This window comes from Pristis pectinata, chromosome 6 (assembly GCF_009764475.1).
Source record: "Pristis pectinata isolate sPriPec2 chromosome 6, sPriPec2.1.pri, whole genome shotgun sequence".
Lineage (NCBI taxonomy): Eukaryota > Metazoa > Chordata > Chondrichthyes > Rhinopristiformes > Pristidae > Pristis > Pristis pectinata.
Genome location: NC_067410.1, coordinates 13,338,333 through 13,410,421, shown reverse-complemented (window position 1 = coordinate 13,410,421; position 72,089 = coordinate 13,338,333). Strand labels below are relative to the sequence as shown.

At 43.6% G+C, this 72,089-nt stretch overlaps 1 protein-coding gene across 4 annotated transcripts; it reads right to left on the bottom strand.

Moving 5' to 3' along the window:
• Nucleotides 1-21,350: 21,350 nt before the first annotated feature.
• Nucleotides 21,351-70,733, bottom strand: LOC127571627 (deoxyribonuclease gamma-like). 4 transcript variants are annotated; one of them, XM_052018182.1, is made up of 11 exons: nt 70,689-70,733; nt 66,165-66,324; nt 63,862-63,969; nt 61,130-61,237; nt 55,650-55,738; nt 52,815-52,895; nt 44,867-44,979; nt 35,708-35,820; nt 29,635-29,792; nt 22,422-22,521; nt 21,351-21,829 (listed from the first exon to the last, which is right to left on the bottom strand). In XM_052018182.1, the coding sequence occupies exons 4-11, from the start codon at nt 61,208-61,210 to the stop codon at nt 21,749-21,751; spliced, it is 816 nt and encodes a 271-aa protein (XP_051874142.1). In that variant the 5' UTR covers nt 61,211-61,237; nt 63,862-63,969; nt 66,165-66,324; nt 70,689-70,733; the 3' UTR covers nt 21,351-21,748. The 4 variants fall into 4 exon arrangements, with proteins under 4 accessions (XP_051874142.1, XP_051874143.1, XP_051874145.1 ...); XM_052018183.1 differs by lacking the exon at nt 70,689-70,733 and adding an exon at nt 66,589-66,727; XM_052018185.1 differs by lacking the exon at nt 55,650-55,738 and having other exon boundaries at nt 52,815-52,891.
• Between the last annotated feature and the right edge of the window lie 1,356 nt (nt 70,734-72,089).

Here is a 72,089-nt window from a genome sequence, read left to right as displayed (position 1 = left end):
CCTGCCCCCCCACAACAACCCCCCCACCCCCAACCCTCCCCCCAACAACCCTGCCCCCCACCCCTGCCTCCCCCCACAACAACCCCCGACCCACAACCCTCCCCCAACAACCCTGCCTCCTCCCCACAACAACTCCCCCGACCCACAACCCTCCCCCCAACAACCCTGCCCCCCCACCCCTGCCTCCCCCCCACAACACCCCCCCGACCCACAACCCTCCCCCCAACAACCCTGCCCCCCCCACCCCTGCCTCCCCCCCCCAACAACCCCCCCGACCCACAACCCTGCCCCCAACAACCCTGCCCCCCCACCCCTGCCTCCCCCCACAACCCCCCCACCCCCAACCCTCCCCCAACAACCCTGCCCCCCCACCCCCGCACCCCTGCCTCCCACAACCCTGCCCCCCCATCCCCAGCACCCCCGAGAGGGTGTGAGAGCCGTTCCCCCCCACAACAACCCCCCCACCCCCAACCCTCCCCCAACAACCCTGCCCCCCCACCCCTGCCTCCCCCCCAACCCTCTCCCCGACCCCCAACCCTCCCCCCAACAACCCTGCCCCCCACCCCAACAACCCTCCCCCCCAACAACCCTCCCCCAACAACTCTGCCCCCCCACCCCTGCCTCCCACCCCCCACAACAACCCCCCGACCCACAACCCTCCCCCCACCCCCAACCCTGCCCCCCCACCCCTGCCTCCCACAACCCTGCCCCCCCATCCCCAGCACCCCCGAGAGGGTGAGAGAGCCGTTCCCCCCCACAACAATCCCCCCGACCCCCAACCCTGCCCCCACCCCTGCCTCCCACCCCCCACAACCCTGCCCCCCCACCCCCAACCCTCCCCCGACCCACAACCCTGCCCCCCCACCCCTACCTCCCCCCACAACAACCCCCCCGACCCACAACCCTCCCCCCAACAACCCTGCCCCCCCACCCCCAACCCTCCCCCCGACCCCCAACCCTCCCCCCACCCCCAACCCTCCCCCCCGACCCACAACCCTCCCCCCAACAACCCTGCCCCCCCACCCCCACCCCTTCCCCCCGACCCACAACCCTCCCCCCAACAACCCTGCCCCCCACCCCCAACCCTCCCCCCAACCCACAACCCTCCCCCCAACAACCCTGCCCCCCACCCCTGCCTCCCCCACAACAACCCCCCCACCCCCAACCCTCCCCCCAACAACCCTGCCCCCCCACCCCTGCCTCCCCCCAACCCTCCCCCAACAACCCTGCCCCCCCACCCCTGCCTCCCCCCAACCCTCCCCCAACAACCCTGCCCCCCCACCCCTGCCTCCCCCCCACAACAACCCCCCGACCCACAACCCTCCCCCCAACAACCCTGCCCCCCCACCCCTGCCTCCCCCCACAACAACCCCCCCACCCCCAACCCTCTCCCCAACAACCCTGCCTCCCCCCCCACAACAACCCCCCCGACCCACAACCCTCCCCCCAACAACCCTGCCCCCCCCACCCCTGCCTCCCCCCCACAACAACCCCCCCGACCCACAACCCTCCCCCCAACAACCCTGCCCCCCCACAACAACCCCCCCACCCCCAATCCTCCCCCCAACAACCCTGCCCCCCCAACCCTGCCTCCCCCCCACAACAACCCCCGACCCACAACCCTCCCCCCAACAACCCTGCCCCCCCACCCCTGCCTCCCCCCCACAACAACCCCCCCGACCCACAACCCTCCCCCCAACAACCCTGCCCCCCCACCCCTGCCTCCCCCCCCAACAACCCCCCCGACCCACAACCCTGCCCCCAACAACCCTGCCCCCCCACCCCTGCCTCCCCCCACAACCCCCCCACCCCCAACCCTCCCCCAACAACCCTGCCCCCCCACCCCCGCACCCCTGCCTCCCACAACCCTGCCCCCCCATCCCCAGCACCCCCGAGAGGGTGTGAGAGCCGTTCCCCCCCACAACAACCCCCCCACCCCCAACCCTCCCCCAACAACCCTGCCCCCCCACCCCTGCCTCCCCCCCAACCCTCTCCCCGACCCCCAACCCTCTCCCCGACCCCCAACCCTCCCCCCAACAACCCTGCCCCCCACCCCAACAACCCTCCCCCCCCAACACCCCTCCCCCCCCAACAACCCTCCCCCCCCAACAACCCTCCCCCAACAACTCTGCCCCCCCACCCCTGCCTCCCACCCCCCACAACAACCCCCCGACCCACAACCCTCCCCCCACCCCCAACCCTGCCCCCCCACCCCTGCCTCCCACAACCCTGCCCCCCCATCCCCAGCACCCCCGAGAGGGTGAGAGAGCCGTTCCCCCCCACAACAATCCCCCCGACCCCCAACCCTGCCCCCACCCCTGCCTCCCACCCCCCACAACCCTGCCCCCCCATCCCCAGCACCCCCGAGAGGGTGAGAGAGCCGTTCCCCCCCACAACAACCCCCCCGACCCCCAACCCTCCCCCCAACAACCCTGCCCCCCCACCCCTGCCTCCCACAACCTTGCCCCCCCATCCCCAGCACCCCTGAGAGGGTGAGAGAGCCGTTGCCCCCCCACAACAACCCCCCTGACCCACAACCCTCCCCCCACCCCTGCCTCCCACAACCCTGCCCCCCCACCCCTGCCTCCCACCCCCCACAACCCTGCCCCCCCATCCCCAGCACCCCCGAGAGGGTGAGAGAGCCCTTCCCCCCCCCACAACAACCCCCCCAACAACTCTGCCCCCCCCCACCTGCTTCCCACCCCCCACAACCCTGCACCCCCATCCCCAGCACCCCCGAGAGGGTGACAGAGCCATTCCCCCCCCACAACAACCCTGCCCCCCACAACCCTGCTCCCCATCCCCAACCCTCCCCACAACCCTCCCCCCCCATCCCCAGCACCCCCGAGAGGGTGAGAGAGCTGTACTCCCAACGACCCCCCCACCCCCAACCCTTCTGCCCAACCACCTCCCCAACCCTGCCCCCACAACCCTCCCCCCCATCTCCAGCACCCCCCATCTCCAGCATCCCCATCCCCCCATCTCCAGCACCCCCATCCCCCTATCCCCAGCACCCCCAACACCCCCCATCCCCCCCCGAGAGGGTGAGTTGTTCCCCCCATCCTCTTTCCCGCCCAAAAAAACCCCCTCCCCAACACCCCCCTAAGAGGGTGAGAGAGCTGCACTGACACCCCATCCCCATCCACCCCCCATCCCAACACCCCCATCACCAGCTCTCTCCCAAGAGAGTGAGAGAGCTGTTCCCCCCATCCCCATACCCACATCTCCAGCATCCCCCCATCCCCAGCACTCCCTATCCCCCTGAGAGGGTGAGCCGTTCCCCCCATGCTCATCCCCCCCAAAACCCCACTCCCCAACACCCCCCCCCCGAGAGGGTGAGATCCATTCCCCCCAAACACCACCAGCCCCCCAGCACCCCCATCCCCAACTTCCCCCCCCGAGAGGGTGAGATCCATTCCCCCCAAACACCACCAGCCCCCTAGCACCCCCATCCCCAACTTCCCCCCCCCACCCGAGAGGGTGAGATCCATTCCCCCCAAACACCACCAGCCCCCCAGCACCCCCATCCCCAACTTCCCCCCCCCCCCCCTCCGAGAGGGTGAGAGCCGCACTGACACCCCATCCCCAGCTCTCCCCCCCCTCCCCCCGGAGATTGAGAGAGCTGTTCCCCCCCCCCCCCCCATCCACCCCTCCCCATTCCCCAACACCCTTCTCCCCATCCCTCCCCCTCAACACCCCTCCTGAGAGGGTGGGAGAGCTGTGCTGCTGTCACCCTCTCCCCAACACCCCCCACCCCCTTCTCTCCCCGCCCCTCCCCCTATTCCTCTTTCATTCTCACTCCCCTGGAATGGAGCTTCTCCGGAGGAGTGGGATGGAGGAGGTGTTTGAAGCAGAATGGAAATGTTCCTTTCGGAATGTGCCCTGAGGCAGCATCTGCAGACCTCTGTATTATCCAGAATCAGATTTGCAAAAATGAGACTATTTCTTTAATGAGCCAGATTGTCCGACCTGACGGTTGGTTCAAAGGGACCCGTTGTACATTAGTCACTGACATGCAGTTGCAGCAAGCAATTGAAAATGCAGTTGATACATTGGCTGTTATTGCTGGATGATTTCACTACAGGATTAAAACTGTCTTGGTGCAATTATACAAGGCTTGTGGATATTGTCTATGGATTTGGTTTCTTAACCTAAAAAAAATGTACTTGTGTTAAAGGATTTGTACAGCAAAAATTCTCCAGACTGTTTTTATTCCAGCAATGGTAGGTTTGCCTTAAGACGATAGATTAAGTAGATGGGCCTGTATTTTCTATGGTTTAGAAAGAATATCTCGTTGAATCTTAAATTCTGATTTGGCTTGACCTGGTGGGTGCAAGGAGTATGTTTTCCCTGGCCTGGGTGAGAAATCTAGAACCAGGGTCACAGTCTCAGAATAATGGGTAAGCCATTTAAGACAAATGATGAAATGTTTCTTCAGTCAGGATCCTCAATCTTTGGCATTCTCTATCTCAGAGGGCTGTGAAGGCTCAGTCATTGAGTTCATTCATAACAAATTGATAGATTGCTGGATATTGCGGGAATGAAAGGATAAAGGGTTAGTGTAGGAAAATGGTGCTGAGATCAATGATAAACCATGATCTTGATGAATGGTGGGCAAGGCTCAAAGGGCCAAATAGCCTCCATTAGTTCTTAATTCTGGAAAAGAATTGGGTCAGTTGTTTTATTTTACTGTAATTGGATAACACAGTAAAGTTTGTTCGTCTGCACCCTTGGGGCTTTGGTCATGCCAGACTAACAGATTTTCTGAACAATTAGATGCCAACGCATTTTTATTTCACAATTTATGGTGCACAATGGTATACTAAATTTTTCACTTAACCCGGTGAGTGTAAAGGGAGCAGTGGACTGAGCCCAGTTGAATTTGAAGGGAGTGTGAATCAAGTCAAGTTGAATTTATTGTTAACCTCACAAGTATGGTGAAGTACAGGTACAATGGAAAACGTGCTTGCAGCAGCATCACAGACGCGTAGATTCAGAAACAAACAGCATAAATTATGCAGGACAGTGAAGAATAAAACTTTTTTTTATACTAACGTTTTGTATTGCACAGTCAGTCAAGTCTATGGTAGTGCAGGAGGTGGTCTGTATTGTTCTGTTGCTGAGGTGCGGTTAGGATTGTGCAGGTCGGTTCAAGAACCTCATGCTTGTGGGAAAGTAGTTGTTCCTAAACCTGGTGGTGTGGAACTTCAGGCTTCTGTACCTCCTGCCTGACAGTAGCAGTGAGAAGAGGGCGTGACCCAGATGGTGGGGATCCTTGATGATAGATGCCGCCTTCTTGAGGCAGTTCCTCGTGTAGACGCTGTCAAGGGTGGGGAGGGCTGTGCCCATGATGGACCAGGCTTTGTCCACGATTCTGCAGTCTCTTGAGTTCCTGTGTGTTGGAATTGCCATACTGGGCCATGATCCAAGCAGCCAGTATCCTTTCAACAGTAACATGAAATAGAACACAGTGGATTTGAGCTTGTCCAGCTGACTTGCACTCCTAACCGGGGTTCCCACTCTTTCCTGCCGCACACCCAGCAGGCAGTCCAGACCCTAGCCCTGGCCATGTGCCCAGTCTACACTCCAGACTGATGACCAAAGAGTGATCCATGTGCCAAACCAGTGGAAACCAGAATATCAGTGTTTTGAAAACTATAATTCTTTAAATGTTAATTATTGTTTACTCTCATACTTTTGATTGTAATTTCATAATCTTAACCTCGTGCCTTTGTAGCTTCTTTGATTCAGAGCTAAGTCAGTAGTTTCTGTCTTGAACTAGTCAGTTTGATTTTATATAAAACTCATAACGTTGTGATTATTGTTCTTTAAAGGCCACTTAACAACCAGATCATCAATTAAATCTTTCTTATTCCCAAGAACTATCTAAAATAGACTGCTCCATTGTTGGTTACCCATCTAAAACAAAACCTATCTCTTATAAACTTCATGAATTCATTCTCCCTGCTGTTACTACGTGTGTGTAAGTAAATTTCTGTTATTGTATTACCCTTGTTTTAAGCATTACCTCTACAGTTTTGGGGGCCTGTATTTAGCTACCAGTGTGTTCTGCCCTTTTGTTTCTTATCTCTACCCAAACTGTTTCCGGTTGATTTTTTTCCAGGCTAACATCCTTCCTCTGTACTACCTTTATCCCGTTCATTAATATCAGGCCTACCTTTCCTTCTGTTCCACTTTGCCTGTCTCTTCTGAAGCAGGTGATCGGGAACATATAGTTCCCAACCTTTGTCACTTTGCAGCCATGTCTCTGCAATGGCGAATGGTAATGATTCCTTGATTTATTTTCTGTTTGTCTCTCAGGTGACCATGCTACCACTGACTGAATCAAGGCTGACACAGAAATTTAAAATGTACATCCCTGGATATCCCAAAAATCTGTGTACAAATGCTGTGTTTATGGCATCAGTACTCACGTATAGGACTTTATAAAATCATGAGGGCATAGGTTAGGTGGATGGTCACAGTCTTTTTCTCAGGGGAGCCTAAAACTAGAGGACATTGGTATAAGGGGAAAGGTTCAAAAGGAACCCAAGAGGCAAGTTTTCCACGCAGAGGGTGGCGGGTATATGGAATGAGCTATCAGATGAAGTGGTAGAGATGGGTACAGTTGCAAAGTTTAAAAGGCGTTTGGACAGGTTCCTAGATGGGAAAGGTTTAGAGGGATACGGACCAAATGCAGGTTAATGGCACTAACTCAGGAAGGCACTTTGGTCAGCTTGAGTGAGTTGGGTTGAAGGGCCTGCTGCCGTGCTTTATAACTCTGTGACTATTAAGCTTTCCTGTTGTCTCATAATTTTATGTCATGTTCTTTTTATTCTCCTTGTGCTTTATAGGAGGCAAGAAAAAGCCATTGAAACAACCAAAAAAATCAAACAAAGAAATGGATGAGGTCTGTACCTTTTGCAACATTTTACAATGCTGGTCAGTGCTGGGGTCCGTTATTCAGTAAACCATCAATGGATGGAATAATTTGTTACATGTAGGCATTTTACACAGAAATACCCATTTTACAGAGACCAAGTTGAGCAGGTTGTTTGTCCAACCTTCTGCTTGATCTGAAACGTCTGTATTCAAGCCCTTCACAACATCCAGCTGTCCCTATTCTACCTACCAGTCCATTACAGATATTGAACATTGCCTGAAAAAGTTACAGCTTGTCAGGAATGCTAACTTTTCATTCAACTAATTCACACCACTGTCCTTTGCTCTGAAACTAGAGCTTTGGATTTATCCTTACTATATCACTTGGTATCTAATATTCACCTATATTCTTCCCTTTCGTTTATTGCCACTTCACAGTTGAAGCTTTAAAAAAAATTCTGTAATTATTCTTTGACATCAGTTGCATTGCACTTCCCTGAGCCATTTCCATGCTCTGATTATTTCTCTCAGTGGCCAAACGTCTTTCAGAGCACTGCAGTGTTTCAGGAGGATAGTTGCACACATGTAGTATATAGAATTTAGTTAGAACCATAGAACACTACAGCACAGAAAACAGGCCATTCGGCCCCTCTAGTCTGTGCCGAAACTTTATTCCACTAGTCCCATTTACCTGCACCCAGTCCGTAACCTTCCAGTCCTCTCCCGTCCATGTATCTATCCGATTTATTCTTAAAACTCAAGAGTGAGCCAGCATTCGCTACATCAGATGGCAGCCCCTTCCACACTCCCACCACTCTGAGTGAAGAAGTTCCCCCTAATGTTCCCCCTAAACCTTTCCCCTTTCACCCTAAAGCCATGTCCTCTCATACTTCTCTCTCCTAATCTAGGTGGAAAGAGCCTACTCGCATTTACTTTGTCTATGCCCCTCACAATTTTGTAAACCCCTATTAAATCTCCCCTCATTCTTCTATGCTCCAAGGAATTAAGTCCTAGCCTGTTCAATCTTTCCCTGTAACTCAACTCCTGAAGACCCGGCAACATTCTAGTAAATCTCCTCTGCACTCTTTCAACCTTACTGATATCCTTCCTATAGTTAGGTGACCAGAACTGCACACAATACTCAGTATTTTGATTTATGAATGCCAGGATGCCAAAAGCCTTTTTTTAACAACCCTGTCTACCTGTGACGCCACTTTCAGGGAATTATGTATCTGAACTCCCAGATCCCTTTGTTCCTCCGCACTCCTCAGTGCCCTACCATTTACTGTGTATGTCCTACCTTGATTTGTCCGTCCAAAATGCAACACCTCACACTTGTCTGCATTAAATTCCATCTGCCATTTTCTGGCCCATTTTTCCAGTTGGTTCAGATCCCTCTGCAAGCTTTGAAAGCCTTCCTCGCTGTCCACTACACCTCCAATCTTAGTGTCATCAGCAAACTTGCTGATCCAATTGACCATATTATCATTCTAGATCACTGATAGGGACAACAAACATCAATGGCCCCAGCACAGATCCCTGAGGCACACCACTAGTCACAGGCCTCCAGTCTGAGAAACAATCATCCACTACCACTCTCTGTCTTCTCCCACACAGCCAATTTTGAATCCCGTTTACAACCTTTCCATGGATACCTAGTGTCTGAACCTTCTGAACTAACCTCCTATGTGGGACCTTGTCAAAGGCCTTACTAAAGTCCATGTATACAACATCCACAGCCTTTCCTTCATCCACTTTCTTGGTAACCTCCTCAAAAACTACAAGTTTCGTTAAACACGATCTACCACGCACAAAGCCATGCTGACTATCCTTAATCAGCCTTTGGCTGTCCAAATACTTGTATATCCAATCTCTCAGAACACCTTCCAATAATTGACCTACTACTGATGTCAGGCTCACCGGCCTGTAATTACCTGGTTTACTTTTAGAGCCTTTTTTAAACAACAGAACAATATGAGCTACCCTCCAGTCCTCCGGCACCACACTCGTGGCTAAGGACATTTTAAATATATCTGCCAGGGCCCCTGCAATTTCTACACTAGTCTCTCAAGGTCTGAGGAAATATCTTGTCAGGCCCAGGGGATTTATCTACCTTTATTTGCTGTAAGGCAGCAAGCACCTCCTCCTCTTTAATCTCTATATGTTCCATGACACTACTGCTTGTTTCTCTTCCTTCCATATACACTATGCCAGTTTCCTGAGTAAATACTGATGCAAAAAATCTGTTTAAGATCTCCCTCATTTCCTGAGGCTGCACACATAGATGACCAGTCTGATCTTCTAGGGGACCAATTTTGTCCCTTACTATCCTTTTACTGTTCTTGGCTTTGTTAATTCACTTGAGGAATAAATTAAACCAAATCAAGATTAATACTCAGCAGTTTGGCATCATTGAATGAAATTAAACTGGTGTGGAGGTAGTGATCCAAATCCAGCACAAATTCTGCTTTGAGATTAATCAGACCTAAATCCCTGGGGAATTTTTTTCTGGGGAATTTATAGTTGGTCTATGTGGTTTGATGGATCCTGTCATCTTAGTCATTCAAAACAGACTCAACTCTAGTTGCAAAGGTGAGGTGCAATGTTGCTTTGTTCAATAGTTCAAGTTTACAGAATAGTACTCCATTACACTGTGGAACAGCAAATTGAGCTGCTGCCTCATAGCTCCAGCGACCTGTGTACAATCCTGGTTTATAGTGCTGCCTTTATGGAGTTTACACCTCCTCCCTGTGACCACGTGGGTTTGCTCCAGGTTTCTTCCACACCTCAAAGATGTGTGGATCGATAAGTTAGGTGACTACTTTGAAATGCCCCTAATACGTAGGTGAATTGCAAAATCTAGGGGGAGTGGTGATGGGAATGCATGGAGAATGATATGGGATTAGTATAAATGGGTGTTTGATGGTCAGTGCAGACTTGGTGGGCCCAAGGGCTTCATTTCCCTACTGTATGACTTGGTCAGAACCCCAGATCTTCCAGAAATTGGTCGCAGGTATTATAACATTTGGCATGACCACAACAATAATAAAAAGCAAACACTGAACCTTTTCCCTGATGGACACCATGCAACCTATTATGCCGCATGGTTTGTTTTTTTTCCTTCTTTTCGAGCTTGCAGCCAGAGCTGTTGTAGGGTGAGGGTTGTGCTTGATATCTGGGACTAGGAAAGGGTAAAATGAGGCAGAGTTCCACTGATCACTTTTGAATCACATGCATCATTTTTGTTTGCTGGGTTCAAGACTAATCCTTAAACAGACAAATAGGTTGCTGATGCTAAAAGTTTGGGTTTGGTCATAAGGGCAAAGTGGTTGAATGAAAAAGTAGATTGACTAAAAGGGTGACCATAGTAGACATAAAAATGTAATGTGCAGGGTTTGGCTGCACTGCATATTTCAGCTAATGTGCAATGCAACCTGATGTAGTGATTTGCATATCGTGATTTATTCTTGTCTTTGCAGGGTGATCTTGCCTTCAAACAGAAGAAGAAGGAAGAGCTGAGGAAATTAGAAGAAATGAAAGCAAAAGCTGCAGGCAAAGGGCCACTCGGTGAGTGATGTGACTTTGCAAGTAAACTTCACCAACAAGTTTGGCAGTAAACTAAAGCTGAGTGTGTGCGTAAAGTCAGCAGTGCATGGATGACCAGAAAACAAATAGGGCTGATCTGCTTCCCAGGATTGCTGGCTGCATGGTCTAGGGCCGTGCTGCTGCATCCAGTGTGATTCCAAAGGCAGTTCCACATGGCACAGAAGATGTTTCTCCACAGGCAGCCCTAGACTGGTGCAGTAGTTAGCGAGGCCCCACTGCAAGCTGACCATCTGCTAAGTATTCAAATTCATTGAGGACTTGTTTTAAAAATTCTCTTTAAAGATCAAGAACTAAAAAAATTGCAGAGTCGGTGACCTTTATACAAGAATGGATTTAATCCCCAGAATTTATTCCTCAAGCTTGCAATGCAATATTTAACCATAAATATTTTAATTTTTAGCCATATTGACAATGAACCATTTTGTATATCAGTCTATTCCACTCCTCTCCAGTTTCTAGCCAAGTTTCAACATGACTTTCTGAGACATTGGTGTTGGTTTATTGTTGTCATTGTACCGAGGTACCGTGAAAAACTTGTCTTGCATACCGATCGTACAGGTCAATTCCTTACACAGTGCAGTTACATTGAGTTAGTACAGAGTGCATTGATGTGGTACAGGTAAAAACAATAACAGTACAGAGTAAAGTGTCACAGCTACAGAGAAAGTGCAGTGTAATAAGGTGCAAGGTCACAACAAGGTAGATCGTGAGGTCATAGTCTGTCTCAATATATAAGGGAACCGTTAAATAGTCCTATCACATGAGTACGACATGTAGATTTAACAGTCACTGCACTTTTTGTGCTGCTTTTCTCTTGGCTAACATTTAAGTTCTTTGTCTTGATCTTTTGCTGTTGCATCTCTTATCCCTTTATTCCTGATGTATTTTACTTTCTGTATATTTTCCTCAATTTCTTTTTTTTTCTTTGCTCCTTTACCCCTTCGTTCATGGGTGGTTTGTAAATTGCGCCATCCTTCCCATTTTGGCGCCTGAATAGAATAATATCAGAGCAGTGATGGCTTGTATCTGGACTGCACAAGATAATGTCCAAATGTTGACACCTCTATTCCAGTTGCATTCTTAATGGAATTACTGAACTTTCTTCCTATGTCCCTTTTGGTCTTGTTTGCTCCCTCCTCCCCAGTCATAGTACTTCAGCTAATGTCAGTGTTACTTCGCTAATTTCAATGGCAATTCTCATGGAATTAACAGGAACCAGTGCTGCAGAAGCAGTCCTGTCATGTTTGTGTTCAATACGTAATTGGGAAGTTCCTGAGGCAGTGGATATATCGTTTGTTGCACTGTAGCAAATGACTTGAATCTGTATAGCAGATTTCATGATCTCTGGATGTCCATAGTAGTCAACAATATGGAAGCCAACTTGTGCAAAGCAACTTCTCCCAAATGCTACTATGATTTTTAGTGATGTTGATTGAGGGTTAAATATTAGCCAGGATAACTCTCTTGCTCAACTTTAAAACAGTTTCATGGGAGTCACGTACACTGATTGCAATCTTGGTTTAGCATCTTATTTCAAAGATGGCTCTCCCAATGTGCACATTTTCCTCCCCCTCCCCCTACACTTATTACACCGGAGCATCAGCCTGAAACTCTGTCCTGAAGTATCTGGAATAGACACAACATTCTGATTTGGACAAGAATCATTGCAACCGAGCTGTGACTCACTCGAAGGCAAGACTTCTGCCATTCAGCCAGCAACATCTCCACAAATCCAGCAGCTTGATGAATGTGAAGTAGTTTGGATTTCCTTTCATAATTTTCCTGCTCAGCATGTAAATTATTACAGGAGAGTGACTAGCATCTGTGGAAGAGTACTACAGCAAAGGAGTAAGTGCCATAAGAAAAGCACAAGCAGTGGAAAGATTCAGAAAAGGACATAAGCAACATGGTACTTGAGTTTATACTGATGGTGGTCTTTTTGTTTGCAGGTTCTGGAGGCATTAAGAAATCTGGCAAGAAATAACTGATACACTGGAACATCCAAATTAAACTCTGTTGAAGCTATAATATCCATTTAAGAGTGGAGGACTACATTTGCAAAGTGCTTTTTTTTATTATTTGACCTTCCTATCTGCCGCTGTAAATTGTACATTTGTTTAAAACACCAATAAAATTTTTTTCGTGATTTTGTTTTTTTTAAAGTGGCTGTTGTCTGCAGAGATTCACTAAAATATGTTTTCATTTTAACAATTAAAATGGCTATCGGTAATGTTCAAATTCATTCTTTAAAGCTTGGTTTGAATCTAGAGACATTTTTTGTTTCATGTAGTGTTAGGCAGGAGTAATGCAGAGATCTATTCGAGATGAATTAAAGATACTGTGGTTCATGTGAAAGTGGGTAACGCTACCCTAAGCCTAGTGATAGCGTGTCTCTGGTTGCTCAAATCTTTCTTAAGAGATCTGTTTTGGTGGACTGGACTATACTCAGCCTAAATTATTATAAGATGCACACTGGCTAATGGTTTATATTGTCTCTGTCCCATTAATGTCCACAAAGCCTGGAATTGGGTGGGAGCAGGAGGGATAGTGATCAACCTGGAGAGGTGTGACACTTATTGGGTTTGAGCATTTGCTGTTGACAGCATGTTCCTTGTAATAATCCTTGATTGCAACACTAAGTGAAAGGATATCTGTACACAAATATTCTGGCATATTCCTGTCTGGCTTTGTTCAACCCTCTCTATATAAACCTCTGCTGCTGTGCATGTCCCAACTCTTCACTGCAAGTCATCAATCACCCTTGCATTAGTAAGCAAGGTTTCACTCCTGACATTTTTGTTATTCTTTTTGCCCCCTCCCTAGTTCTGCAATCTCCCCCTGTCTTACAACCCTTGGTTATCTTTGCACTTCCAGTTCTGGCTTGCGGATCACCCCAAATTTAAGCACTACCATTGTCCCCTAAGCCTTATCCTGTCAGGGTCTGAACCTCTGAGATTCCCTCCCTAAACCTCCAACTTTCATTCCAACTTCTTTAAAAGTTGCTTCCTTTCACCTGCCCTAATATCTCCAGATGAGACTGTTGAATTTTGTTTGATAACCTTCCTGTGATGTTTTACTACATTATTAATTTGTATTGAATGAAACAAAAGTAATTTACTGTTTCATTCCCCTTAAAGCAGGAAGGGGAAAGAGTATCAGTGAGAAAGAATAGGGGACAGTGGCAAATAAAAATCAAAGTAAGCTTTCATGAGATTCATAGATTTTGGCTGGAATTCTGTTACCTTAACTATCCATCTCCCAACATTTCATTACTAATAAATCCAAGAGAAACTTTGATGGAAACTTTGGAAATTAAGGATGGAATGAATAACCTGCCTATAAAGATGCCTTTGAGAGAAAATAGATGAGTAAATAAGAGAGGAAAGCCATAAAATCTGCAGAAAATGTTGGATAGGGTGTCAGTGGAGCATAAATCTGGGTTGAGCTGATAATCCTGCTTCTGTGTAAATTATATGTGAAATAGCAATAATTTTGTATAAAACAAAGGTTTATTTGAGTTAAATTGTAAATGTCTCCCTTGCAGTGCTATCTGTCATCCAGCAGATGGTAGAGCTGCATCATTCAGAACTTAAATGTTGGGACCTGCAGAAAATTTCACTTTTGCAGATAACAAAGACCGATGAAGCCTTTCATTCATATTGCGCCTTCTAATAACTTTGGGGGACAGTTATGGTTCCCTAATTCATTCCATACATTCATGGGATGCAAGTGCAGCTGGTAAGGCCAGCATTTATCACTGATCTCTAATCATCCTTGAGAAGGCGTTGGTGACCTGCAGCTCACTCAACAGGATTCTGTGTGGTGAACGTACTTCCGCAGTACAGCTAAATGACAAGTTCCAAAATTTTGATATAATAATGATAAAACATTTTATTTCAAAATCAAAATGGTATGTGATGTGGATATAGTTGTTTTCATGCACTTGCTGCCCTTATCTATGGTAAGATTGTGTTTCTTATTTTTAAAAAAACCCTAAAAATGGACTTTCACAAGGTATGCAAACAAAACCAGACATACTGTTCAAATTGGTTTCAACTTTTTTTAAATTTTCTGTCCACCAGATTTTACAATCCCATGGTGAGAATTGCACTGAAATGGGATGTGGGTTAGTAACTCAATCCTTATCAGCAAGATGACATCCCTTTAAATGTTCTATCCTAGTGTAGGAGCACTAAATTTAATCTTTTAGATATTATGGCATCTTTCTGGTCATTTTGCTATTAAGTATAACTTCCCCTTGGTCTTCTGTGTGTCTATTAATTTGATGCCCTGTTTTCACCAATGTCTCATCTTTCTTCAGAACAAATCTATAAGTGGAAGTTTTCTAAATGGTTGGAAATGTGCCATTATTAGAATGCCACTCTTTCTCACTTAGGCCATGGATGGTCATCTGATCTCGAGGGTATATTAAATTAATTATTTCCCGTACTGACTTCCATGAAGTTAAAATAAAGACCATAAGGAAATGTCATTTTAGCACCTGAATTACATATGTCAGTATAAATTTTGATGAACATTCTGTGGAGTGTTTAAAACTCTTGTGCCACTATCATAGTTTGTGAGAAATTCTCCCAATTATAACACACCACTACCCTGTACTTGCAATGGGATAGAATTTTTTTAAACAGCACCTCTTGGTGTTACCAACTAAGAATCTAAGAAATGAGCAGAAGTCAGCCATCTGGTCCCTTGAGCCACCTCCGCCATTCATGAAAATCATGATCAGCTCCCTCTGTGCCATTTTCCTGCACTCTGTCCATATCCCTTGACTTCCTTAATATTCAAAAATCCATTGCTCTCTTTCGAATGAACTCGGTGATTGAACTTTCATGGCCCTCCGGAGCAGAGTATGCTATGAATGAAGAAATTTCTCACATCAGTCCTAAATCTCCTGAGTAAGGGGTAGCATTCACTCTGTCAAGTCATGTAAAAATTTTGTATGTTCCAAGGTAATCACTCATTCTTCAAGACTACAGGATTCAGGTTGAGTCTATTGCAACCTGCTATGCCTGGAGTAACACACAAAATGCTGGAGGAACTCAGGTCAGGCAGCATTTATGAAGGGAAATAAACAGTGGATGTTTCAGGTTGAGACCCTTTATCAGGACTGGAAAGGAAGAGGGCAGAACCTCATTACCTCCCCATCCATTCCCTACCTCCCTCCCTTTACTCCATGGTCTACTGTCCTCTCCTACCAGATTCCTCCTCCTTCAGCCCATTGCCTCTTCCACCTATCACCTCTCAGCTTCTCACATCACTCCCTTTCATCCCCCTCCCCCACCCACCTACCTACCCCCTCTCACCTGGACTCACCTGTCACCTGCCAGTCTGTTCTCCTCCACCTTCTTATTCTGGTATCTGCCCTCTTCCTCTCCAGTCCTGATGAAGGGACTCGACCCGAAACATTGACTGTTTATTTCCCTCCATGGATTGGTATTGGTATTTGGTATTGGTTTATTATTGTCATTTGTACCGAGGTACAGTGAAAAACTTGTCTTGCATACTGTTCGTACAGATCAATTCATTACACAGTGCATTGAGGTAGTACAGGGTAAAAACAATAACAGAATTCAGAGTAAAGTGTCACAGTGTCACAGCTACAGAGGAAGTGCAGTGCAGGTAGACAATAAGGTGCAAATTCATAACAAGGTGGATTGTGAGGTCAAGAGTCCAGCTCTGTATCTTCCGTCTGATGTCAAGAGTCCATCTCATCATATAAGGGAACCGTTCAACAGTCTTATCACAGAGAGATAGAAGCTGTCCTTGAGCCTGGTGGTACGTGCCCTCAGGCTCCTGTATCTTCTGCCTGATGGGAGAGGAGAGAAGAGACAATGACCCTGGTGGGTGGGGTCTTTGATTATGTTGGCTGCTACACCAAGGCAGCGAGAGGTATAGTCAGAGTCCATGGAGGGAAGGCTGGTTTCCATGATGTGCTGGGCTGTGTCCACAACTCTCTGCAGTTTCTTGCGGTCCTGGGCCCTGACCTGCTGAGTTCCCCCAGTATTTTGTGTGTGTCGCTCCAGATTCCAGCATCTGCAGAATCTTTTGTGTCTCTGTTATGCCTGGAGACAGTCTGATGCGTTTTTGCTGCACTCTCTCCATGGCAAGTATATCCTTTCTGAGGTAAGGAGACAAACAGGACACAATGCTCCAGGTGTTATCTCACCAGAGCCCTATAAAATTACAGTAAGACTTCCTTACTCCTGTACTCAAATCCTTTTGTGATAAATGTTAACAAACGATTTGTCCTCCTCATCCCTTTTTTGTATCTGCAATGTTGACTTTCAACCCTCTGAAGACTCGTTACGTTCTCCTCCTTAGTCAAATTCCCACCTACTTTAATATCATCAGTAAACTTGGAAATACAGCATTTGGTCCCCTCAGCTACATCATAAATATAGATTGTGAATAGCTGGGGCCACCATCAATCCCTGTGTTACCCCACTAGCCTGCCAACCTGAGAATGATCCATTTAATCCGTATCAGTACATTACCCCAAATTCCATGTGCTCAAACCATGTTGATCAACCTGTATGGAACCTTATCCAAAGCCATCAGAAAATCCAAGTGCAATAGATCCACTGGTTCCCCATTATCTATTCTTCTAGTTATGTCCTCAAAGGATTCCAGCAGATTGGTCAAACATGTTTTTCCTTTCATAAATCCATGCCGACTCTGCTCAATCCTATTACCCTTTTCAAAGTGTTCTGCTATTAGATGCTTCATTATGGATTTCAACATCTTCCCTACTATTGACAACAGTAGTTCTCTGTTTCTCTCTCTCCCCTTCTCTTTCTTAAGTAGTGGTGTCACATTTGCTACCATCAATCCAATCTACCAACCCACAAGAACGATTCCAGACTATGGAATTTTGGAATCTGATAACCACAGCGCTCACAATCTCTGTAGCTACCTTGTCTTAACTCATCAGGTCATCAAGTGCTTCAGATTTTTGCTGGGGAGTGAAGCGCATAATTTTTTTTTCCTCCTGACATCTCTTGCTCTAACTGATTAATACTTCATTATATTCCAATTACACATAACCCAAAAAGTGGATAACCTCACTTGACCATGAAGCTGCCTCATAACTCCAGAGACACGGGTTCAGTTTTGACCTTGAGTAGTTTCTGTGTGGGGTTTGCACATTCTCCCTGTGACTGCACGGACTTCCCACATGAGCTCTGGGTTTCATTCCCGCATGTCAAAAGATATGATGCTCAGTAGGTTAAGGAAAAGTAGCGTTGGTGTGAAAATGATGGACCAAAGGGCCTGTTTCTGTGCTGTATGACCCTATTTCACACTGTATTGGGTGGAATTTGGACATATAAAAATGTTAAAATTTCACATTAATAGAAAAGTGCAAACAATATGCTCAAATATTCATAATGATACCCATAATAAAAGTCTTCCTGATTTTTGCCGATGAGTTCATTTGGAGGTGGCAAGGAACAATGGCATCACCGTTATTCCATGACACGAGGGCAGGCACGGTAGTGTAGTGGTTAGCGTAACACTTTACTGTGCCAGTGACCTGGGTTCAGTTCCGGCCACTGTCTGTAAGGGGTTTGTACGTTCTCCACGTGTCTGCGTGAGTTGCCTCCAGGTGCTCCGGTTTCCTCCCACACGTACGGGTTAGGAAGTTGTGGGCATGCTATGTTGGCGCCGGAAGCGTGGCGACACTTGCGGGCTGCCCCCAGAACATTCTGTGCAAAAGATGCATTTCACTGTGTGTTTCGATGTACATGTGACTGATAAAGATATCTTACCTTATTAAGGTAGGTAAGGGTAAAATGGAGCTTGTATGGTTACATTTAATTATAATGTGGCTGGTGCTTATTTTGACTGTATCACACATTTAGAACACTAATAGCAGAACAGACTCAGTTGAATATTGTATCCAAAGTTTAACTTGATGTCCTGTGACTTCTGGCTATTAATTACAATCTGCCTATTGCATCTGGAGCTCCATCGTTATGGTCTATTGTACATCTTTTTAAATCTCCCAATGTTCTACTTTTGAGAATGCACAGTGAAACAGGGACATTGTATGTGCCTATCTCTCACTTGGATTTAGAGCATTTTCTGGTGTAACCTCACCTCTGGGAAGTAGTTAAGCAACCACACTATTGGTCAATTGTCCACTCTCAGTGCCCAAAAATGAAGTAAAAAGCAATGCGTAAAATGTGCAAATTACTGCACTTCTTAGGCTGTCTATTGGTTGTGAAATGACTGATGAGACCAGTGTGGCATCTGCAAATTTTGCCATGGGTCACAGGAGGGGTGTGATGGGGTGGGCAGGTGGGTAGTTAGAGAGGTGGTGCATCTACATGGCTTCCATGTGCTCCCAATGAAGTGCTTGAGGTTCCCAGTACCATCCTGGATATTCTGCTGAGTTTTTCTAGCGTCTTCTGTTTTGATTTCAGATTTCCAGAAAATGCAACTTTTTGCTTTTCCGTCACTAATAATCATGACATAGAGTCATAGAGCAATACAGCACAGAACCAGGCCCTTTGGCCCAACTCATCCATGCCAACCAAGATGCCCACCTAAGCTAGTCCCATTTGCCCATGTTTGGTCCATATCCCTCTAAACCTTTCCTATCCATGTACCTGTCCAAGTGTCTTTCAAATGTTGTTATTGTACTTGCCTCAAACACTTCCTCTGTCAGCACGTCCCATATATGTACCACCCTCTGTATGAAGAAGTTGCCCCTCAGGCCTCGTTTTTAAATCTCTCCCCTCTCATCTTAAACCTATGCCCTCCAGATTTTGATTCCCTTTCCCTGGGAAAAAGACTGTGTGCATTCATCCTATCTATGCCCCTCATGATTTTATGCACCTCAATAACGTCACTCCTTGGACTCCTACGCCCCAATGAATAAAGTACTAGCCTACCCGATTTCTCACTATAACTCAGGTTCTCAAGTTCTGGCAACATTCTCATAAATCTTCTTCACACTCTTTCCCATTTAATGACGTCTTTCCTATAACATGTTAACCAAAATTTTACCCAATGCATGAATTGTTTTAGTCAAGAGCATCTGCAGAAAGCAGCAGCCCTCCCCAACCTCGCAGAGATCTGTGATCAGAGGGATGCAATTAGTGCCCACTGGAGGGAATGCACTGAAGAACACCTCAACTGAGATCCCTTTTGGAGTCCAAGTGTCCTTGACTCCACCCCGCAGCAAACCCGCCAATCCAGACTTCCTGCCATCCCAGCCCATCAAGAAATTGTCGAATGGAAAACAACAAAGACTCTGGAGTGGGCATCCCTGTTGAAGTCCTAAAATTCAGTGGAGAGCCACTTCAGTCACAAATTTGCAACCTCATCCTTCATCTTCATGAGGAAGACATTCCAAGGGACCTCCGAGATGCCATGATCATGACCATCTATGAAGAAGGAGGCAAATCTGATAGTGTTACTTATATTGGGATCTTCTTGCAGTCTGCCTCAGGGGAAAACATCACCAGAGTCCTCCACCTTTGCCTCCTCTGTGTGGCTGATCCATGAATCAAAATGGATGATCTTCAGGATGCATCAACTCCAAGGAAAATGCAGGGAACAGCAACAACCACGATACACAGTTTTTACAGAACAAGTGCCTTTTGATTCGGTCAGAAGAGAGGGATTGTGAAAAATCATCAACTCCAGCTGATCTCAGAAATTCCTCACCATTCTACGTGAAGGCACGCAAACCTTGATTCTTCGAGCTCCTAGCAAACTAATTACAGGGCAATCGTTTCTGGCTGCAATTCCTCAAATAGTTGCTTACTTTGCATAAATACTGAGTAGAGCTTAAATGTACATTGGAAGGGATAATGATAAGTAGAATTGTTCAGGAATATAAATAACACCAAGTGACCCAGCAAGTTTATTCTAAGATTTGTTGCATAGCTTCCTCCAACTAGCGTTACAACTTCAGTTTGCAGTTCTAATGATTTACCTGATTATTCTGAATATTGTGATTAGATACTTGGAAGTGGATAGACTGCATTCCTTCAGCGAAAAGTGGGCATTTCCAGTATATAATACATGCATTACTTAGAAACAACAAGTAGGTGTAGTGTTCCCAGATTCAGAGTATTGTAATGGAGAAGACAAATGGAGATAAACCTTAAATAAAAACAGAAATGCTGGAAACACTCAGCAGGGATTTGTGGAAAGAGATACAGGATAAATGTTTCAGGTTGAAGACCTTTCATCATAATCTTGGCAGAATGATAGTTCCCTTCCCTGGTGATGGCTTAGATTGGTGAATAGGTACATATGACTGAGAATCAAGAGAAAACTGCAGATGCTGGAAATCTGCAAAAAAGATGCTGGAAAAATTCAGCAGGTCAGGCAGCGTCTGTGGAAAAAGAAATGGTCGACTTTCTGATTGTTTCTCTTTCCACAGCTGCTGCCTGACTTACTGAGTTTTTTTCCTGCATTTTCTATTCTTGTTTCAGCTGTATATGTAACATATAGATTAAACACATCACATACGCAGCAAAGAAACAGGTCCTCTAGACAAGCACGTCCATGTGTGTGTGTTCCACATGAGTCTCTTGCCAGTCTTTCTCCCAAACAAGGTTAACTAGTTTACTCTTGAATCAATAAATGCTTATCACCTGAACCAGATTCAGTGCTGATGAGCTCCACATCCTAACCACTCTCCAGGTGAAGGAGCCCTCCTGAAATGCTGAATGGATTTATTCTACAGTATCTTATATCTTGGACCCCATTGTGTGAGTACTTTCTTCATAATTACCTGACAAACTTTTTCAAATCTTAAAAACTTCTGACTTGTACAAATGTGTAACACAGTAAATTAATCAATGATTGTTTATTGTGTGCAAAGATAACAGATTTCACCCCTTTATGGCAGTCACAAAGTCTTGCAATGTGTTAAATGGTCCCTGCAGAGATGGACCCACTAACTTTGAAGATTGCATTTCCTTGTCTTTATGTGGTACCAGCATTTCCTGTTGACCAGGGGCCCAAGGTTTCCATTGATAAAACTGTCCCTTATTTTAAAACGAAAGGTTCATCTGCAACTAAAAACAATGGTTGCCTGTAGTCAGAAGGAATAAAGGAAGTCAATTACATTTAAATTTACAAATCTAGCGAAGGTCACAGCTATGCATTTTAATTCTATTGAAATTTCATGAACATTTCAGGATGACGAGGCTCAGCTGTATTAGTTCAACCTTATTGCTATTTGCCACTTTAACCCAGTTGCTGTACAGTGCCCTTGTTTTCATTCATTTAATCCGGTTCTCTTCTGGTTGATCAATTTGAGCTCCACCTCAACGGGGTAGTGGTCACTAATGTCCAAAGCCTAATTGTAAAGGAAAAAAAAGCTTTAAATATCTGGGTAGTATTTGCATTTTTGTTAAGTAAAATGATGGGCATGAAAATAGGTAGTGTCTGCAGAGCCATAAGTTTCGAGCCCCGATTTTCAGTAATGAAAGGAGTAGGTGTCCACCACTCTTTTAGAGCAGTACAGTGACACAGCAGGTGGCGCCACTGAGTTCGATTCCTCCCGACCTCCGCTGCTGTCTGCGTGGTGTTTACGTGTTCTACCTTGACCATGTGGGTTAGCTCCAGGTGATCCAGTTTCTCACATCCCACAATATGTGCTGGTTGTTAGCGACCATAAATTGCCCCAGTGCAAATGGATGGTGGGAGAATCAGGAGGGTGTTAATGGGCATGTGTGAGAGAATTGGTTGCAAGGAAATAAGTAGGGGAATGAGATTGATGGGATTGCTACAATCTAGCATAGATGTTGGGCTGAATGGCCTCCTATGTCATAGGGAAATATGAGAATAGGAGGCAAGTCCTTCCATCACTCACCTGCAGCACCCCTCCCCCATCCCTCTCCATGCCTACATTGCTCCCATCGGAGAGAAGGGGTTAAAATTTCACCTACTTTCCGCTCTCCTGTCAGTTCCAGCGCTTCCTGGAAGTTGAAGGGCTTTGCAGAATTTGGAACAATCCCCTGATAAAACGTATTCCCGTAAACAACAATCCTGTCAACAGCAGCAACAGACATAATTAGAGACAGCGCCCGCAGCACTGTGAACAGAGAATCCACTGTGGACTTCCCACACATCAAGAGAAATACTGCACTACAAAAGGCACAATATACAGGGAAATAAAGAAAAAATACTGTTAAGGGATGCAATCTTATCCAAGCCCTGATTCATTTTGAGTCAGGTGCAGTGTTGATTTAAACCTGATGTAATATCTATGTTTAAACCAATTTTGCTTGTAAATTCAATCATATTTACATAAAAGTTGGCAGCCTTTATTTTGTGGTTCATTCAGAGTTCAAGTGTAATTTATCTTGATTTTCAAAATGCCTTTAATAGTCTAATGAACAAGGGCAGAGAATGGGGAGATATGGCACAAGCAGGGGAATATATTGTTGGCTGACTTCAGGACAGAAAGCAGAGTTGGGGAGTAAAGGGTAGAAAGTGGCTAGTGGTGCCCCATAATGATCAGGTCATAGCTTTTACAGCTTGCATTCAGAATCTGGATTCAAAGGCACAATATGCATGATACTAAATTGGTTGGGATGGTCATTACGGGGAAGGATTGCAATAAGTTGCAGAACATTAATCAACTTGCAGAATAATTGCAAATGAAGTTCAACACAGATAAATGTGAGTGAGGTAGGAAGAATAGGGAGGTCACTTATCACCCGGATAGTGCAAGTCTAGATCGGGTAGGTGGACAGGAATTTGGAAATACAAATGCACCAGTCACTAAAGGTTGCCCTACAGGTTAGCAGTGCTGTTATAAAAAACAAATCAAGCACAAAGGTTTAACTTTGTGAGGGATACTATTTAAAAACTAGGAAAGTTATGTTAAATCTTTATCAGACCTTGGTTATACCACCCATACAGGTCTAGTCGCCAGATTATACAAAGGGCCCTGACATTCCTAGGTCCTGAATTTGTGGCGAGTGCAGTGGAACCAATCCACAGTGGGAAACTGTTCGACCTATGTCATCATCCCACCAAATTCTGCTCTTAAGGCAGCTGCAGTGCAGATGAAGCAAACATATAATCTTCTTGTGGAGTGTGTGTTTGCTAAGAAGTTCTGGAAAGGGATGCAGTGGTCTTTGTTGAGGATTTTCCCAAGTAAGATAAAATAAGATAAGATATTTATTTATTAGTCACATGTACATCGAAACACACAGTGAAATGCGTCTTTTTGCATTACTGAGAACGTGCTGGGGGCTAGGCAAGTAACCAGGCAATGCTGACTCTTTGTTGTATGGTTGTTCCCAGGGATGCACATTGATGCAAACATCAATTGCTGCTGGAAGATCATAAACTCAGTGAAGGATACACTTTGGTCCACACAAAACCTGCTAGTCTTCCAATGCAAGGAGCTGTCTGCAACCAAGTGCTGCAGACGGCACCTCCAAGGTGTAGGACAAAGATTTTTTGGGGAAAGGCCACATTTATGGTTCTCCTACCATTAGACACTGAGGGACAGGCTTTGTATAATAACCCCTCAAACTTATTGCTGATGGAAAGTTTGGGAATGAACATTGATGCCAAGTTGCCGTGTTGTAAACATTAAAGAGAATGTACTGATATTCTTGATACATTGAATGCTGACAGATCAATGCCCTGCATTATATAATTGCAATTTTAATGAATAAAGTATACTTTTGAAGGGAAAACAAACTGTTCAACTGATGTTGCCTATACTTCAGAAACAAGTTCACCTTGACCCTCCCTCAATCAAGCTGCAGTATACAGGTGAAGATTGCCTCTATGGATGATTGGAGGCTAAGCTCCTAGTCCTCATCGATTTATTCACTGAAGCATACAAGAGAATGCTTGTGCTCAACAACTTCAAATCAAAGGTTCTCTCCCAATCTGCACCTGCTGTACAATGTCAATGTACAAGGGCAGGCACAGTAGTGTAGCGGTTAGCGTAACACTATTACAGCGCCAATGACCCGGGTTCAATCCCGGCCGCTGTCTGTAAGGAGTTCGTACATTCTCCCCGTGGTTGTGTGGGTTTCCTCTGGGTGCTCTGGTCTCCTCTCACATTCCAAAGATGCACGGGTTAGGAGGTTGTGGGCATGCTATGTTGGCGCCAGAAGCATGGTGACACTTGCAGGCTGCCTCCAGAACACTCTATTGCAAAAGATACATTTCACTGTGTGTTTTGATGTACATGTGACTAATAAAGATATCTTATGTCACCCTCCCACAATAAAGGTTCACTCTGAGATCCCATATCTTGGGAGCCAATACTCAGCAAAGGAAGATATCGACGATTAAATTGACCATTCCCTTCAGTGTGTGCCACTTCAACCTTTGGCAGACTGAGGGAAAGCGTGTTTGAAGGTGAGACCACAACCGGGCACAAACCCATACTTTACTAGACAGTAGATCTCCTACTGTTCCATATGCTTTTGACTTTACCTACAGCAGGCACCTCAAGACACTGTAAAGATACCATCAGTGTTGTCCCTCCAAATCCCACTGAAAGGATAACAAACAACAGCAGTGCCCTCTCCCAGGCCATCATTCCCAGCCCTGATTGACTCCATTGGACAGGCCACATCATTCACATGGCCAACACTAGTCTCATGAAGCGGAGCCTATCTTTCAAGCCCTCTCGTGGTAAGAAATGACCAGATGGACAGAGGAAAATGTTCAAGGATTTTTCAAAACCTCCTCAAAAATAGGCAACAGCTTCACTGGTTTCTGGGAATCCCAGATCCATGACTTCTTCGTGAAGAATGAGCATTCAGAATGGCACTGAGAACTGCAATTCTGAGGCTCAGGAGTGCATGGAAGCCCAGGATAAATGGCAGGAGGTGGGAGGGATGGGTGAGCACCTCTCAAACTGCTCACCCATCTCAACCATTAGGCATCTCCTTCCCTATCTGCGGTAGAGTGTGTGAGTTCCCCATTGGCCTCATCAGTCAGCTCAGAACCATTGAACCAGAGGGGAAGGAACTCGGTCTTTTCTGAGGGACTGCCTGAGATTATAAAAGGATGTAGAGGAGGTAGACAACGCAGGAAAGCATATGGAGGGTATACATAGTAGGAAAAGACAAACAGATTGACTACTTTTTGTCTTGAAAAAAGGTGAGGGGTTAGCTGTCAGAGGTCATGAAGGGCTTGGATTAAGTGCATGCAGAGAGAACATTTTCACTTGTGGGAAAGAGCATAACGAATGGACATCAATGTAAGATGCCAAGAAATCCAATAAGGAATTCAGAAAAACTTCTTGACCCAAAGAGGAGCAAGAATATGGGACTCATTCGCACAGGGAGTGGTTGAAGGGAATAGTGTGGATACATTATGGGATGATTTAAATAAGCATATGAGAAAGAAGGGAACGGATGGTTATACAAACACTCCTTCTGCATATAACTCAAACAGTCCTACAACTTGGGTAACTAAAACAAAACCATTACAGAGAGATGAGGTCTTGATGCAGGGTTTCTGATATGATGGCCTGGCGGAGGAAAGGAGCAAATTGTAATGAAGCACGTCAACAATAATCTGCGATCTGCATCTCCCCATTGCCAGTCACTTCAACTCCCCCTCCCACACCATCACTGACATGTCAGTCCTCGGCCTCCTCCACTGCCCAGGAGAATTCCAAGTGCAAACTGGAGGAACAGCACCTCATTTTCCATCTTGGAACCTTGCAGCCTAACAGCATGAACATTGAATTCTCCCACTTCAGGTAATCCCCACCCCCTTCCCCACATCCCCCCCCCCCACCCCCCCACCGTGCTTCTTCTCTTCTTCCCTTTCCCAGCCTCTTTTTTTCTACCTTTTTTTTCCTTTCTCTCCTTACCTTTGACCCACCCCCCGGTAGATCTGCTCTCCCCTCCTCCCCCGCACCAACCTATCACTATCTCCTACCTGTATCTACCTATCACCACCTCTTACCCGCATCTACCTATCACCATTGTGCCTACCCCGCCTCCCCTCTTTTGTCCACCTATCACTGCTCTGCTTTTCCCTCCTATATATCGGACTTCCCCTTTTCCTATCTTCAGTCCTGAAGAAGGGTCCTGAGCCGAAACGTTGACCACCTGCTTTTCTCCACGGATGCTGCCTGGCCTGCTGAGTTCCTCCAGCATCAGTGCGTTTTTCATCTAGATTCTAGCATCTGCAGTCTTTTGTTTCTCATGTCAACAATAAGGAGGGAAAAGTACTGGGAGAAGAGAAAAATGTAATACTTGCCATTTGTCTGGATGACTCCAACAACAGTAAAGTAACACCATAAACACTGACCCAAAATGTTAACTGTTTCTCCTTTCACAGATGCTGTCTGACCTGCTGAGTGTTTCCAGCACTTTATGATGTTACATGATTTCCTTCACAACTACCACTTTGTGGCTGCATTGAATTCTATCTACAAAAAGTACTACATCAACTTCCAAAACCTTCCAAGCTTGCAACTTCTACTACCCAATAGGTCAAGGGCAGCAGACGCATGCAAACAGCACTTCCTGCATATTCCCCTCCACGTCACTAGAAAATACATCTCTGTTCCTTCATCGTCACTGGATCTATATACGGGAATCCTCTGCCCTGCTGTACTGTGGAAGCATCTCAACCACATGGACTACTGTGGTTCAAGAGTAGCTCAATGACAGTTCGAGAGGGACAATAAACACCAACAATGAGAGCAATTCAAGCAGGGCTGCTCTTGCAACTGACTCACGAATAAAAGATCATGCATCAAGTTAAGAGGTAGGAGGCTTCAGTGGAGGATAGTAAACTACCTGCTTCCTTCCACATGTCAATATATAGGCCTTGTAATTTTAGTTTGCATTCTCACCTTTGAGCCAGAAGATTGGTGATTCTAACCCAATCTGGAGCAAGTTTAAATTAATTTCATTATTGGACTTCTGTCTTTTAGCCAAGATGTTTAAACGATTCAGAAGGATGTAAAAATATCTTATAGTACAACTTAAAGACCTTTGGGTCCTCCTACTGTCACTCATGGAAACAGTGGTGGGTGCAAAATGTATTATAATTCGTGAGATCTGTTCTCCCCATGTCTGCGTGGGTTTCCTCCGGGTCCTCCGGTTTCCTCCCACATTCCAAAAGACATATGGGTTAGGAAGTTGTGGGCATGCTATGTTGGCACTGGAAGTGTGGCGACACTTGCGGGCTGGCCCCCAGCACACTCTACTCAAAAAGATGCACTTCACTGTGTGTTTCGATGTACATGTGACTAATAAAGATATCTATCTATCTAAGATGAAAGTGAGTGAAATCTAAGAGAAAAAAATGCCAAAATGTTAAAGCTATGGGTAAAACACCGGAGAATCGGACTAAGTAGAAGCTCCATCAGGCACAATGGGGCTACATCATCTCATGTTGTATGTAAAATATTATGATTCAATGAACCACATTAATTATGGATTAATATTACATAACAGATGGCCAGCAGTGGGTTGCATGAAAAATATCACATGCTGGCTGTAAGTTTTATTAAGGGTGCCTTTGGGAACACAGTCTCGTTGAAGGTAATATTACAGTGTTCTATCCTAGGAATGTTTTTTTTAAAGCAATCCATGGGGAAAAGGCTTTATGTATAATACATTAACTTGTTGCTGGCGGTAACTCTTCGATCTTCTTTTAATGAGATGTTAGGTGTGCTAAGCAACCAAGCAACAGACTGAGGCAACGCACCTCAGGCAACGTGGACTTTGCCCATGAATGTCCTCACTTTCAACCAGGGTGTCAGAAAGAAATGGCTTGTGCCAGTTCTGGGTGAGTGGCCAGCAAATTAGTGAGGCGGGGGCATGTACTTGCACATCTCTTGTGGGGCCTCTTGTCTTGCAAATTGGCATTGGAGGGGGAGTGGGAGGACTCCTTCATAAATGAGGGAAGAAAATTAATTGAGAAAAAAGATAGTGGGAGAGAGGAGGCAATCATTCAACAACAGCAATAAAAATAGTTCCTTTAAAGTAGCAAGGATGTCCCAAGGTGATTCACAAGAGGATTACCAAAATAACCCACATCTGCACTAAAGAAGGAACATAGAACAGTACATCACAGGAACAGGCCCTTTGGCTCACAATGTTTGTTCCAGGCACCCACCACTCTCTGTGGGGGGGAAAAAAACTTGCCCCGCACGTCTCCTTTAAACTTTCCTCCTCACACCTGAAATGAATGTCCTCTAGTATTTGACATTGACTGGGGGAAAAGATTCTCACTGTCTACCCTATCTATGCCTCTCATAATCTTATAAACTTCTATCAGGTCTCCTCTCAGTGTCTGATGCTCCAAAGCAAGCAACCCTGGTTTGTCCAGCCTCTCCTTATAGATCATACCGTCTAATCCAGGCAGCATCCTGGTAAACCTCTTTCAAAAGCCTCCATATCCTTCTTGTAATGGGGTGACCAAAATTGCACAGGAGATATTAAGACAGTTGGGAAAAAAAGGCTTGGTCAGATCATCTTAAAGGAGAAGGAGTAGGGAAGTAGAGAGATTTTGGAAACAAATTCCATAGCTTAGGACCTTGGCAGTGGTAGAACAATTAAATGTTGGTATAAGCAAGAGTCTAGAGTTTAGAAGATACTCAGGAGAGTTGCAGGGCTGGAAGGGATTACAGAGGTAAAGATGGGTGAGACTATGGATGAATTTGAAAAAGTAGTGAGAGAAATTTCAAACCTGAAGATTCATTGGAGGTCACCCAAGCGCTGAAGAACTTGGAGTGAGTTAGGATACAGGCAGTAGAGTTTTGCAGCAAGTTAACTGAGAGTGAAATAAGTGAGGCATCAGGAATAACCAAGTCTGGAGTTAACAGGTGCATAGATGAGGGTTTCAGCAGGAGATGAGCTGAAGCAAGAATGAGGGCAATATTATGGAGGAACAAATAGGTGGTCTTAGCAATCTCATGGATGAGAAATCTGAAACTCTTCTCGGGGGGTGGGGGGGAGGGATTTGCGAAAAAAAAAAGGACACCAAGGCTACAAACAGCTTAAGAATTAAACAGTTCCCAGGGACGGGGGTACTGACTTCAATGAATTATTGGGAAGACTAAAGCCAATGACCTTTGATCCCCATTATAAACACAGGATCCCAAACACTCTCTCCCTGCGCCTGTTCTCCACACAGCCTCGTGGTCTTCACCTGTCATAGGCCTGGTCTGTGGTTAACCTTGTAGTAGTGTCCTCGTCGTCTCTGATGAGCCAGTGGAAATTTTTGTCTTTTCGGAGCCGTATTGTTTCCATCTTCTTCTTTGATACGTACTTTCCATCAGCATTGAAGTCTCCAAGTATCATAATGTTCTGTAGAAAGGGAAAGCTGTGAGCTGAGGTGTGACACAATTAAGCTCCTGCTGTGTGGTGTCTGATTAAATTAGCCAGTTGCACCTAGAAATAACTGTCAGAAATATTAATGGATGATACTTAAATGTGCTGATATAACATTCCACTGCTCACTATTTAACACTACAACTCACTTACTTCAACATTTACTTCAGATATGTTAATTCCTCTCTAAGCGGAAATATAAACCCAAACACATTAAGCATGTTCTTGCTAATGCGTTAACAGTTATTTGCAGGCGTAAATGTCTTATTTTAATAATGTGCAATAGAAACTGTAACGGTTTCCATTCTTTTTTTTAACTTCAATCTTTTTTATTTAGTAATTGTTCTACTGGGCCCCTAACCCAACTGGTCCCAACTCACTAACACACTCACAGAGTCTAAGTGCAAACATCAGGGAGTAAGATTTCGGATTATGGTGCTAACAAGTTGCAAGTAAAGGGAGTCAAACTCTCTCAAAATGCACTCTTTAATCTATACCTGAACCAATCCAATAAAGACTTATACTTATATATCACCTGTCAGGTCCCAAAGAACTTAATGAAGAGTAGTCACTATTATATGTCAGATTGCAGCAACCATTTTGCATTCAGCAAACTTCCGCTGTGATCAACAAACAAGAAGCTGGAGGAACTCAGCGGGTCAGATAGCATCTGTGGAGGGTTTCAAGTTGAGACAGTTCATCTGGACTGGATGAAGGGTCATGACCTGAAATGTCAACTGTCCATTTCCCTCCACAGATGCTATCTGACCCAATGAGTTCCTCCAGCTTCTTGCTCCAGATTCCAGCATAGAAACATAGAAAACCTACAGCACAATTCAGGCCCTTCAGCCTACAAAGCTGTGCTGAACATGTCCCTACCTTAGAAATTACTAGGCTTACCCATAGCCCTCTATTTTTCTCAGCTCCATGTACCTATCCAAAAGTCTCTTAAAAGACCCTATCGTATCCACCTCCACCACCGTTGCCGGCAGCCCATTCCACGCACTCACCACTCTCTGAGTAAAAAACTTACCCCTGACATCTCCTCTGTATCTACTCCCTTGCACTTTAAACCTGCATCTGCAGTCTCATTTGTCTCCATTCTGCTGTGATCAGTCTGATAATCACCAGATATTCTGTTTTAGTGACATTGGTGGAGGACAACAAAGAGAATTATGTTGCTGCTCTTCAAACTAACACCACAAGAGTTTTCACCATGAACAATCTGAGGGAGCAGACAGAGCTTCATTTTTAACTTAGTAAGAAATGAAAATGCTGGAAACACTCAGCAGGTCAGACAACATCTGTGGAAAGCGAAACGGTTAACGTTTCAGGTCTGGTACTCTTCATCATGGACCTGAAATGATAACTGTACCTCTTTATACTGATGCCTCCTGACCTCTTAAGTGTTTCCAGCATTTTTTGGTTTTATTTAAGATTTCCAGCATCTGCAGTTTTTTGATCTTCATTTTTAATATCTCAGCTGAAAGTCAGAATCACTAACAATGCAGGACTCTCTCATTACTACTTTAGAATGGCAGTCTGGATTTTAATGTTTGTGTGGGATTTGAAACCACATCCTTCTGATTCAGCAACATGAGCAACTGAGGCACAGGTCAGATCAGGAGTTTGGCCCTGGAGCAGTGGTGATTTGAGCAGTGGGAGGTATGTTAGAATCAAAGGTGAGGTTTAGTGCCATAGCTAAGGACAAGGGCAAAATAAAGCTCTTGCTGGTATCTGTGGAAGATCTGGCACTGACTCAGAAAATGATGGAAGCCAGAAATGGAGGCGTGATCATGATTGAACTTATTTGAAATTTCATTCCTAATTTTAATGGTAACCGTGCCAATGAAGGAAGTGCTCTCTAGAATTCTCACTGTGAAGAAGGCTGAAGTAAAATAAGAATATGGGCCTAGATCTCCCACTAAAACCATCTCCTGGTGTGAAGTTCATTTTATCACTTCATGCACTTTGCTAATTGCACCTCCCACCCACTTCCCCCTTCCTACCCATCCAAACCTCTCAGTGACTTCCTTGGCCAAATGTAGTTACTTGCGGCTCTCTCTCCCATATTTTCCCTATTACTATCCCTAACCCCAGTCAGCACCTTCTGCAGCTATCTGTCATTTCCACCCAGTCTATCGTTCTTTGATATAACCTCCCCCATTCTATCTCTCTTGGTGTGAATCCAAAATTCCTTTGTGGGCCTCTATGCGATCTGGTTGGGCCAAGAATCTGAATTTTCTCCCACTTCTGTGGGCTGACACAATTTGTCCATGACTGACAAGTCACTCTGGATAGATCCCCACTGGGGTGCAGGTACCAATATCATTAAAAGCAAAGAAGCATCTAAGCAAGCAATTGAATCACCAAAGCATAGAAGTCTATCTGTCTTCATCACCCTTTTGGGCAGTGACTTACTACCACTCTTTGGATGAAATTGCTTTTCCTTAACATCACGTTAATCCTCCTGCGATCTTGAATCTATGCTACTTGCTTACAGACTTCATCACTAAGGGCAGTAAGTCCTTTTCATCCTCTCAGTCCTGGTCTCTCAGGACTTTAAACAGGTCAACTAAATCTTCCCTCAGCTTGTTCCAAAGAAGCCAATTGCAGTCTGGCCAATCTGTCTACATATTGAAACTTCTCCAGCCCGGCTGACATCTTCTCAGCTCTCCTCTGCACCCTTTCTAATGCAGCAGTTCCTGTGGTGTAGTGGTCATTACTTTGCCTTAAACATGATAGGATCCCAGTTTGATCGTAGGCAGAGCATTCTCGAGCAGCACGTTGATGCAGCAGGTCGTGCTGCTTCCTCACAGCTCCAGTGACTCAGGTTTAATCCTAACCTCTGGTGCTCTCTGTGTGGAGTTTGCACGTTCTCCCTAAACAATGTGGATTTCCCCAGGGTTCTCTGGTTTCCTCCCACATGACAAATGATGTGCTAGTTGATAGATTAATTGGCCACTGTAAATTTTCCTCAGTGTTGGTTGGTGGATAGGAATTAGGGTGATGTTGATGGTATGTGAGAGAATAGCTTACAGGGAAGTAAGTGGGGGGATGGGATTCATCTGGGAGCTGGCATAGATTTACTGGGCTGAATGGCCTCCTTTGTTGTAAGAAAATATGAACATATTATTCTTTCTACATCCTTCCTACATTGTGGTGATCAGCACTGTACACACCTTAGCTGTGACTATTATTTCTACTCTTCTCATATGATTCCCTACTCTTATATTTCATGCCTCAGCCAATAGAAACAAGTTTCCCACATGTCTTCTTACCCTCTTTATCTATTGTTCGCCTTTGTTCCTCTACATTTCTCAGTGCCCTAACTCTTATTAGCCAGGATCTTGCATGACTGATGACACTTTCCCAAATAAGTGTAAATAACCTTACGATTTCTGCACAAATGCTGAAGTCCTGAAATTGCAGTCAGCTGACTAGGGTCCAACTCTGAGCACTTATGGGTGCAAGGGACTGAAGATAGAACATAGAACAATACAGAATAGGAACACCCTCGCCGCTCACCATGTCGAAGGGCCAATTTAAACTGCACATGGTCTAAATCCTTCAACTCCCTGCCTATTAACGTGCCTGTCTAAATGCTGCTTGAACAGATAAATATTAATTGGATTTTTTCTCCATTGTTTGAGCGCATTGAACTATTTTATGTAATTTTAAGTATTTTTGTTTTAGGAATAATTATTTTTACTTTACAAAAAAAACTTTTAAAAGTTCATTATAGTTTATCAATGTTTCCCAATGCTTTTGGAAACACTTGAAGTTTTTTTTGAAGATTTGACAATTGTGAATATGTTACCTGGTTGTTAAAGTCCTTTTCAGCTACCTTGTTAGTAGGTTCACCACTGATGACAAATTCAGGGTCACTGAATTCCTGCTTTGTTTGCCCTCCCATTGGATTACATCATATTTCTCTGGACTGAATTCTATTTGTCACATTCCTGCCTGCTTGATCAAGTTGTTGGTATCTCCCAGCAATCTACAGCTTTCCTCCTCATTAGCAACCACAAAGCTAGTTTTGGTATCATCTCCAAGTTCGAGTACTGCTCGAACTCTTGAGGACCCAGTCACAAGGGAAACACTCAGGCAGACAAGCAAATAATCATTGATCTGTCCCTTGTGTCATACGCTGAGCTGTAAGGAAAAACAGGTCTACATTTTGGAAAGAAGGCATTTCAGAGGATTCTAAGCCAGTGAAAGATATGGAAAGAATCAGAACACAGTCACCTTGTCAATACAGATAAAATAAATTTCATCACACAGGGAGTGGTTGACACTTGCAATAGAGAAAAACAGTAAAGTGCTCCAGGATGGATGAACTAACGTGAGCTGAATGGTCCTCCTTGTCCGCAGTTGTCTTGTGATCTTGTGGACTACAAGCAGACTCGTTGGTAATTACCTGTGAGCTGTCAGTCTTTGCAAGAAGCAGCAGAAACAGAACGAAAGAAGAAAGCGCCTTAGGAAAGGCTGAGACTAGAAGTGAGATATGTAAAATGGGAAAAGCACAAACTGGACATGAAATTCAAACCAAGGGGAAAATAATCAAACAGTAAAGGAGGTAAAGCAAGAAGAAATAAAGCAAATTGGAGAGGAAGACACCTCCCTGGGTTTATTACCACTACAGAGGAAGATAAGCAGTTTTCTATATTTCAGAGTAAAATCTACAATACTCAGCACAATCAGAGAGTGTTGAAACAACTGAATATCAAATGGGGGAAATTCTGGTATTATGATTTTTTTTCTTACATTCCTACCAGAGTGTAAGTGGAACTGATTTTATGGATATCTGTAGGCAGTATTCTATTTTTTGTTTGTTTTCATTTATTACTTGAAGCTGTTCCACAATATAATCTCATGGAGACATGAGAGCTCCATTGTTAGCTTGAGTCAGAGGTGCCAGAAGTGTTTTGATTAAATTGCCACCATTCCAAGTATCATTATAAAAAAAAGATACTTGAACTCTAGAACTTGGTTTCTGGTTCAAAATACAATGGGAAAATAGGGCTGAACAACTTTATTTTCAGGTTTCCTATTCATCAAGATAATGAGCTTGAATTTAAGATAGCGATAACAATGTGTTCATCATTAACTATTTAAGATTTGGACTATACTTATGTGCATTTAAAAGTGTGTTCTGGAAGTATGAATGATGCTGTCAGTGAGTTCATTTCTTCTCCACGGGGTTGAAACCTTCATCAGAGCAACAAACATGGGGTTAATGAATTGATGAAAATACTTTTACAAATATTTTACACATATTTTGCTCTGATTAAAAACTGAAAATATTATACATTGATGAATAAAGAGCAAGTGAGTTTTTAATGGCATTCTAGACTGGAATTGCTGCTGAACAATCTCCCTGGCCCTAAAATAAACTAATTTTCAATGTGTGGAGTTTAATTCCTTCAGTATAATTATTTCAAACTTCTGTGGGCTTTATTTGTTCACCTTTTAAAGTTTGTTCGTAATGATATCATTGGCATTGGATGCTTTAGAAGTGAGGCAACAGCAAACTAATAGTCAGGAGAGGGGAAATGTACTCTAAAGAGCCCACTGAAAGTTTGTGGGAGGTTTCTTCAAGGTCAGGGGCAGCATTAGCCCTTGGCTTCTGACTAGAAAATCCAGGCTACTGAATTCATCACCTAATTAAGATGAGCATATGACCATTGTGAGACTAATGGCAGTCATTATTCGGTGTCTATTTGCAAAAATATGGGAGCACGGCAAGGAAAAAATTATAATTGTTGTTGGATAATTTGCATCATGTAATTCCAAGATTTTGCTGTAAAACTTAATCCATAAGTGACACAATCCAGCATAGCTCTGTATCCAAAAAAGTATAACACATATATCTAGAAATATAGACATACCTCTGTATTCCACTCTTTAATGATTTTCAGAACAACGTCATAGAGTTCATCAATTTCTTTGACTGAATCTTCGGGCATTGTGTGCAGAGGAATGAGCACAAAATCCTGCACCACTGTGATAATATGAAACCCCAGCTAAAGTTAGTATAGCATTCCATGGAACTCTAGGTGTTGCAGTCTGAACATCAACCTCATTATTCTATTAAGTTCATCAGGTCCCTCAATTACACTTTCACCCATTGTCCTAAAGATGCCCAATACTTGCACCAAAAAATAGCAGCCAAACTTCCTAAATGTCATGTAGGGAAACCATAGCGATGAAAATACTCTGCAAACCTGCTGAATCATAACTTGCAGTTGCAAAGAGCAATTCAAGTTTACAGCAATCAGGCTTGATATCTCGCTGATCAGCTAACACAAGGTCTTTACAGAAACAGTAACTTTTACTTCTTGGAACTTTTGTACTCTTGTCTCTTTCTTACCTCTTCCTTATGTTTGTCGTTCGATGCAGGCAACCAGGTCTGTGTCATTAAGCACTTGGTAGCCTTCATTATTGCCAATGGAGGTATACAGTACAGGAACAGGCCTTTCGGCCCAACTCATCCCTGCTGACTAAGGTACCTACCTGAACCATCCCATCCCTCAAAGTTGCAACAAGTAATGCAAATCTGCTGTTGGGTGCATTTCTCTGGTATAAAAACACACCAGCACCCAAATCATCCTCTTTGCAGTTGTTAATTTGCAACATAGGTAACGTTGCAACATAGGTAACATGGGCACAGTAGTGTAGCAGTTAGCATAATGCTATTACAGCGCCAGCGACCCAGGTTCAATTCCGGCCACTGTCTGTGAGGAGTTTGTACGTTCTCCCCCTGTCATAGAACCATAGAACCATACAGCACAAAACAGGCCCTTCGGCCCACCGTGTTGTGCCGTCCATCAGACCACCCTCACACTACCTAACCCCTTCCTCCCGCATATCCCTCTATCTCACGTTCCTCCATATGCCTATCCAACAAGCTCTTGAACCTGTTCAATGTATCTGCCTCCACCACCACCCCCAGGCAGTGCATTCCATGCACCAACCACTCTTTGGGTGAAAAACCTCCCTCTGACATCTCCCCTGAACCTCCCACCCATAACCTTAAAGCCATGACCTCTCGTTTTGAGCATTGGTGCCCTGGGAAGGAGGCGCTGACTGTCTACTCTATCTATTCCTCTCAATATTTTATATACCTCTATCATGTCTCCTCTCATCCTCCTCCTTTCCAGTGAATAAAGCCCTAGCACCTTAAGCCTCTCCTCATATTCAATACTCTCCAATCCAGGCAGCATCCTGGTAAATCTCCTCTGCACCCTCTCCAATGCCTCCACATCCTTCCTATAATGAGGCGACCAGAACTGAACACAGTACTCTAAGTGTGGCCTAACTAGAGTTTTGTAAAGCTGCATCATCACCTCGCAGCTCTTAAACTCAATCCCGCGACTTATGAAAGCCAACATCCCATTGGCCTTCTTAACTGCTCTTTCCACCTGTGAGGCAACTTTCAATGAACTGTGAATATGAACCCCCAGATCCCTCTGCTCCTCCACACTGCCAAGTACCCTGCCGTTTACCCTGTACTCTGCCCTGGAGTTTGTCCTTCCAAAGTGTACCACCTCACACTTCTCCGGATTGAACTCCATCTGCCACTTGTCAGCCCAGCTCTGCATCCTATCAATATCCCTCTGTAAGCTCCGACAGCCCTCCACACTATCCACAACACCGCCTATCTTAGTGTTGTCCGCAAACTTACTAACCCAGCCCTCCACCCCCTCATCTAAGTCATCTATAAATATCACAAAAAGTAGAGGTCCCAGAACCGAGCCCTGCGGGACACCACTAGTCACTGCCTTCCAATCCGAGGGCACTCCTTCCACCACAACCCTCTGCTTTCTACATGCAAGCCAATTCCTAATCCACACAGCCAAGCTTCCTTGGATCCCTTGGCCTCTGACCTTCTGAAGAAGCCTACCATGAGGAACCTTATCAAATGCCTTACTAAAATCCATGTAAACCACATCCACCACACTGCCCTCATCAATCTTCCTGGTCACCTCCTCAAAGAACTCTATCAGGCTTGTGAGGCAAGATCTTCCCTTCACAAAGCCATGCTGGCTGTCCCTCATCAGTCCATGATTCTCAAGGTGTTCATAAATCCTATCCCTTAGAATCCTTTCTAACAGCTTACCCACCACAGACGTGAGACTCACCGGTCTATAATTCCCTGGCCTATCCCTATTACCTTTTTTGAACAAGGGGACCACATTCGCAACCCTCCAATCCTCCGGCACCACCCCCGTAGACAACGAGGACTCAAAGATCCTTACCAGCGGTTCAGCAATCTCCTCCCTAGCCTCTCGAAGCAGCCTGGGGAAAATCCCGTCAGGCCCCAGAGATTTATCTGTCTTAATATTATTTAACAACTTCAACACATCCTCTCTCTTGATATCAACAACCTCGAGAACATTACCCCTACCAGCACTCCCTTCCACATCATCAAGACCCCTCTCCCTGGTGAATACCGAAGAGAAGTACTCATTCAGAACTTCTCCCACTTCCGCCGCCTCCAGGCAAATTCTCCCACCTTTGTCCTTAATCGGACCTACCTTCACCCTAGCCATCCTCCTACCCTTCACGTACTTGAAAAAGGCCTTGGGATTTTCCTTAACCCTACTAGCCAAAGCCTTTTCATGTCCCCTTCCAGCTCTCCTCAGCCCTTTCTTAAGTTCCTTCCTCGCTACCCTATATTCCTCACGGGCCCTGTCTGAACCTTGCTGCTTATACCTCACGTATGCTACCTTCTTCTTGTCACCCACAGTTCCTTCACCCTGCCATTCCTTCTCTGCCTCACCGGGACATATTTATCCCTAACATCCTGCATAAGATCCCTGAATATCGACCACATCCCCATGGTACATTTTCCTTCAAAAAGGACATCCCAATTTACACTCCCAAGTTCTCTCCTTCTAGCCTCGTAGTTAGCCCTTCCCCAATTGAAAAACCTCTTGTCCTCTCTGCACCTGTCCCTGTCCATGACAATTTTAAAGGTTATGGAGCAATGGTCACTGTCCCCCAAATGCTCACCCACCAATAGATCCTTCACCTGTCCCGGTTCATTTCCTAAAACTAGATCTAACATGGCATTCCCTCTAGTCAGCCTGTCAACATACTGCGTCAGGAATCCCTCCTGGACACACTTAACAAATTCTGTCCCATCTAAACCTTTGGCACTAAGCAGGTTCCAGTCTATATTTGGGAAGTTGAAGTCTCCCATTATAACAACCCTGTTATTTCTGCTTCTCTCCAAACACTGCCTGCCAATCTGCTCCTCTATATCTCTACTGCTACCGGGGGGCCTATAGAATACTCCTAGTAGAGTAACTGCTCCTTTCTTGTTCCTTAACTCCACCCATACGGACTCTAGAGATGATCCTTCTACAACATCCATCTTTTCCACAGCCGTAACAGTGTCCCTGACCAGTATCGCCACCCCTCCACCTCTTCTCCCCCCTTCCCTATCCCTCTTAAAACACCGAAAACCAGGAATATTCAATATCCACTCCTCTCCTGACGTCAGCCACGTCTCGGTAATAGCCACGATATCATAGTCCCCCATACTTATCCAAGCCCTCAGTTCATCCCCCTTATTCCTGACACTTCTTGCATTTAAGTAAACACACTTCAGTCCATCTACCTTACTACTTTTATAGCCTGTATTCTGCTTCTCCTTCCCCAAAGCCTCTCTACCTGTTTGATCTAACTTTTCCCCATTCCCTTCTTCCTCTGACCTACTCCTCTGGTTCCCTTCCTCCTCACAAACTAGTTTAAACCCTCCTGTACCACCCTAGCAAATCTCGCCGCAAGGATATTGGCCCCCTTCTGGTTCGGGTGTAACCCGTCCTCTCTGTACAGGTCCCACCTTCCCGAGAAGAGATCCCAATGATCCAGAAATCTAAAACCCTCCCTCCTGCACCAACTTCTCAGCCACACATTTATCTGCCACCTCCTCCTATTCCTACCTTCACTATCACGTGGCACTGGCAGCAATCCCAAGATTGCTACCCTTGAGGTCCTGTCCTCAATTTTCTGCCTAGCTCCCTGAACTCACTCTTCAGGACCTCATCCCCCTTCCTACCTATGTCATTGGTGCCAATATGGACCACAACTTCTGGCTGCTCTCCCTCCCACTCAAGAATTCTGTGGACCCGATCAATGACATCCCGGACCCTGGCACCTGGGAGGCAACATACCATCCGGGATTCATGCTCACTGCCACAGAACCTCCTGTCTGTTTCCCTGACTATCGAGTCCCCTATCACTACCGCATGTCTCTTTCCCACCCTTCCCTTCTGAGCAGCAGTACCAGTCCCAGTGCCAGAGACCTGGTAACTGCAGCTAGGCCCCTGCAGGTCATCCCCCTCAACAGCTTCCAAGGCAGAAAACTTGTTACTGAGGGGAACAGCCTCCGGGGGTCTCTGTCCTGTCTGCCTGCCTGACTTCTTCTTCCTCTTCCCTCCCCTGACCGTCACCATTCTATCTGCCTCCTGAACCTCAGATGTACCTACCCTAAGGGGGGTGACTGTCACCTGATGCACCGTGTCTACATAACTCTCTCCCTCCCTTATGCTGCGCAGTGTTTGTAGCTGCGACTCCAGCTCATCAACTCTGAGCCGAAGTTCGTCCAGCCTCAAGCACTTACTGCAGATGTGGCCATCTTGGACCGCAGCAAGGTCCACGAGTTCCCACATCAAACAGCTGCAGCACACCACCATGTCCTCCATCTGACTACCTTTTTTTGCGTGGGTTTCTTCCCACATTCCAAAGACGTATGGGTTAGGAAGTTGTGGGCATGCTATGTTGGCGCCGGAAGCATGGTGACACTTGCGGGCTGCCCCCAGAACACTCTGCGCAAAAGGTGCATTGCACTGTGTGTTTTGATGTACATGTGACTAATAAAGATATCTTATATCTTGCATAGTTTGCTTCCTGACTAACAGAGATGCATTTTAAGGGTTTCATTGCATTACAGGCATAGATACAGACATTGGCATGCATACAACAATATTTAAATGGGGGTATGGTAGACAAGCGGCTGAATTACTGGACCAGTATCAAGTGGTTTAGAGCTATGAGTTTGAAGCCCAACAAGGCAGCTGGGCCATTTAAAGTTGTGTAATTAAGCTCAAAAATAACGGCTAATGTCAGCAACAGTAACTGTGAAGCTAATGGATTTTTTGCAAAGCAAACAACTGGTTCATTAATGACCTTTATCTGAGTTTGCCCATATGTGGCTGTAGGCATACAAATATAGTAGACTTCTAACTATCAACTCCGAACAATTCAGGGTAACTAGGGGTGGACAATAAATGCTGACACTGCCAGTGACATCTGCATCCCAAGAAGAAATTAGAGACCTCCCCAATTTCTCCTGACGGTTGACATCTGAAGATAAAACTTATGAATCAAACAGAATGCTACACAAGTCCGTGAGTACAGTGATAATTTTAGATAACATGTTCAGTGTATCTCTCAGTGCAATTCAAAATAGACTGTTTCCAGCTCATAAAATGTTCAAATAGTGACATGGATATTGAGACCGTGAAATCTCACCTTTCTAGGAGCCTGACTCTCTTTATCTTTGAACATTCCCGATGCTTTTTATTGGAAGCATATCTTTTGAAGCTCCCTGGCACACTTTGTGCAGGTCTGTTTGAGAACTGATAAAACACCCATCTGCTTATTTTCACCAGACTGCTGTGTCCATATAATTCAAAAGAAAAAAAAACAAAACCATTTAAAAACTATGTTAAGAATTAACCTTTTCTGCTTTTTAGGCTTCTTGGAGAGGAACTTTGAATTGAGATGTCTAACATTTAAAAAAAAAATGAAAAGGTTTTCATAACTTTGTGCTTTTGAAGCAGGCGCAAGGACTTCCACGTCCTGTTAGAAAAAGAGACCACCATCAACTTCCACGCTTACCTTTGAACATTATCCTCTCATCCTATCAGGCACTGATGGACCTATGCACTATTTTGAATGGTAGACAGCGGGAGGGTGTATTGAAAGCACTTTGTATCTCCTGATGCATGTGGGAATGTTTTAGGAAAATTTATAACTTAAATATTTTATTTTTGTTTTTGATCTTACCATGGTCTCTTTCCCATTCTGCAGGAACGTGGACTGAAACTTTATGGTACACACCTCTGTCTGTTTCAGGACTGGCCATTTCTGCCTGTCATGATTTTGGCTCAGTAGTTTTTCCTTCTTCTGTTGGTGTGTTCTGGCCTTCTGGGTATGTCCAACAGCCTTGCCATCGGCAACAATTTACACAGACAAAGTATCATAATCTGATCCTAACTGCTATTCTAACTGCTACATTACACCTTTTCAGAGAGATTCTGTTTGTTGTACCCATGCCGTCACCATCTTCCCTGCTACTGAACACAACTTACTTTTCTCTGTTTGCCCGTTTTGATGAAAGGTTTCAGATCTGAGAAGTTAGCTGCCTGTCTTGCTGATTGTTTCCAGCATTTTCTGTTATTAGAACATAAAACCATGTCTGTGCCAACCATGATGCCAATCAAAACTAATCCCATCTGTCTGCACATGGTTAGTGTCTCTCTATTCCCTGCCTGTTCATGTGTTGGTCTAAGTGCCCCTTCAATGTTGCTATCATATCTGCTTCTACAACCTCCCCTGCCAGCGTGTTCCAGGCACCTACCACTCTCTGTATTAAAAAAAAAATTGCCTCACAAATCTTTAAACCTCCTCCTCTCACCTTAAACCTATGCCCTCCAGCATTTGACATTTCCACCCCAGGAAAATGACTTTGACTATCTACCCTATCTCTGATATTTTTATATACTTCTATCAGGTCACCCCCCCCCCCCCCCCCCAGCCTCCTATGCTCCAGAGAAAACAATCCAAGTTTTTACAACCTCTCCTTATGGCTAATGCATTCCAATCCAGGGAACATTCTGATGAACCTCTTCTGCACCCTCTCCAAAGCCTCCACAGCCTTCCTATAGTGTGACGACCAGAACTGCACACAACACATCAAATGTAGTCTAACCACATTAATTCCAGGAATGTGGACTGAGTGACAGACTCTTGTGTCATTCCCAAAGCTAGTATTATTATAAGCTAAGATTTATTTATTAGTCACATGTACATCGAAACACACAATGAAATGCATCTTTTTGCGTAGAGTGTTGTGGGGGCAGCCCTCAAGTGTCACCACGCTTCCGGTGCCAACATAGCATGCCCACAACTTCCTAACCCATATGTCTTTGGAATGTGGGAGGAAACTGGAGCACCCGGAGGAAACCCACGCAGACACAGAGAGAATGTACAAACTCCTTACAGACAGTGGCCAGAATTGAATCCGGGTCACTGGCGCTGTGATAGCGTTATGCTAACCGCTACACTACCGTGAATGCAAGAGGGCACATGGGAGTAACACAGCAGGACTATTTTCCCTCCACACCCCTCCACTCACTGGGAAAAATCCCTGGCTTCTTAGTCTCTCTGCCTCATAGTGAGGAAGAAAAGGGTTAAGAATTGTGACCATACCTATAGCTGATAGAAAAAATACCTCTCCAGCTAGAGCAAGCAAGCCGCTGACTCACTAGATGGAGTGTTTGTTCCGGGTATTGATCTGTCCCGATCTGCTAGACTGTAGCGATACTGGGTGCAATAGACATCGAAGTGGAAGCTTGGTCTAGACAATGAGGGGTGATACCTGCCTTTGAATTTCTTGCTTATAACTCAATTATAATAAACAATAGGTGCGATGTCTGTCTCGGGTTGACCGAAACTCACGGCGCCGTATGCATTAAGTGTGCGTGACAATACCTGTAGAAATCTCTGTCTACCCCTTTGTACCGGGAGAGACTCTTGATGAGTGCTGAAGAGCCTTCTCCTCAGCGGTGCACTGCTAATAAACGTGTTTTATCGAAGCGACCTCGTGGCACTGTGTAACTTTACATCAGACCGCAGTGACAATTGAATTACGGGACAACAGTAGGAGATGTTGTTCAAACTTGGATTGTTATCTCTGGAGTGTCAGAGTGTTGGAGGCTGAGGGGCGACCTGATAGAAGTATATAAAATTATGAGAGGCATAGATAGAGTCGGTAGAGTCTTTTTCCCAGGGTGAAAATGTCAAATACTGGAAGGTGAGAGGGGAAGGTTTAAAGGTAATTTACGAGGCAAGTTTTTTTACTCAGAGTGGTAGGGCTTGGAGTGTGCTGCCAAGGGAGGTGGCGGAAGCAGGAAAAATAGCAACGTTTAAGTGGTATTTGGACAAGCACACAAACAGGGAGGGAATGGAGGGATATACACCATGAGCAAGCAGATGGGATTAGTTTTGTTTAGCATCATGGCCAGTGCAGACATGGTGGGCCGAAGGGTCTTTTCCTGTGGTCCACTGTTCTATGCTCCAAAAGGAGAAATTGCTGGAAACAATCAGCAGTTCAGGCAGCATCGGTGGAAAGAGACACGGTTAACTTTTAATGTCCAAAACCCTTTGTCAAAGCTGGGAAAGAGGAAAGAAAAGGAGGAGGATGAGGGAGGTGTACAAGGTGACAAGAGGCACAGATCGAGTGGACAGTCAGAGACTCTTTCCCAGGGCGACAATGGCTAACACGAGGGGACATAATTTTAAGGTGATTGGAGTAAGATATAAGGGGGATGTCAGAGGTAAGATTTTTACACAGAGGGTGGAACACACTGCTGGCAGAGGTTGTGGGGGCAGATACATTAGGGACATTTAAGATACTCTTAGATAGACACATGAATGATAGAGAAATGGGGGGCTATGTGGGAGGGAAGGGTTAGATAAATCTTAGAGCAGGTTAAATGTTGGCACAACATTGTGGGCCGAAGGGCCTGTACTGTGTTGTAATTTTTTATGTTCTATGTAAAACAAGTTATTTTCAGTAGCAGAGAACATGAGGGAGGAATGTGTGAAGCAGAATATCTCTGTAAAAGTGAAACTACATGAGTTGATGTAGCCGTTCGAATAGCAGTTAAGATCTGCCCACTTGCATATGAGTATTAACAGGTATAGTTTAAATAGATTCCCCTACATGTTTATGAGACTGCAGAGGCCTTTACCTGTGGTTGGTGATTTGAACTGAATGACAAAAGGCTCCCTGGAGAAAGCATCCTCGTCACCTGGCTGCATATCATCGTATTGAAAGACTCTTTCCACTCGCACGATATCATCACTGCAGGGAGAATATATGAATCACTTCAACTGGATACATTTACTAAGCCGTACGGAACTGTAGACCATGAAGATCTCAGTGTTGATCAGAAAAATGGCTCAGAAATAAAGACTTGTGCCTGAAGTAAACTTGCAATTAATTACTGTGGAATCCCATTACTGGCACATATTTTAACTCACAGATACTATTCCCAGTACAAGGACAGTATGAAAAGTGGCAGTAAAAATCATATCTCCCCAATCACCACTAATGTTCCAGACACTAAGAACTCTAGAATACTAAAGAACTATAGATGTTCATCATTCTCTATCTTAAAATTATCACAAAATCAGTATATAACAGGTAACCAAAATGGAAACACCCATCTATTGTTACTGATCAAAGTGAAAATTGTAATCCTAACTCTTTTCCTGTACGTGGTTCTTTGAAACTGAATAAAGTCAACATCTCCACAGCATGGCTGATCAGGAGAATCTCCATGGTGTCTACAGCTGTTCCTTTAAAAGGGCATCTTCTAATAGTTTTTCTACTTTACAATTTGATCCTGGGAACCACTTATTGATTCCAAAGAGGCTCAGTATTTACTGCGTATCACTGTGCCAGCACAATTGCCCAGCACGGTGGCACAGCTAGTAGTGCTGCTGCCTCACAGATCCCGTGAGCTGGGTTCTTTCCTGACCTCTTATTCTGTCCATGTGGAATTCACACATTCTCCTTGTGGCCACGTGAGTTTCCGCCCAGGTGCTCTGGTTTCCTCCCCACATCCCAAAGACGTGTAGGCTTGCAGATTAAGTGGCCAGAGTATATTGCTCCTAACATGTAGGTGAGAGGTAGAATCTAGGGGATTTGATGGGGGAATAAAATGGGTTGGTGCAGGATGAGTGTAAGTAGGTGCTTGATGGTTGGCATGGACTCGTAGCTGATAGATCTGTTTCTGTGCTGCACGACTCTACAAAATGTTGCAATGTGCATCAGCGTCTTGAAAGGGAGAGAAGAAAATTGGCAGCAAGAGTCGATGTGCTGGGATAATTTTTAAACAAAGAATGATACATGTCTATGGTTGTTTAGTATTCCGTAGGTCATAATGTCTGCCAACACTAGTGGTGTTTGGGGAGACTTTATTTTTACTGCCACTATTCATACTGTCATTGCTTTCGGATAAGTAGCTGTGATTTAAAATATGTGCCAGTAATGGGACTCCACATTAATCATCTATTTCATGCACAGATCTTTCATTACTGAGCACAAACATAATCAGATACAAATAGAGGACTCTACCTGTTAACTTGACAATCAGTGCCTGGGCAGCCACACAAACGGGCACAAGCTGCAATGATTTGGGGAGTATGTTTTAACAACATAGATAGAAAATTAGTCTTGGGCATAGCGCAGGATAGTGTGCATTGAGTGAAAATACATCGTGAAATGGGAGGGTGTGATTTTTCTGCTCCCTCCAATATATGTGGGTAGAATCTGTGCTTTGCCACGCAGGGAGAAAAACATTACATGTGTCTGATTATATTCAAGGAAATAAATCTTATAAAAAAAAGAGAAAAGTACTTAAAGTAATCAAACATTTAAATTGTAAACATTGGCAAAACAATATTACTTCTCACTGCCTCAGTGAAACAGCCAGCATAATCAAAGACCCCACCCACCCAGGTCATTCTCTCTTCTCTCCTCTCCCATCAGGCAGAAGATACAGGAGCTGGAGGGCACATACCACCAGGCTCAAGGACAGCTTCTATCCTACTGTGATAAGACTATTGAACAGTTCCCTTAGACGATGAGATGGACTCTTGACCTCACAATCTACCTTGTTTGACCTTGCACCTTATTGTCTACCTGCAATGCACTTCCCCTTAGCTGTGACATTTTACTCTGTAGTCTGTTATTATTTTTATTCTGTACTACCTCAGTGCACTGTGTAATGAATTGATCTGTACGAGTGGTATGCAAGACAAGTTTTTCACGGTACCTCGGTATAAGTGACAATAATAAACCAATACCAATACTAAAATCTGCATGCACTGCCTCTCAACGTTTTCCATTTATAAACTCCCATGATTACATTTAAATAGAAGAAGTGTTTGTAAATGCATCACACTGTCATTATACTCTCCCAACAATAGAGATGCCACCTAAATTTAGAATGAAGATCTTAGAATGAGGATGGAATGGATAACCTTAAACTGAAAGCCAATTTTTATCTACCCTTTAAACATGGTTCACCCATATTCAACAACACAAGAGGTTAGCTGGCATATCTTTTTTTTAGAAAACAATTTAAGAATTAATGTTACTTTATATGCAATTAATACTATCAGTAGTATATTTCTCAGAATCATCGCTCTATAACCATTATCCATATTAATAAAATCACCAGTTCTCACAACAAGGTTTTCAGCTATGGTCAGTAAGACTGTATTGATTTTCAGTTTGGATGGTTCACTCAGAGGTCCCCTATGTGCCTGTTGAAGGCTAGGGAAACATAATTTTTCTAATGTTGTCTACGACGTACATTTACAAGAACTTGCCAGAAGTGAAAGTAATCAATATTGTCAGCTTTATTTTGAAAAAGAACTTGTTGAGCAGGGATATTGCTTTGCCATTGGGCAAAGACCTGTTTGCATGCCTCAACTCAAATGTAATTCAAACTTTAGACAGCTAACTCTGCAAGTGATAGAGTGTTGCAATATGTCTGGCTAGTTTCAGGATGTCTCTCTGTACTTCTGTGATTCCTTGTTAATTAACTTACGCACATGTTATTTTGATAGACAGTTGGAAAGACAATGCTGTTTTTGTGGGACTTGGCATTGGTTTACATATATACTTTGAAATAGTTTGAACAGAGGTTGCAAAAAATCAGTGACACAAAGTTGGAACCATTACTTGGATAATCAAAGAGAATCGAAATTAGTTTATACAATAATAATGTTGTGCAATAGAAACTCACTTAACCCTATGTAGGGCAATGTTAAGCATATTTCTAGGTGTTTTAGCACCTGTTGAGAAATTTGTCTTCTCATTTTTAGTGGGATTTTTGAATGTGTCAGAAGTACCTGTATGGTCTGGTTGATTTTGGGGGAAAGGGGATTAGTAAAATCTGGAGAGATTAGTGCCCCCAACCCTAAGCAATGAACATACCTTTAGATGACACTTCTTCACCAGACCATCCAGGTGCTTCTGACCTCCAAGGAGCCCTCTCCCACATCCTTCCATCACTGTAGCATTGAATAGCAACATCCCCCCCCCCCCCCCCCCGTGGCTGGAAGAGTGTTGCTTGTATCATGGTATGTCCTTTTAAAAACTGCTAGCAAAGATTGCAGTGGATGCATTATATGGAAACAGCTGTGAGTAACCTATAGCACATCAATGGAGAATGTTACACTGAAACCAACAACCTAGGTTTCAGTGCAGCAACATGGGAAGATACAACAACTCTGTTCAATACACTACACATTTGAAATCCTTGATCCAATGGTATTTGGGTGACCCACAACACTGTTGTAATGCCCAAACCATTGTGTGAAACAATTTCTCAGCCAAGGGTTTCAGGGGTGGCCCCAAGTCCTTCTCAAAAGAACTTTCATTTAATGTTGTCTTTTAGGACCTTGTACTATCCTGAAGCACTTAACAGCCTACTACATATTTGTTTGAACAGTTCTAATGTAGGAAATGCACCAGCCAATTTGTTCACAGTGAAATTTAAGAAGCAGCAATGAGGTAATAATTATATAATCGGATTTAGTGGTGTAGTAGAGGGATGAATATTGACCAACTCAGCAAGGGGAACAGTGCCATAGACTCTTTCGTGTCTCCCTGAGAGAGCAGATTATTTAATCTGTTTCTGAATAACTCTACAACTGACAAGCATTTCAAATACAAGCATTTCTTCAGTGCATCATTGGATGGACAATAAATGCTGACCTGGCCTATAACACTCAAAGCCCCCTCCTCTCTCCTCTTCCATCAGGCTCAAGGACAGCTTCTATCCCACTGTGATAAGACTATTGAACGGGTCGCTTATATGATGAGATGGTCACTGACCTCACAATCTACCTTGTTGTGACCTTGCACCTTATTGTCTACCTGCACTGTACTTCCTCTGTAGCTATGACACTTTACTCTGTACTGTTATTGTTTTTACCTGTACTACCTCAGTGCGCTCTGTACTAACTCAATGTAACTGCACTGTGTAATGAATTAACCTGTACAATCGGTATGCAAAACAAGTTTTTCACTGTACCTCGGTACAAGTGACAATAATAAACCAATACCAACACAAATAATAAATAAAAACAACGCTGGAAATCCTGGCCTCAACTAAGTGCTTGGATCTCTAGAGTGGGGTTTGTAACCACATTTGACTCAGAGAAAAGAGGCTTCTACTGCATGGTCCTATCGATCCTTATTTCTCTTATTCACTGATTGACCCTGTCTATTGGAGACCAAATGTGGAAACACCTATTTGAAACACTGATCACTCTTGGGTAAATCTTGGATCAAAACACTAAGATCTGTTAATATTGGTAATTTAAGAAGGTGTGCAAATTATTGGCATTGCAGAGTTAAGCTTGTCTTGTTCCAGAGCTCCACAAACAACAGTCACCTCTGGCTTTAATCAAGAACGTATGTACTTATGTCAGAAGTGAGGATACCCATTCTAAGCTTTCTTGGGTCTATAAGGCTTTGTAATGGCAGCTAATGCAGGCATTTAATCCAATCAGACATCTCCATCATCTAATAATCCTAATAAAAAACCTTTCTGCATGCTTGTGATTCATTACCCTGGTCATTCAACATGAATTTCTCTGCTGAACCTGGTAACTGTTCTCATCTATTTATGTGCTGCACCAAGTGATTTGATCTTCAGCTTGCCCTACGAGCAGCTGGTGTCTGAGAGAACTGTAAGAGCAGCTTTTGAGTTGCATGCAAGATTCCTTTAAAATATCAAACACTGTGAATGCTTTTGCGGCCAAATGCATTGCAATCCGGAACACAACACCTGTGCTACAAGATAGCCTTTTATGGTCCGCTCACTTGGATCCAGTCAATTTCCCCAATGACGGACTCGTCACCCTTGTCCTTCAACTCAGTGTAGACTCTGGTGTCTGAAGTCTTTGTTACAAATTCTAATACAAAAATAGTATAAACAATAGTTGGCCAAAAATAGGTACAGGGTAGTGGGCTTTTGCTGTTTTATTTTATGCTGTGGGTACTTGTGTGAGGTTTGAAATTTTCACAATTGCAATGAATATTGATTTGGCTGATCCTTCTAGCACAGTTCTTAATGTTTTGCATCACCTGCTGTCCAATATTGTGCAGTACCAAAAGTTAGTTGAGCCTTGTCAATTATCACTTCTTCTGGAATGGACTGTATTTCAGAACTGTCATTCTGAAGTACCTGATAGCTCTTCAGAATTTTATTTCCTTTTCAGTTTTAAAAGTGTAATTGAAGAAAACTAGGTGATTGACAGTCAGTGCAGACTCGTTGGACCAAAGGGCCTGACTCTGTGTTATATGACTCAATGACTGTTATTTTTCACATGAATACTCTTGCATTTCTCAGCTAAATGACCAGCCAGCTACAAGCAGCCTTTGTTCTCAAACCACCTGTTCTCAGCCTTTCCATTTCCGAGTGTTGCTAGCTTAGTTGGTAACTTTTCTACAATTGTAGCTGCCAGAAATTCTTGTTCTTCTCTCTCATATTAAAAAAGCTCACCCGGAAAAATAAATGTGCAGTAAACTTTGCAATATTGTGTTAAATCTTTAATCAATGCAGGGAACAATTAAATAGCTGGTTTAAAAGCAGAGCCTTTCTGAATGTGACCTGATCTAAGCGAGGCCTCACATATCTGTACCCATATTATTTCAGACCAGTGGGAGGATAGTTTTCTGACCAGCATTCCTCCCTCAACTAGCACAAAGCAAAATGAAGATTATCTGGTTATTTATCCCATTATTGTTCACATGATCTTGTTATGAACAAAACTTGAAGCTTTGTTTGCCTACAATTGGGATAGAATTTCATCTGTACCACAGGGGTGTCAATTATTGCCTGGATAAAGCACAGAGAGGAAAATTCACGGCTGTGACAGACCTCACTGGACTTCCTTTCCATCGATATTAGTCCATTGCATTTGAAAGTAAATTTGAAAGGAACGTAAGAAGCTGCAGAGAGTAGTGGACTCAGCTCAATACATCATGGGCACATCCCTCCCCACCATCGGTAATATCTACATGAGACACTGTCTCAAGAAGGCGACATCTGTCATCAAAGATCCCTACCATCCGGGCCATGCCATCTTCTCACAGCTACCATTGGGCAGGAAGTATAGAAACCTGAAGTCCCACATCACCAGGTTCAAGAGCAGCTACTTCCCTTCAACCATTTGGTTCTTGAAACCAACCTGCACAGCACTAATCACCACAGTATAGCAACACCATGATCACTTTGCAATAAAATTGACTTTCTTGTAAAAATTGTGTATAATTTGTTTTTCGTGTGAATGCTGCTTATAGATAAGATTTCTTTATTAGTCACATGTACATCAAAACACACAGTGAAATGCAATGTGTGCCTGTGATGCTGCTGCAAGTAAGTTTTTCATTGCACTTGTGCATACATGTACTTGTACATATGACAATAACCTCTGGCTTGAAAATGCTTTTTGCTTAACACTTTAAAAGTTTTTGAGAGATCTTCTATAAGCTGAAAATGGGGTGGAGCCGTTGACAGCTTCATAATATTTGAATAAGATTGACACAATCTTTGTGCAGAATCCTCCACATCATTATGGCTAAGCTGGGGTGATTGAGCCACAGACTAGCCAAGGAACAGCCTGATTTATTTATCTAAATTACACTGCATTGCATGGACTATAACAATCCTAGGGTTCATCCTGACCCATTGTCAGGAGGGACCTACCATAGGTGGGAGCACTGTAGAAATGGTTCTAATTGGTTCAGGAGCCAAAGTAAAAGAGGAATGATTTTTCTCTGTCCTTTCCTGTCCACTTTTCCCTGGTTTGTCCAGTGTAGCATTGTTAGAAGTCACCGTCTTAGCACTTGCAGATAAAACCAGGATAAATTACCAGTCTCCAGGCTCCACCTACCTCTGTAGAGATCAATGGAATCTTCAGTAATGTAATCGAGTGACTCCCACTCCAATAGGTACATAAATACAATATGTCTTTCTAACTGTCCTCAACACAAATAACTTGGTTGAAGCTGCCAATGGTACAATTCATTCCCTTGTATGCAAATATGGATCTTAAAAATATGGAAAAATAAATGTGCTAGAAACATGAGAACTATAAAAGTAAATGCTTAGACAAGCGTACTTTCCCAACCTTGTGAAATAAACCAAAGTCAGTAGAAAGAGGAGTTGTTAGTGTTTCTGACCTACAACTCTTCATCAGTGCTTTCTGTTTTTGTTTCAGACTTTCGGCATCTGCAGTTTCTTTTATTAATGTTCATATTTCTTTGTTTAATCTATTTGAATATTTATAGTGATCATTCAGTTTTGGAATGTTTGATCCAGTAAAGCAAACTAAGACAGTGCTCAGCAGATATTATAGGATTGTAGTTTAATTTGATTCCTTCGATTGGAAAGCCACTGGACTGGTTGCAAAACTGATTCTAAACGCTACACTAGATTTAGTCTCCATTGTCTCTGCTGATCCTCTGGGTTTCCTCCTGCTCCGTGACCACATTAAAACCGTCACCCTATTTAAATCAGTACTGATAAAAAATTTAAACAAATTTTAATTGCATCGGGAATTTGGATGCATCTTTGAGTTTGAAATGTTTTCCACTGTTGTTTCACTCACCGATAAATGAAGAGATACCGCTCCTTGTATGTTCCTCGCCCTAGGGGTTTGCTTTGTCTGAAAGAGTAATTTGCAGCCTGTCTGCAAATGAGAACGAATAGAAAATTAAACACAAAGGGTAGCAAATAACAGAAAGGCCGCAAACCTATTCATTAAATTCCTTGAGTTGGTAACACTGTTATACCCTTGGTGTATGCTAATAAATGAATAATGCTTATAATGATAAGACTAATTATTCCTACATACTCCATAATACTTTCCTTCATCTTAACAATGACTACAAACACAAAGGTCTCTCAATGGTTTTAAGTAACATTTTATATGTTATCTTTACCAACTATAAGTAGGCCAAAGAGTTTTATAGCTAATGAAGTTCTATGGGAAAGTAGGAAATGCAGCCAATTCGCAGGCAGCAAGCTCTGACCAACAATAAAGTGATAATGAGGAGATAACCTGTTTTGGCGTTGTTGCTTGAGGGCCAAGATATTGGGGATGGCACCCCCACTCTTCTTCAAAATTGGGCTACTGAGTCATATAAATATCTACTTCCAGAGCTTCAGTTTAATATCTCAACCAACACACGGCAAGTCCGACAGTGCAGCACTCACCCCTGGCTGCTCTGGAATATTTGCTTCGATTTTTAAACATCTGGAATGGCAGATGAACCCACGACCTTTAGCCTCGAGGTAAAAGTGCTACCCACTATGCCATCCTTAACACTAAAGCATTTTAAGGCTCCTTTGTCTTCCCTTATTCCTGTGGCTCCCTTCCCCTGCCTTGATGACCTGCCCATCTCCTCCATCCTTTATTCCATGGTCCACTGCCCTCCTACCGGATTCCTTCTTCTTCAGCCCTTTGCCTCTTCTACCCATCACCTCTCAGCTTATTACATCTTTCCCCCCCTCCACCCACCTACCTTCCCCCTCTCACCTGGACTCGCCTATCACCTGAACTCACTTATCACCTGCCTGTGTGTGCTCCTCTCCCTCCCCCCACCTTCTGCCCTCTTCATTTCCAGTCCTGATGAAGGGTCTCTGCCCAAAATGTCGACTGTTTATTTCCCTCCATGGATGCTGCCTGACCTGCTGAGTTCCTCCAGCACTTTTTGTGTATTGCTCCAGATTCCAGCATCTGCAGAATCCATTAAGGCAGCTAATGCTGTATAAAACCTTGGTTCGGCTGCACTTGGAGTATTGTGTGCAATTCTGGTTGCCATATTACAGGAAGGATCTGGAGGCTTTAGAAAGGGTGCAGAAGAGTTTTACCAGGATGCTGCCTGGATTAGAGAGTATGAGCTATAAGGAGAGGTTGGACAAACTTGGAGCGTTGGAGATTGAGAGGAGACCTGATAGAAGTTTATAAAATTATGAGAAGCATAGATAGGGTAGACAGTCAGAATCTTTTTCTAGGATAGAAATGTCAAGTACTAGAGGATGTGCATTTCAGATGAGAGGGGGAAGGTTTAAAGGAGATGTAGGGGCCAAGTTTTTTTTTACACAGAGAGTGGGAGGTGCTTAGAATAGGCTGCCAGGGGTAGTGGTGAAAGCAGATACAATAGTGATGTTTAAAAGGCTGTTAGACACATGAATATGCAGAGACTGGAGGAGTGTGGATCATGTGCAGGCAGAAGAGATATAGTTTAAATTGGCATTGTGTTTGGTGCAGACATCACGTGCTGAAGGGGCTGTTCCTGTGCTGTACTGTTCCATGTTATGAAATCAATATATCTAGGTCTATTTTGTAGGAAGATTGTAACCTCTATTAGCCTGTGGCAACGGAATGGAGGGCAGGCATGGTAGTGTAGCGGTTAGCGTGATGCTATTACAGTGCCAGTGACCTGGGTTCAATCCCAGCCACTGTCTGTAAGGAGTTTGTACGTTCTCCCCGTGTCTGCTTGGGTTTCCTCCAGGTGCTCCGGTTTCATCCCACATTCCAAAGATGTACGGGTTAGGAAGTTGTGGGCATGCTATGTTGGTGCCGGAAGCGTGGCGACACTTGCGGGCTGCCCCCAAAACACTCGACATAAAAAATGCATTTCACTGTGTGTTTTGATGTACATGTGACTAATAAAGATATCTAATCTAACCTCCACAATCCTGCTGAGGGTTAGACAATATCACATGGGAGAATGTTGGGAAGTTCCCCCAGTGAGTCGCCTCTTGCCTTACTGCCCAAACAAGAATTTTTATCCCACATGTCACAGGACTGTCATTGGTCATCTCTTACCTGTCCACTGTGTACAAATGTTTGCAGAGGGTGGGGCACGTTCTATGTTACCGGAAATCCTTGGGAGAAATGCAGTGAGACCAAAGAAAGAGGAAGAGACCTTACAGATGTCTCATGGCAATGCGTGAAGAGAAGCACAGAACCTTGCTGTTGTCCAGTACTCTAAATGTGAATTTACATGATTGATCTCATGGCTTGTGGGATTTAATTAGCTGGAAAATTTTCCTCCATCAAAACAATTGCAATATTTTTAAGTAATGTGTCCATGTGAACTGCTTTAAGGTACCTCTGAGACATGGTGAGGTACCCTATTACTGCTTAAGCCAGAGAGGTGAATGATACTGGGAAGGCTGCAATGATTTTTCGTCATTTGTTGGGGTGTAATGGTTTGGATTACAGTCCCATTTAGGCCAGACTTGAAATGGCAGGCACTCTTCCCTGACGAACAACTGAAACAATTAGGTTTTTGTGATATTTGCCACAAATATTATTTCCCCACTTGCTATTTGAGCATCGAACTCATGACTTTCAGCCATGCAGGAAAGTACCATCCCTCTCCTTCTCACCCATGATCAAATCTAAATAGTTTTGGTGAGTGACAAGACTTACTTATTGAGCTCCTCCAGCAGCTTAATGGAGACTTCCCCAGACTTGTCAATGACTTCCATTATTAAAATAATGTCATAACGTAACAGAATCTATTGAAATATAACATTGCATGATGTTAGTATGTAACCTGGTCTGACAGTTTGACACAACCCTATGGTTCTTAAAGAGTCGTTTGGTCAATAGGAACAGCCCAAAATCCAGCATACTAAATGTATTAGTGGCTTTGAAATAAATTCCAAATCTAATACTTCCTTTTGTTCCCCACCAACTTTATATCAAGAAGGAGCAACACACAAGATGTATACAAGACCCCTCGAATAGGGAAGGTTTGGAGCAGTTTCAACCACTGCGTGAAGAAAGGAATCAAAGCCATGAACGCAGAGACCACCACTCACTCTGGAGTCAAACAAAGAAGAGAAGGTCATCTGACTACCATCTCCAGACCGACTGTACCAACTGGAAGACCAACGGACAAGCTGATATTAAAAGCAACACACAAAATGCTGGAGGAACTCAGCGGGTCAGGTAGCCTCCATGGAGAGAAATGTACAGTCAATGTTTTGGGTTGAGACCCTTCATGTGGACTCAATCTAGATACCTCAGTATGGTGCAGTGCCAACAATGATCATGTCCAATTAGCATCTAACACTAGCCCTGGATATTCAATGGCATTACCATTGTTGAAACTACCCCAGTTGGGGGTCAAAACATCCTGTGCACCCCAAGGACCAGAAACATAACTGGACACACTACTTAAGTCCTGCATCAAATGAAGAACTGTAAAACAAAAGCATTATTTGACAATTAAACAAAGCTCGTACTTCATCAATACTTGCTTATAGAAGCAGAAAATGCAAAATAATGCAAATATATAAAAAAATTCTAGAAAACTAAATCAGTGATTGTTCAATATAATAATTATTTGTGCATTGGCCCAGACTGTGCACATCACAAACTGACACTTCCAGAGAGAATCAGCAGCCAACATGAGTCAACATGTTCCTGACTTCTGCTTTTATACATTGTAATACTCAAGTAAAGAACAAGCTGGAGGTTGGATGTTGGACCTTCTGACAGTGGATTCACACAGTCCAGTGGAGAGCTTGGTTGTGCTAAGCTGAAGGCGAGATACACTGAAAATGCATCCAAATGTTTTTTTTATTCCTTCATTTTACCCAATGTTAATATTTTAATTAAATTATTTCAATTAAATGTTTTAAGTAAATGTATTTTTAAACATAATTTTTATTTAAATATATTTTAATTGTTCTTAAGTGTCTCTGACTACCTAAGACATTTAGAAATAGTTTATAAGATATCTTTATTAGTCACACGTACATCGAAACACACAGTGAAATGCACCTTTTGCGTAGAGTGTTCTGGGGGCAGCCCGCAAGTGTCGCCACTTTGAAGTCCTTTGCTATCATGAGCACTCAAAAGGCCCTCAGGGTGGACGGCGCTACCTTGCAATTCAGCCTCCAGCAAGGCCTGGAGGTTGATTTGTGCTATCGGGCTGCAAAAGATTACTGCTGTCACAGGGAGAGTGTGTGGGTGAATGCAAAGCACAGGCCAGATTGAGCACAGTTCAGCCCACCAGTTAGTTATTGTAGGAGGGTAGGTGAAGGTGGGTATTCTGTGGTGGGTGACACTAGATTCTCACTAACCTAGATGAGTGGACTCCAACAGTCAAGAAGCTCAACACCATCCATTGCAGCAGCCTAATTAATCAGCACCTCATCCACCACTGACACAATGGAGCCATGTTATCTCCAAGATGACCCGACTGAAAACGGAAGTAAGAAAAAAAAACTCTGACAGGTTAATGTAATCCAAATCTGATCTCTGCAGGTCAACCATTCTCCAGAGCATTGATGAACCAATGGGCCCGAAAGGATAAACACTACTGGGATTGGGTTTCTTCCCTCTCCACTCCAGGCAACCACCCCCCACCCCCCACCCCCCCCCCCCCCCCCCCCCCCCCCCCCCCCCCCCCCCCCCCCCCGCTATAGAAAGCATTTTCAAACTGGTTTATCAAGTAGCAGGAGACTTTCTGGTGGTCTTAAGAATAGAAGAAATAGAAACAGAACGTGACAATGGTCCCTCAAGCCTATTCTGCTGTTCTATGAGATCAGAGTTGATCCTGTACCACGAATCCTCTTTCTCACCTAATCCCATTACCATCCAAATATCTATCAATCTCAACTTTAATTAAACTCAAAGAGATGAGTAAAGAAACTCCTCCACATCTCAGTGCTAAGTAACCAACTGGAAGTGAGTTTGGACACAATTTCTCTCTCTCTCCTCCATGCAGACTCATAAACCACCAAAATTGTCTCCAATCTCTTCCGTCTTTTCTGCCAAACTCCCCCCATCAACAATTCCTAATCCTGTAAGTTTCATGTTCTTCCAAGGCTTGACGTCTCTGCCTTTGTTAGACAGATAGATTTCTTTATTAGTCATGTGTGCATCAAAACACACAGTGAAATGCATCTTTTGCGTAAAGTGTTCTTTTTAACATTTAAAACCTTTCATATTCCCTGAAGAGGTTACAAAATAAAACACTTTTGAATGGTTGTGGGAGAGAGTCAGAAGCTGGGTTCTCCCCTTTCCAATCAATAATCTATTAATTAAGCTGACTGATTACTAAAACCAGTCTCTTGGAAATGGAATCTGAATTATCTCACAACACATACTATAGGACTCTGGGCACAAAACTTTGAAGCTAATGAAAGCCTCTAAAATGAGCTAATCCCATTTGGACTGAGTTACACTAATACTGCAGTGTTACACAATGGCCAACTGTCTGCTGAATACCTGATAAGAGGGTACCATGCTGAGATGTATACTACTTAGCTCTGCCAAATATGTGTCAACCTCTGAGTCCTTCTCCCTAGTTCTGCAGGAATTAGTTACAGGATCAATTAAGTTGGACTGTCTTCAGACATTGTATGCAAAGACATAGACAACTTGAAACCAGGACTGTGAGTGTGGGCGGCATACAATGAATGTATATTGCAGGACCCCTTGAATATGCAACATCTGGAGCAGTTTCAACCACTGTGTGAAGAAAGGAATCACAACCATGAATGCAGAGACCACCACTCACTCTGGAGTCAAACAAAGAGAATGCCATCTCCAGACCTACTGTACTAACAGGAAGATCGGCAGATGAACTGATATTAAAAGCAACACACAAACCACTGGAGGAACTCAGCAGATCAGGCAGCATCTATGGAGGGAAATCGACGTTTTGGGTTGAGATCCTTCGTCTGTATGTCCAGATGTTCAATCCAGATGAAGGGTCTTGACCCAAAATGTCGACTGTCCATTTCGCTCCATAGATGCTGCCTGACCACTGAATTCCTCCAGCATTTTGCTCCAGATTCCAGCATCTGCAGTCTCTAGTGTCTCCATGATATTAAAAGCAGCAGAGTAGCATTGCACCATGTATCCCCACTTACTCCTGGCCCACGTACTCTCAAAGTGGAGAAGGAGCATTCAGGATCATACTGAGAACTTTGAGGCCATGCATTGAAAGCATGCAAAAGCTCTGTGCAAGTGGAGGAAGGAACACACCACATCACAAACTACCCATCTTCCCACCCCCGTCAGGTAACTCCTGCCCCACCTGTGGAAGAATCTGCATTTCCAATATTGGCCTCATCAGTCACCTCGGAACCCACAAAATCGGAGTGGAAGCAAGTCATCCTCAAGTCTGAGGGGCTGCCTAAGAAGGAGAAGTTTGTATGTTGCAGTATGAAATAAAAGGTTAAAATGTAATCTGTTCTATCCAGGCCTTATAATTCTAGTGTCACTTATAATTCTAGTGTCACAAACATAAAGTAATGGACAAAAACGGAAATTTTATGAAGATGACAAAAATGAAAATGTTTGCATGTTTGGCTGTTGATGCATTTACACTAATGTATGTAGACACCCGTGGATACCAATATGAGAGAGATCACAGTAGACCAGCATTGGTTTGGTGACAGAGAAATGGGCACAGGTTTAGAGACACTGGTAAGTGTGAGCATAGACCATGCCTACAGCATCCTATGTGGACAGAGAGGCAATGCATAGATATAGGCATTCAGATAAACACAGACATTCAAAGGGAGAACAATGAGAAGAAAATATCTAATAAGGTGCAAATACACAGATGTATAAACAACAGTGAAGGTAAAATGAGAGAGCAGGAGATGCTGGCTGAATTCCAAAAGAGGACTAGATAACATAAGAGATCAACTGCTGGTACTACCCTAACTGATAAAAATCTCTCATTCCAACGTATTTAGTTACTTTATACAATTAATGTCACCAAGATTGTGCTTTCCAAAGGGCCAACTGACTACAGTTACGGATCTTTCCATACATTTGGGGAGTATGTTGGATGCTGAATCTGAAAGTATTATAGCCAAACAATAAACGTAAAACAAAATATTGCAGATGCTGTAAATCTGAAATAAAAACAGAAAATGATGTCAATACTCAACAGGTCAGGCAGCATCTCCAGAGAGAGAAACAGTTTCAATTCAGTGATCTTTCATCAGTTATGATATAGTCTTTTGTCTGCTCTGACAAAGGATCATTGACTTGAAGCTTTGTTTCTCTCCACAGCTGCTGCCTGCTCTGCTGAGTATTTTCAACAATTCTGTTTTTATTTCAGCAATAGTTATATTTATTCTGTTGCTAAAGATTTAATGATTTTTGAGTTCTAGTTTTTTAAAGAATGGTCTATTGGGAATTCTGGGTATCCTATCTGGAAAGAGTATTGGTATTGGATTATTATTGTCACTTGTACCGAGGTACAGTGAAAAGCTTGTCTTACAAACCAATTGTACAGGTCAATTCATTACACAGTGCAGTTACATTGAGTTAGTACAGAGTGCATTGAGGTAGTACAGGTAAAAACAATAACTGTACAGAGTAAAGTGTCACAGCTACAGAGAAAGTGCAGTGCAATAAGGTGCAAGGTCACAATAAGGTAGATCATGAGGTCAGAGTCCATCTCATTGTATAAGGGAGCTGTTCAATAGTCTTATCACAGTGGGGTAGAAACTGTCCTTAAGTCTGGTGGTACATGCCTTCAGGCTCCTGTATTTTCTACCCGATGGAAGAGGAGAGAAGAGAGAATGTCCCAGGTGGGTGGGGTCTTTGATTATGCTGGCTGCTTCACCAAGACAGCGAGAGGTAAAGACAGAGTCCAAGGAGGGGAGGCTGGTGTCCGTGATGCGCTGGGCTGTGTCCACAACTCTCTGCAGTTTCTTGCAGTCCTGGGCAGAGCAGTTGCCTTACCAAGCTGTGATACATCCAGATAGGATGCTTTCTACGGTGCATCCGTAAAAGTTGGTGAGAGTCAAAGGGGACAAACCAAATTTCTTTAGCCTCCTGAGGAAGGTTTATGTTGAGTGGTGGCCTTGAATCACATAGAATGGAGACTTAATCCACAATTTACAACATCAAAATTCAGGAACACTCACCTTGACAATTGCGCGGACTATTTCAGGGTTGGAGATTTTTTTTGTCCCCAGTTGCTTGATATTAAATGCAGCAATCTTCATTTTCGTTCAAAAGTTTGATTCAGGATTCTAATGCAAAAAAACAAGCCAGTTCTTCACAGTGATGGTTACAAGGATAATGGAAGCAGCAATAGACAGCAGCCTTAAATAAACAAAACCAAGCCCATTATTCTCAGTTTTCATTGCTTATGAGACACCACAGATATATCCTCAGCAACAGATAGAGATGCGCCTAATTCAGGTACAAGGGTGAGAATATGCACTAAAGTTCCCTGATACTGGTTAGTAAAGAATAGTCCTGGTGGGTCTTAGATTCAAAATGTTATCTGTGCAGGATTAGTTGGTCTTGGCGAGTATATCGGGCTCTGTTCTATAATTGTTCTAAAATTTGGCCAAGTTTCTTGCTTCTAATCATTATCTCTGTGAAATATACAATTTGAACTCCCATAATGGAATAGTATATCGGTACACACCGGCTAGCTCACAAATAATACTCATTCAGGTAACATAAATAATGGGCTCTCTGAATAAGTCGATGGCTTTGGAAGGTAAATCTAACTCCTCCTCCTGACAACTGGGTAAGAAATCAGACAACTGAAGATTAAATATTTCATGGAATGAATGACTATATGATTTTATAAAGCAAAGGGCGAACTTCTGCAGGTGCCAAAAATCTGAAATAAAAACCCTCTCTGCAACACATCTGCGCTCCCCCTGGACGCAGTGGTGAATCCAGCAATTGACAGGAGGTCCGGTGTACTGGCATCTGACCAGGTCATTTCAGGCTTGCATGTCTGCCCAAGCATCCATGGCAGTCTAAAAGGAGGTGAGCCACAAATGGCAGAAAGCAGCCAGTTCCTCTCAGAACTGTTGGCTCGATTCAGCTCAACATTTATCCCAGAATGAACTACCATTTATGTCATATCAGGTTCTCTCCTGTGGGGCAGCAGGGAAGGTGGAACATTATAATGACCCAGGTGGGTGAAGTCTTTGATTATTGTGGCTGCTTCCACCAAGGCAGCGAGAGGTATAGACAGAGTCCATGGAGGGGAGGCTGGTTTCCGTGATGTGCCGCGCTGTGTCCACAACTCTCTGCAGTTTCTTGCAGTCCCGGGCAGGGCAGTTGCCCGACCAAGCTGTGATGCATCCAGATAGGATGCTTTCTAGGATGCATTGATAAAAGTTGGTGAGTGTCAAAGGGAGCATGCCAAATTTCTTTAGCCTCCTGAGGAAATAGAGGCGCTGGTGAGCTTTCTCGGCCGTGGCATCTATGTGGTTGGACCAGGACAGGCCATTGATGATGCTCACTCCAAGGAATTTGAAGCTCTCAACCTTCTCGACCTCAGCACCATTGATATAGACAGGTGCATGTACACCACCCCCTTTCCTGAAGTCAATGACCAGCTCTTTTGTTTTGTTGACATTGAGGGAAAGGTTGTTGTCATGACACCATGTCAGTAAGCTCTCTATCTCCTTCCTGTACTCCAACTCATCGTTATTTGAGATACGACCCACTATGGCGGTATCATCTGCAAACTTGTAGATGGAGTTAGAGCAGAATCTGTCCACACAGTCATGAGTATATAGGGAGTAGAGTAGAGGGCTGAGGACACAGCCTTGTGGGGCACCAGTGTTGAGAATAATTGTGCTGGAGGTATTGCTGCCTATCCTCACTGATTGTGGTCTGTTGGTCAGAAAGTCAAGGATCCAGTTGCAGATGGAAGTGTTGAGTCCCAGGTCTTGGATTTTGGTGATGAGTTTGCTTCCCTTTGTTTGCTGATTTCTCAACAAGAAGAAAACAAAATTGTTGCTGCCTTGTTGAGCACAAACTGGATTTATTGTTAAATGTTTCTCTGGCTGTTTCTGTATCATATAAATTAGTCCCAGAACAAATTAAAGTTTTCTGCCAGCACAAATATGAGGGATCAGTTATACAATGATGTGAGTTTCTTCAGTGGTTTGAATAAAAGTCCTCAAAGTCTGATGACCATCAGCAAAAAGGAGTGGTTTCAAACTGAACTCAGTTTTGTGATTTTGCATTGTGTTAGATTTCTCTGTTTTGCTACCAGCTCTACAAACTAGCTATGTTTGACTTACAGAAGGCACCAATTCCTCCCTTGTAATAATAGCAGAGATAAAGCTTGGAGATTATTAACAGTGTCTCAGAAAGTTCAAAGTCAAATTTGAGTTCATTGTCATATTCACAAGTACACAAGGTGCAATGAAAAAAACTTCCAGCAGCATCACAGGCACATAGCATCAGATAAGCAGCATTCACAAGAAAAACATAAATTAATCATAAAATGTACACAATTTTTTACAAGAAATCAATGACAATTAGAACAAAAAAAAGTTGATTTTAATGCAAAGTGAATAGAGCAGTCATAGAGTTGCTAAACTGTAATGGTGATTAGGGTTTTGCCAGTTGGTTCAAGAACCGAATAGTTGAACTGAATGTTCTTGAACCTAGTGGTGTGGGACTTCAGGCTTCTGTACCACCTGCCCAATGGTAGTTGCAAAAGGATAGCATGGCCTGTACACAGTCTCAGGTATTGGTCTTTTCTAATTCACGTTCCTGAAAGCAATTAACCGTGGAGTGAAATATGTGGCTCTCCTGATTTTTATTAAAATTCACTTTTAACTCCACTACCAGTACTAATTAATTAAGCAAGTGAAATGAAATAGTTATTTACCTGTCACCTGCTGAATCTGCTCCGTGCTTCTTTGGGTGAGTAAGTTAAGCTTGCACTGGATTTGACCAGAAGTTGAAAGTGATTGAAATTGATGAATGAGTCCTGTAGCTGGAATGAGGAAATAACAGCAAATGGACAGGTTCTTTTGTCTTGATGCTAAAAGAAACGTGGGCAATGTCTGAAGAATTTCTGTGCTGTATTAATGTTTTACCTGCAACAACACATTCAATAGCTCTGGGACTTCAAATCCAGTCATACAGGGTGCAAAGAATCTCATGCATGTCTGTAATGAAGGCAAAAAAATCTTTCACGTTCACACATATCCACTCCCTCACATTTGCTCTCTCTCTCTCTCTCTCTCTCTCTCTCTCTTTCTCACACACACACACACACACACACACTCCCACACACACACACACACACACACACACACGCACACATATGATACGCATACACAGACATACACAAAAACACACACAATTCCTAAGGTCAATAAACATTCTGGAATTAAGTAAATCTCTCAGCAGCAATGTGATAAATTCAGTGATACAGTGTGCCAAGAATCTCATGTATGTCTGTAATGAAGGCAAAAAATATTTCACACTCACATATGATCAGGCTGTCTCGCTTTCACTCTCTCTTGCTCTCTCTCTCTCTCTCATTCTCTTACTCTTTACCCACACCACCATCCTCACACACACACACACACACACACACACACACACACACACACACACACACACACACACACACACACACACACACACACACACACACAAAAAGTTCCTTAGGTCAATAAAACATTCTAGAATTAAGTAAATCACCCAGCAACAATGTGATAGTTTAAATGTTCAACCATTAGAACTCTACATATTTCCATTCTTTGAGAATTTGAGAATTTGACACTTGTTTCTGGACATACTGTGTGTAAGTTCTGAGTTCTGGGACTTCAGATACACAAAATTGCTTAAATCCATTAAAGAAAGTTGCCACTCGTTCTTTAATGGATTAGGGACAAGGTGAGTTTTTGAAAATCTCAAGAATCCAAATTCAGAGCAATCCCAGTATAACTAAGTTCCAATTATGGACAATCTTCCCAAGACCCTCCAGTAACATAATACCTTAGGCATGGGGTAACGGTTACAGGAGCAGGCCTTTTAACCCTTTGCTTGTGAATCACCATTTAATATCAGTTCCATGTACTGACCTTTATCTCAAATTTAGCAAAAAATTATCAGTGGATCTAATGTCATTATGGAAGAGATTCCAAACCTGCCATCTCTCTGCTTGACAAATAGAAGGGATATCATAGTTGTATGTTTAATTTTCTGACCTTAACTAAAACAAATTTTATATTGACATAAACCTTAATGTTGCAAACCCAAGTTTAATATCATCAGTGTGTTCCTTAGTTGACACTAGAGACAATAGAATTAGATAAGGGACAAGGGGAGCACTTAAGAGAAATAGAATTGGAATAGTTGGCTCTGTATAGTGAGACAAGAACTGACAACTAGTTGGCTAATGCCTGTGTTGAAACTTCTATGATTTTACAGTCCCATAACTAAAGAAGCATAGTTTGCAAGAATTTCTTTTTATCCTTACAAGCTATTCCAACTCATTGATCAAATGATTAACCTGGAGGACATGTTCCCTGAATGTATGATAAGTTTGTACCTAGCATTACTTTAGTATGTAAAGTTAAAGAGCTTTTACAAAAATTAAGTGAAATTCCAAATAAAAACTGCTGTTGTTGGAAACCTAAAAGAAAAACAAAATGTTGCAGGTACTCAACAGGTCAGGCAGCATCTGTGGGCAGGCATGGTAGTGTAGCGGTTAGCGTAACACTTTACAGCATCAGTGACCGGGTTCAATTCCAGCCGCTATCTGTAAGGAGTTTGTACGTTCTCCCCGTGTCTGCTTGGGTTTCCTTGGGTGCTCCGGTTTCCTCCCACATTCCAAAAGATGTACGGGTTAGGAAGTTGTGGGCATGCTATGTTGGCGCCGGAAGTGTGGCGACACTTGCAGGCTGCCCCCAGAACACTCTACGCAAAAGGGGCATTTCACTGTGTGTTTCAAAATGCATGTGACTAATAAAGCTATCTTATCTTATCTTATTTAGTGAGAAACAGAGTCAACGTTTCAGGTCAGAGATGAAGTTCTGACGAAGGGTCTCTGATTGGAATCATTGATTCTGATTCTCTTCTCACAGATGCAGCCTGACCTGCTGAGTATTTCCAGCAGTTTCTATTTTTGTTTTACAGAAATTAAATTTTACCTGCATAAAATATATAGGCTGATACCTTTATTGTCATAGGCTTTACAAAATTAACCTTTATACTCCTTCTTTCCATGGTGAAGTCCCATCAATTACTTATCATGGCTTCACTCCAAATGGCTGGTGTTGACAGGAATTAGAAATGCCTCAATTTGTGCCCATTGTCAGCAGAACAATGAGCTGCCCTGAAATCAACAAAAGATTCCCAACATATAAATGTTCATGTTAATCTGTGATTCAAGAGTATGAGAAGTATCCAAACATTATTTATGCTTTATGGTAACATTCAGATACCAGTTGCAAGCTGTTAATGATCATTTATATTCAAAAGGGCTGAAAATCTTTATAAAAGATGCAATTTTAAAAGAAATTTTATTTACAGTATGGTAACAGGCCCTTCCGGCCCAACGAGTCCGCACCGCCCATTTTTTAAACCCAAATTAACCTACCCGTACGTCTTTGGAATGTGGGAGGAAACCGGAGCACCCGGAGAAACCCACGCAGACACGGGAAGAACGTACAAACTCCTTACAGACAGCGACGGGAATCGAACCCCGATCGCTGGCGCTGTAATAGCGTCACGCTAACCGCTACGCTACCGTGCCACCCCTAGAATGAAATGAATCTGAACTGAGTTCCAACTGAGTTTAATAGTTTGATGGTCATTCTGGTTTAACTAATTTCCCTTTAAAATGCTTCAAGATTCCTTCATATTAATTTAGCTCAATGCAGGAGACATGCAGCTTAAAACCTGGGAATGCTTAAACATATGTTTGAGGAGTAGAAAGTAATATTCAAGAAACTGTGTAGGAATTCGGAGAAATGCTGATTGAGATCCTTACCGTTTCTAATTTACATCAGTGACCTGGATTCAAAAAATTAATGCAAATTTACACGTAGTTCCGAGAAGATGCTTCTTCTAATGAACCAAAGTGGAACAAGTACTGAAGCCAGCAGGTAGATAAGTGGTACATAAAATCAAATGTGGAAGAGCATAAATACTGCATGTGAGATATGCCATGGTACTAAGACTGGAAAAGGCATGGGAGATTAGAATATTTAATGTACCTGTACAATACAAATAGAGCTGCCAATCAAACATATTCAAAAATAATCCTTAAAACACTTGGTTCAGGAATTCTTTACCCCTAAGAGCAATGGAGGCTGAATCGTTGACTATGTTGAAGGCTCAGATGGACTGCGGAGGACATCAAGGGTTTGGGAAGCCCTACCACAATATATTGCCTCTACCGCTGTGGGACAGATTGCTCAACCTGTTCCCATTTCCAGAGTCTCCTGTCTTATCCTAGCCACTCAAGAGATTCTGCAGATGCTGGAATCTGGAGCAACACACACAAAATGCTGGAGGAACTCAGCGGGTCAGGCAGCATCTGTGGAGGGAAATAAACAGTCGACGTTCCGGGTCGGGACCCTTCATCAGGACTGGAAAGAAATCTGCTCTCTTCCTGTTCAGTTCTGATAAAGGGTCTCAACCCGAAGCCTCAACTGTTTATTTCCCTCCACAGATCATGTCTGACCCGCTGAGTTCCTCCAGCATTTTGTGTGTGTTTATCCTGGCCACTTGCGGGTTTCCTGAATGTCAATTCTGCTGCTTTGGAGGTTTGAACATAGAACGTAGAACAGTACAGCACGGAACAGGCCCTTCGGCCCACAATGTTGTGCCAACATTGTAATCCTTCCTACCTACAAAATGCCTATATCTCTCCATTTTCCTCTCATCCATGTGCCCATCCAAGACCCCCTTAAAAGCCCCCAATGAATTTGCCTCCACCACCCTATCAGGCAACGCATTCCAGGCATCCACCAGTCTCTTGAGTAAAAAACGTACCCCTCACGTCTGTTCTGAACCTACCCCCTCTCACCTTAAATGCATGCCCTCTGGTATTGGATCGCTCAATAATGGGAAAAAGATATTGCTTGACCACCCTATCTATGCCCCTCATAATTTTATACACTTCCAACAGATCACCCCTGGATCTGCTGCTCCAGAGAACCAACCTATTTTATCTCCAGGTTGAAGCAATGAACTGCACCAATGGATGTATTTTGAAAAACTGATGACAATTACTAAAGCACTCCACAAAAACAATTTAAATGTTCAAATAAGCATAAAATGAGTTTATGTAACTTAATCCGCTTTCCCCCCAAAACACATCAGTTTATACTGGCTTCTGCAAGTAATTAAAATAACTATTATTGTTCTGCAATCTTGTTTGCCTCGTGTGCAATTCAGCTGAATTTTTTTTGAAGTTCGTCTGCCAGTTTATATAGGAGCTTAGTAATGGAGAACAGGCAGGAAAGTGGAGCTGAGGTCAAGATCAGGTCAGTCATGATCTTGTTGAACGGTGGAGCAGAGTCAAGGGACAAAGTGGCCAACTCCTGCCCCTATTTCCGATGTTATGTTTTCCTTTAAACTGAATAACTTGCCCCATTCTCAGTTTAGCTCTTCTCAATAACTTCCGTCCTATGTCAGGTGGGGGTCTACCAGTGAGCCTTAAGAGAAGGCCACCATTAAAATCGGCTCTGGATGTGACGGCCTCTAGGTGAGCCACTTTTCTGCCCAGGAGCTAAAACTCTCTCCTGCATATGTGGATAATGTTATCAACGGGCAGCACAAAGATGAAGAGGAGATCAAGGAAAGGGGATGCCACAGATAACCTTGTGGGTTAGTAGTGGTGGGGGGGGGAGGTGGCTGGGGGGGGGGGAAGGCTGTTTGGTTGGGAGTTATTGAAGGAGAAGAGAAGCCATTGCTAGAGTTATTCTGGATACAACTGGGTGGCACAGCTAGTAGACCTATTGCCTCACAGGCCCAGTGACCTGTGTTCAATCCTGACCTCCGGTGCTGTTTGTATGGAGTTTGCACCTTCCCCCTGATGTTCCAGTTCCCTTCCACATGCAAAAGCCATGCAGGTTGCTAGTTAATTAGCCACTGTAAATTCGCCCAAGTGTGCAGGTGAACGTAATGGTACTGATAGAATCTAGGGGGAGTTGATGGGAATGGGGGAGAATACAATAGGGTTTGTGTAAATAGGTGCTTGTTGGTCAGTGCAGATTCAATGGGCTGAAGGGCCTGTCTCTGTGCTATATGATGCCATGACTCCTTGACTGCAGCTGGCTGAAAGCATTCCTCCAGTGCTGGAAGAGGAAAGAAAATTATATGTTCAGTGCTGTGGTAAGATTGTGCAGGAATAACATGAATAGTCAAGGTGGTTATGGCTCATGGTTGCTGCATCATAAGGAGCCTGATTGGTTCCTAGCAGATGGTTATCAGCCCGAGATGTTCTCTCTCCATGCTGAGTATTTCCTGGAATTTCTGTTTTTATCTCAGATTTCCAGCACCCTCAGTATTTAGTCGCAGAAATCCAATTCCTGAGGTTCAAATGGGGAAACGCAGAACAGGAATGTTGTTGGAATGGACAAGTTCGGAGGTCACAAAGACATGGACAGGGGTTTCAGCGGGAAGTGAGCTGAGGGTAGGGGTGGATTTGGGTAACATTACAGAGATGGAAATAAATGGTCATAATGACAAAGCAAAGTGTGACCATACATGCTGAGTTTCTGCTTTTCTGGTGCTTGAAGTAGAGCAGATACTGCTGTAGCAGTATTTATCTCACTAAAAGAGACAAGCACTCTCCTGGTTCCCTAAAACTCCCACAGTGAAAGACAATAAGTTATTATATAGTGGACACATCAGCAGCACTGTAGCCTTACTGTATTTTTACAGAACTTTTAACTCATTGATTCTTTTCATATGTAAAAATAACAAAAGACATCAATTCTTTCTGAAAATCCAACTAAACTGCTTTGAGTGAACTCTCCTCACCCTCTTGACTTACTATGTCCTGAAGCTAACTCAGCAGGTTCACAAGATGTCCTATTACATCTAACACCATGCTGGATGTTCTTCATAATGTCTACGCTCTTTAAATGTTCATTTATTGTACCCTGCAAAATGCCCTGAAGCACTCTTCCCACTGTGGATATTAGACTAACTGATACTAGTTTTTTTTTCCCAGTCTGTCATAACCATGTTTGCAATCCTTCAGTCCTTGGTTAATTCTCTGGTGTTTGTGATGCTCCAAAAAGTACCAATCATCACCAGTTACCTCATTCCATTCCCGAGGAGTTGGCATGCATCCCACTTGTCTTAGCTGGCTTGTAACTTCTTCCCATTGCAGCAAAATAGCCTAGATCTTGGAACAGTAAGGACAACACAGTAAGGGGCGGCACGGTAGCGTAGCGGTTAGCGCAACGCTATTACAGCACCAGCGATCGGGGTTCGATTCCCGTCGCTGTCTGTAAGGAGTTTGTACGTTCTCCCCGTGTCTGCGTGGGTTTCTTCGGGTGCTCCGGGTTCCTCCCACATTCCAAAGACGTATGGGTGGGTTCATTTGGGTTTAAAATGGGCGGCGTGGACTCGTTGGGCCAGAAGGGCCTGTTACCACGCTGTAAATAAAATAAAAATTTTAAAAATAAAATAAATAAAACAGCACCCACCTCCCACCCCACCCCCACCACCACCAACTACCTTCTCGTTATACCGTACAGCTTCAGCACTTTTGTTCGACTGTTTCTCAATGTAGAAATCCTGAAGGTTCTGTCAGTGATCCAACATGCATTTGCTGTCTCTGCTAAGTACTGCCTTCTCCATTCCATTCAAGCTTGAATTGATGTGAAATAAAGCTATTTACCAACTACTCCCACCGCAAAATGCCCAGCAAAGATTACACTTTGTTGTATGAAGTCAGTGTGATTTTTTAATAGTGCATCCAACCACAATTGCTGCTTCACATACAATCTGACCCTAGAAGAACTAATTCGAAGTATGCATATTCTAAGTTGCTTGCATGAATATTTCAAAACATAAAAAAAATTAATAAAATATATTTTTAAAATGATTTACGATAGTTCAGCTTCTAGGTTAATCATATGTGTATGTTCCAATCTTTATCCAAGCACTCTGTTATAAGTTAATTAAAAATTGCTTCCTGATCTTCTGTCTGTGAGATTTCTTCAGCTCAGTAATCACAAAAACTGCTCAGTCATCATGAACTATCATTGTTTTTGGATGACAGCAATCCCCTTGGATGGATTTCTGATAGAGGCAGTGTTGCAAGAAAAGGAATATGCTCACCCCAGAGATCACAGGATCATTGCTCGAAATGGAAGTCAGCAGGGAGTGTCGTCACTATGTGGCTGATAGCAAATTGTAGGCCATTAAAAGGGTGCTTCACCACAGTTCCTTTGGTTGAAATTAGTGTGAGAATTTTTTCATTTTAAAAGCTAATGTGAGGAATCCAATCAGTATATCTGCCTAGTTCTGCTCATCTATAATTGTTTAACCCATTTTGCCCCTTAACAAACACAGTGGTTCATTGACTTTCCTCCTGTTGGGATATTTATTTTGCTACTTTCCTGCAGTTTGATATTTTTCTTTCTAATTCATACTTTCTTATTCCCTTTAATAATCTTTATCTGCCTGTTGTGGGAATCTTGATCTTCTGTCTTTATTTTAATAATTCCAATGAGTAAATGAGTCCATCAACTTATTGCAGCTACAAGACCACCTTCTGCAAATAACCTCACACAGGTTAGATTTAGATCATGTTAAATTGTTATATTAATCTAATGTGGTCAAGCTCTACTTCCTGTTTATACAGATGGAGTGCACATTCTTTCATTGTGCACTGCTAATTGTGCATGGTGCGCTAACTATTTCCCTGTGCAACTTTCAGATAGCTTCTGAGTACCTGTTGATACAAATGTGGCAGTACAGCTTTGACATTAGAACTGAATCTAAAGCCAGCCTGTGAGAGTTTACTTCTGCGAGACGCTCTATTAAGTGTAAAAAGGTGAAGTGTGATTGAACTCCAGTGACTTGTTTAGTTTGCTTTGAAGAATTATTGTCTGTTCAGCCTCAGTCCAGAGA

What these genes read in the sequence shown, in the direction of transcription:
- LOC127571627 (XM_052018182.1), bottom strand. Translation starts at nt 61,210, where the DNA reads ATGAAGATTGCTGCATTTAATATCAAGCAACTGGGGACAAAAAAAATC. An exon ending in CTGCTGGAGGAGCTCAATAA is followed by an intron (nt 52,896 to 55,649) that starts GTAAGTCTTGTC and finishes TCTCATTTGCAG; the next exon opens with ACAGGCTGCAAATTACTCTT. An exon ending in CGGTATCTCTTCATTTATCG is followed by an intron (nt 44,980 to 52,814) that starts GTGAGTGAAACA and finishes TTCTCCCTGCAG; the next exon opens with TGATGATATCGTGCGAGTGG.